Source organism: Pelobates fuscus, chromosome 10, assembly GCF_036172605.1.
Source record: "Pelobates fuscus isolate aPelFus1 chromosome 10, aPelFus1.pri, whole genome shotgun sequence".
NCBI classification, from domain to species: domain Eukaryota; kingdom Metazoa; phylum Chordata; class Amphibia; order Anura; family Pelobatidae; genus Pelobates; species Pelobates fuscus.
The window spans coordinates 154,389,451-154,460,125 of record NC_086326.1 but is presented as its reverse complement, the minus strand read 5'-3'; the positions used below and the strand labels follow the sequence as shown (position 1 = coordinate 154,460,125).

General features: G+C 43.6%; 1 protein-coding gene across 1 annotated transcript; it reads left to right on the top strand.

The window, feature by feature from the left end:
* Positions 1 to 26,152: 26,152 nt before the first annotated feature.
* Positions 26,153 to 65,057, top strand: LOC134575208 (gastrula zinc finger protein XlCGF53.1-like). The gene is made up of 5 exons (XM_063434457.1): positions 26,153 to 26,246; positions 61,935 to 62,111; positions 62,723 to 62,914; positions 62,996 to 63,119; positions 63,617 to 65,057. The coding sequence occupies exons 2-5, from the start codon at positions 62,046 to 62,048 to the stop codon at positions 65,038 to 65,040; spliced, it is 1,806 nt and encodes a 601-aa protein (XP_063290527.1). The 5' UTR covers positions 26,153 to 26,246; positions 61,935 to 62,045; the 3' UTR covers positions 65,041 to 65,057.
* Positions 65,058 to 70,675: the final 5,618 nt, after the last annotated feature.

Below are 70,675 nucleotides of genomic sequence, written 5' to 3'. Positions count from 1 at the left end.
ATAAATGCAAAATTGTTGTTCTTTGGGGATTTATTATTGCCCGAGAAATCTCTGAACATATTCAGAATTTTTGAGAGCAGCGAGTAAAGATAGCAGATTGCAATGGACACCATTACAATATTGCTTTACCGATTGAGGTCAGAGCTTTAACCCCTTAAGGACAGAGCTTCAGAAGCTTGTCTTTCACTTAATGACAACGGCATTTTTTGCATTTTTTGCTATTTGCGTTCAACTGCAATTTGCATTTTACTAATTTATTGCACCGACACATATTAGATACCGTTTTTTAAAGGACAGAAAGGGCTTTAATTTGATGTAACACATGTATATATAAATGCTTATTTATTATAAAAAAAATACAGAAATATGCAAAAAATTGAATTTTTGTGTGTTTTTTTTACAGTTTTTGCAATAATAATGTGTACATAATTAGTGCAGGTTAAGGAAAGTAATTAAAAATAAATTCATTTAATTGTTCTGAATTACAGAATATATAATGTGTCTGGGATTTTCAGTTTTTTTTGGTAGTTACAGGTCACAAAGCACAAGGAGTAAAATAAACTTTTTATGTGGAGCGATTTTAGAATTTGGTATGTTTGTCTTGTAAGCCTAATAGCCATAAAAGAAAACAAAATTGCCACACAAAAGTATATATTTATATAAAGTAGACACCACAGGTTATTTACCTAAGGTTGTTTTGACACTTTCTACGTAGCCATTTTACCGCCAACCTCTGCTAAATATTGGAGTAAAATTGTGTTTTTTGGGGGTTTTCGCACACAAACTTATAACAAAGAACTTCTCATGTGTATTTTGTAAATTTGGTGTGTGCTATTCCTGTACAAAGTTTTATTATGTGTTCAGTTACTTCTGCTGAGTACAACGGTACCCCCATTGTATGTCTTTGGCACTATTTCGTGAAGCTACAGTGCCATATAGGAGACCTGTCCTTTTCAGTATTCACAGTAGAATTTTGAGAGACGGATTTAATGAGCCTATGCTTCCATTTGGGGTATTATAGTAGTTTGACTGTTCAAAAAAACCCCACAAAGGCCTACCATTTGTAAAAGTAGACACTCCAGGGTATCTCGTAAGGTGCATATTGTGCCTTAACATGCCCCCATTTTTTTACCATTACATGCCAAAGTATGTGGTAAAAAATAATTTTGTGCATATTTTACATACGGATTGCATTTTTGCTGGGCATTTTGTATATTTCATGTGTGCCACTAAGTTCAAACCCCCCAAATTATGCTCAGCTAAGTCTTCTGAGTAAAAGGACACCCCCATTGTATGTCTATGGCACTATTTCGTGAAGCTACAGTGCCATACAGGAGACCTGTCCTTTTCAGTATTCACAGTAGAATTTTGAGAGACGGATTTAATGAGCCTATGCTTCCATTTGGGGTATTATAACAGTTTTACTGTTCAAAACACCCCACAAAGGCCTACCATTTGTAAAAGAAGACACTCCAGGGTATCTCATAAGGTGCATATTGTGCCTTAACATGCCCCCATTTTTTTACCATTACATGCCAAAGTATGTGGTAAAAAATAATTTTGTGCATTTTTTACATACGGATTGCATTTTTGCTGGGCATTTTGTATATTTCATGTGTGCCACTAAGTTCAAACCCCCCAAATTATGCTCAGCTAAGTCTTCTGAGTAAAAGGACACCCCCATTGTATGTCTATGGCACTATTTTGTGAAGCTACAGTGCCATATAGGAGACCAAGCCATATCAGTTTTGACCGAACTTTGAATTTTGACGCCGGGCCTATGTGCAATTTCCAAGCATCTTTGCAGGTTTTAATTTCAAACTACCCCACAAAGGCCTACCATTTCTTAAAGTAGACACCCCAGGGTATTTCAAAAGGCATATTTTGAACCTTAGCGTGGGATCATTTTTCCGCTAGCTTGTACCAGGTGTAGTGGTAATAAGCGTTTTTTCTGCCTTTTTGACACACAAAGTGAGTTTGCACAGTATATTTTGCAAACCTTATGTGTACTACCACTGTATAATACTTCATATGTTGCTCAGCTATGTCTGCTGAGTACAAAAATACCCCCGTATGTACCTTTGCCAGGTATATGTGGACATCGGAGGGGCACATTTGGGACAGAGCCATTCCATTTTTTTTCAAATTTTGAATTTTTACGCTGTGCCCATGTCCCATTTTAGAGTATTTTACCAGGCTATATAATCCAAATACCCCATAAAGCCATACCATTTCTTAAAGAAGACATCCCAGGGTATTTCAAAAGGCATATTTTGAACCTTAGCGTGGGATCATTTTTCCGCTAGCTTGTACCAGGTGTAGTGGTAATAAGCGTTTTTTCTGCCTTTTTGACACACAAAGTGAGTTTGCACAGTATATTTTGCAAACCTTATGTGTACTACCACTGTATAATACTTCATATGTTGCTCAGCTATGTCTGCTGAGTACAAAAATACCCCCGTATGTACCTTTGCCAGGTATATGTGGACATCGGAGGGGCACATTTGGGACACAGCCAATCAATTTTTTTTCAAACTTTAAATTTTTACGCTGTGCCCATGTCCCATTTTAGAGTATTTTACCAGGCTATATAAACCAAATACCCCATAAAGCCATACCATTTCTTAAAGAAGACATCCCAGGGTATTTCAAAAGGCATATTTTGAACCTTAGCGTGGGATAATTTTTCCGCTAGCTTGTACCAGGTGTAGTGGTAATGAGCGTTATTAAATGTATTTTTTTACTTTTTAAAACTTTTTTTACTTTTTAAAACTATTTTTTAAACTTTTGTTTTGATTATTCATTTTTTTAAAGTTTCCTAAACTTTCGTAAAACTTTTTTTTACAGATTTAACATTTTTCTAAGCTTTTTTTTTTACGTTAACCCCTAACTAGCAGTAAGCAGCAAAATATTTAATTATACAATATTTAAATTAGTTAATTAAATAAATTTAACCCCTGAGGGTTAAAAAATAAATAAAAGTTAATCGTCAGGGGTTAAAAAAAAATTAGAACAGTATAATACTGTGATCTGTATTTTGATCACTGTAGGCAGTGATCGACTGGCAGGGAAGGGGTTAATTTTTATTTGGACTGGGTAAAGGGTTTATTTTTTTAAATTTTTTACTTAAATGTTATTAAAACTTTTTTTTAACTTAATTTTTTAACTTTTTAAAGCGTATTTTTAAACTTTTTTTAACGTTAACCCCTAGTTAGCGTAATACTAAATCCCCCAATCCCCACTAACTTCCACCCTCCCCAGCTAGCTAAATTTATAATTTTAAAATATTTAAATTAATTAATAAAATAAATTGAACCCCTGAGGGTTAAAAAAAAAAGAATTAACCCTCAGGGGTTAAAAAAAAAAATCAGATCTTAGTAAAATGTAATCCCTGCCAATTGATCACTGTAGTCAGTGATCAATTGGCAGGGAAGGGGTTAATTTTTTATTAAAATGGGTAAAGGGGGGGTAAAGGGGGGGGATTTTAATTTTACTATATTTTCTTTCCACCAGGGGGCAGGATCACTGAAGATCCGTCTCCCTGCACTTCACACAGAACCAGGAAGTGCAGGGAGGCGGAGGTGAGTATACACAGCACATGTGCCCGCTCTGGCATGCTGTCAGAGCGGGCACATGTACTCTGACAGCCCGATCCGGTGCTCCCGGTCTGCCTCTAATGCAGAGGCAGACCAGAGCACCATTAACCCCGCGATCGCCGCGATTGCGGCGATCTGGGGTTAATTTTAACGGACCTCGTCCGTCACTTGTCGTTAAGGGGTTAAAGAATAAATAAATAAATATTCTATAACTCGCTAGACCACTGGCTTTTAACGAACAGTTTGCACAACACTTATAAAATAGTTTGTTATAATGCACAGTATAGCTGTGACAAAATAATATACAGAGTAAAAATGCTATTTCACTGTTTAATAGACTTACCCAGTATTTAAGGACGACATGTTTCTTGCAAAGTAATTGGGACTTTGAGGGAAGTTCTAACTATGTTTAATTAATTAATTAATTTACTAAAGAAAAAAAGTTGTTTTTCTTTTCCCCTGCAAGTGAATTTTCAGCGCAAGGTCATTTTGTGTTCACAGACTATTCGGATTTACAAAAAGCTGTTCTTTATCTCACGCTACGAACGGCCTTGTAATTCCTATGCACACTAAAAGTTGGCTTTTAAATGTTATTGTTTTAACTTTAATATATCATAGTTAATACAGAGGATAAAGTAATTTAAAGAAAGTATATTGAAAGTATATTAATTGATAGGATTTCATTTATCTATTTTGGTCCACTGTAAACTGATCTCTAGTCTCAGTCTGGTGTTCAAACAGTTTTTCTTACGATACGTCGTGTGTTTATATCCACAACTGCATTTTGCTTTGTGGTAACAAATTGAAAGCCTGGCATTGTAATACGTGTACGGACATGCTTATAACAAAGCATGGGCCCTCTCCTCATATAGTTGGCCGTTAACAGGCACTTTGATGCAATGTGTCTGTGGTCACTGGATCACAAAAGCATACCCTATCTTTCAGTCATGATGCAGAGTTTATGCTTGCAAGGATATCCAGACCTTATCCACCTGGTATCCGTATAAATACTCCTATCATTTAGAGGGGTTAATTACATAATAACCATTGAAGGTAATATGTTGGTGTTTCTTCCTATAGAGGAAAGATAGACTTGCCCTAAAAGCTTTTTCATGGCTAGGACAAGCTCTTATAGAGAGAGGTAATGTACTTCTGACTCCTGAAAAGGAATATTGGTGGTCCAATATGGGAAATACTGTAATTCATGTGCTTAGTAATCATAAGCATTTGCTTATTTTTTTGTAAATCTTTATTTTTCAGTGTAGATTCAATAATACAGGTTTGAGACATGCCACAACAGCAAACGTATAAAGCGTTTCAACAATCAATATATTCTGCCATTGAGGCTAGGAGTAGTCATACACATTTTTCATATGAGGCTATATAGTTATAACGGCATGGTCGCCGATACCAGTATGGACTATGTGTGCCATGTCTAGTGGGAAAGTAGGGTGTTGCACCTAAGACGAAATGGTTCTGGTATGGGGGTTGCGCTATGAGTCCACCTGTCCCCTTTAGTCGCGGGAGGGTATAGGTGAGTGTTCTAGGGTAGGGACTAGGGGTTCGAGTGTCGTCTATGTGTGGGTGATCTGTAACCCTAGATATTTGTGTCTGAGTCATGTGGAGATGGGGTTCTCGAAGGTGGTGGTGGAGGTCTGTGTGAGTGGAAGATTGGACCATACAGGGCGTAATGTATACCAACGGTTGCTATGCCTCTTAACCCTGAGACAATGGGGGGGGGGGTATACGGCATTCCGCTGCCGTGTCGCCTTAAGGCACAGGGTCAATTACAATTTAACTTCGTTAGAGAAATGAATCTGACTGTAAACATGTTATACATAACTTGGTATAGTACGTGAGACAGGAGATTAAAGCATAATAAAACTTTTAACAATAACAAGAGCTGGAGGTCTGGCGTGTGAACAGTCCAGGTTTCAGGGGACTGGTTCAGGGTGCGAGTTGTCTTCCCCGACAGCGTTGTTGGAGAGTCCCAGTGTGTGCAGTAATGCCCGCCCTTCGTCCTCGTTGGCGATTCTGTAGTGCTGCTCTCCTTTTGTCACCCAAAGCGTTCTGGGGGTTGCCCATCTATATATCAGTCCCGCTGTGCGCAGGGTGGTGGTTACGGTCTGCAAACTCTTGCGCCATGCCAATGTGTCTCTACATAAGTCCTGAAAGAACGTGATTTGGTGAGTTTCAAAGTCATATGGCGTTTTCCCTTTTATGGCCGTTATTAGGGCTATTTTATCTGTGACGGTTTGACAGCGTAGGATTATGCCACGTGAGGCTGACTTGGGTGCCTTTTGGGGTTTAGCAATACGGTATACTCCGTCAAATGTAAAGTGCTTCGCCTGCTTGTTAGGGATGAGCGAGGCCACCAAGCGTCTTACAAAATGGGGCAGTTCGTCCAATGGTATTGATTCTGGGACCCCCCTGATCTTGATATTTTTCCTCCTACCCCTATCATCAAGGATGTTTACCTGCCTGGCGACAGAAGCTTGTGTTGTTTGCAACTGGGCCACCTTGTCTGTCAATGAGTTCAGGGCTTGGCTCAGGTCTTTCACTTCTTTTTCCGTGGTCTGTGTTCGGGCCGACAATGTCTGTACCTCTGCTGCCAGCCCTTTCAGGTCAGCTTGCCACATAATTTGCAGGTTACTTTGGAGTCCCATTAGCATGGTCTGAATGTCCATTTTCGTCGCTGGGGTTAATCCACTATGTGCTTGTGCATTCAGGGTGCCTGCAGTGGTCTCAGCAGTGCTGTGTATTGAGTCCTCATCGTCAGACCTCTTAGGTGAGGTTGCCTTGGGAGCCTGGGCCTGTGCGGGCGGGTGGTGCTGCAACATGCCGCTGATCTCCCTGTTATGTGTGGGGGTGCTTGCAGTCAGTTTGTTGGACCTCCGTCCCATATCTGCAGTTATCGGGGAGTCTACCTCTGTTAATTGCGGGCTTTGTTCCAGCCACGTTGTCAGCTCCCTGGTGAGGTGTTGGTCGCGTGTGCGGTAGGCCCCTTGCCCCTTGCTCCGGCGCTTCGTGCCCGACGGTTGAAAGAAAGGCATCTGCGTGTTCAGCAGGGTGCCTAGACGTTGTGCCCGTCGTTGGTTTGGGTCGATGGGCTTCGGGTGTACCCGTTTTTGGGGTTCTTTCGTGCCGGTCGTGCAGAGCGCTCAGAGATGGCGACTGCCTCGGTGCGCCGTTGGCTCCGCCCCCCCCAAGCATTTGCTTATTGTCACATTACTGATGTACGGTTTATTGAAATATTAATATCTAACGTACTTTTTGAATTACTATACATTGGAAGTTTGCCAACATCTCATGGTTATAAATATGTTTTTGTATGTGTTGATGCATGTACCAGGTTTACTTGGATATTTCCTGTGCGAAGTGCAACCTCTGATGCCCCATTTTCTAGTCTCACTTCCTTAGTATGCATTTGATAATCCCAGGACCATCCATTTGGATGGTGGTCCTGCAGTTACTGCAAAGGAAACCTAAAACTGGACAACCCCATTTGGGTTACTTTGGGATTTCAGTGCCCCAACCACCCCCAAAGTAGTGGGGTTGTGGTCTGGGAAAATGCGGAGGTTAAATGATTATTAACCAAGTTACCAGTTGCTTACCCCACACAGTGGTATCTATTTATTCCTATGGTACAGATGAGCATTCACAACATACCTGATGATACAAATGGTGAGACACCATATGAAATGTTACACGTTTTTCACTGACAATCATATTTCTGCACCAGGGAGAGCTTAGAACCATTGGTTCTATTAGAGAAATTTAGGGAATTTTTTTTTCCAGCCCACCTCACCATGCACCACCAACTTTTTCTTACTGTTGGCCAGCTTGTCCTGGAGAGGGTGACTCCGATAACTTTTACTACAGAGAACAATCAGAACCAACAGAGAACAGTAAGTTTTGATATTTTACAACCTGCTAAATATTTCCAGGACGTTCACAGAACCACTGACTGATACAATGGATGCTGTCAAAGAAGGCAAGATAAAACAAGCAAAAGGATGCTAGAAAATTGGTTATGGTGTCTCCTTCTTACAATCTGCAGCATTATCATAACATCAACCCTAGCTGTCGTTTTAAAACTGCATTGGGATTATGTTAACAAGCAGGAAGCACCTGAGCTGAATTGGACTGCACACTATACAAGTTCTTTGATCGTGAGAACTACCTCCAAGAACCATCTCAAAAGGAGAGACACAGCTCACAGTGAAATGAATACACTGGTATTTCACAAGGAACCTATTGAGATCATTCCAAAAAAACGATCATACCGAGAAAGATGAATAATGTCATATTTCCAATTAGCAACTATTCTAAATATATTGAGAGATTTTGAATAAAGGAGTATTTTTAACATTTAAAGAGAATGTAATTTTACATATCATTGTGAACAAAGGTGGTAAATACTTTGCTGCTTCGAATTGTCCTTATATCTCTAAATCATATACAAGGGTGTTTGTCTTTAATATAAAACACTAGAAAGATTAACTATGTTACTATTTCATCTATCATTATTATACAAAGTATAACAAATGTACAGATTTTTCCACAGATTTTACCTGTTAAAATTTTTAGCACAACATCACCTGATGTCATTGAGATGTCTATCACTGAGATGTTACAAAGATTCCAATGCAGCAAAAAGAGGCGTTCTTGAGAATCCACTTCGATTGCTGTATCAACATAACATTTACTATAATGGGATCCATGTCACTTAAGACAATGTCTTGGAAATGCTATCAATTAATTTATTCTGTAAAAGAATATCGGAGAGTATCCAATCTATACACATCATAAACGGTGTAAAAATGTTTCATGAAAAAAACAAAATAAAAAACAAAAGACAAATACCAACACCATCACCACAGTGATAATAGATAATGCTGATTCAATATCTGCAACCAATTCTAGCCAAATATTTGGAAAGCTGGACTCTACAATCTATACTCTACAACAAATACCCGGGTATTCTACAAACACAACCTCCAGCAATGTATCTAAGGAATGTAAACTTCTACAGGCCTTTACAGACTTTGGATTACAAATACAATTACTACTTTTAACTTTGGATTACAATTCGTATCTGGATCCATCCAAGAATATCTTACTCTGGAACTTGGTGTTCTTTTCAATTCTTTCCTAGACAAAAGCTTTGCTCATTTTAATCAACCACCTTTACAGGCAAAGATCACACTACGGATGTTTTACTGTTACAACAATGATCAAAGATGCTGGGAGCACACAAAAAAAAAAAACTTAGACTGTTGGAGAACTTTGGTTCACTAATTTAAGGAAGAAATTGTCTACAATGCCCACAGTTTAATGGAGAGGGTGTTATGGGCAAATGCAAATATTACAAGTTTTAGAATGAAATGTTGTATTTCTTAAACTGTGTACTTTGTCTTTAAGAGATATTGCAAACTGACAAGGTGTTAGAAATGGAACATATTGTTTTTCATAACTGTTTCTTTAAGCAATAACCTCAGTGCATAATATGTTTGCGCCAATTTGTCCCAGACGAATTACAATAACAATAATGCATAAACAAGCTTCAAGGCTATACTACGACTCTTTCAGTACACAATATACTGTGGTAACCCCAAGTTAATGGAACTTCCCCAAATCCGGGAATCTCCCACGACTGTGCACTTACGTCTTCGTATAAACAACAGATAAGCTATTCAGACTTTGGGAAGCCATCTTGTCCCAAGTTGATGGAAGTTCCCCAGGTCCGGGAGTTTCCCATGACGTGTGCACTTGCTTTTAGTTATGGCCTTGTATCTAAAGGGAGGTCCTAAATTGATTTAAAGTAGACAAGTTACTTTTTCATATATGAACTATGGTGACTCTAAAATGACGACACTTAAGGTATAAATAGGTGTACTTTTAAATGTTAAGACACAGAGGAGAGACTTGGAGACAGACGCTGCTCCATCTTAAAATGACTGAGAGGCTGACATGATGACATGTTCAGAAGGGTATGTTAACCTACTAATGATATTTGCAAGCATTTAATTTCATCTTATAAACTCTGCTATAATGGATTTTATATGTCTATATTTATATTTTTATATAATAAATATCTAAAAGACAAATCTATTGCTTCCAAGACAATCCTTATTTTATATTGTATTCTCAATTATTTATATATGTTAAATAGAGGATCTCTTACACTAACTATATAAAATTATGGCTAAGATATCTGTATGGTTAGCCCTACTAAGTTCTATGCTTTAAGACATTATAGTGGTAAATAAGGGAACCGCCAGCGGTTACAAAACCTGTGTCCATCTCTCTGTGCTTGGCTTCCGTCAGTTTCTCCGGTATCATTTGGTGCATTGGCCGGGAAGCTCATCGTTCAACGGTAGCTGAGAGGCAGAGGCGTGAGACGGTCTATCTTTGCCCACGTTCTCTACGGCTGCACCCCTGAACTTCTGCGTGGACCTCCCTTCGTCTCGGCGCCACTGGTCTGTTGTCCAGGATATCATCGGCCTCTACGTAAGAAGTGCTGGGGTGTCCCCGTCGATGAGTGTGAACTCAGGTTCAGGAACGAGGAGGTAAGACGACCGCTGTTTTAGACGGCGGACCCACTAGGGGTATACCGATTGTGCAGTAGGCCCATAAGGGGTTTAAATCTGTGTATGGAATCTGCCCCCTCTGTCGGAGGGAAGGAGCGAAGGCGCACCGCTCAATCGAACGCTCTTTAGTAAGACCGTTTGATTTGGTTTGGAGTCAGGCGGGGTTCTGGTGTAAATAGCCCTAGCCGGACACCGGTGTCTTGTCTAGACTAGCATTCTAGGGTGTACAATTCGTTCGCTAGGTCGGAGGGACCGGGAGACTAAGCAGACTCTGATGTACATTATCGTTTGCTAGATCTCAACCTATCTTGGCTAAGTGGGAAGGCGTGTAAATTTGGAACCCACTAGACTATTGATAGAGTAGAAAGACTAAAAGGGTTCTGTTGTAAATTCCGCCCTCTAGTTCGCTATATGTGGTGCTTGGGCAGTGTGGCTAACCAAAACGGATGTAGATAGTTTTAGGTAGTCCATCAAGGTACTGGCCAATAGTTTAGTTGGGATTGTATATGTGTTAAAGATTGTTAGTAAAGTTTATATCTTGTTAGATAGCACGAGCTCAGCCGTCTAGCGAGAGTGTTAATAGTGTGTTGCTGTATTATAGTGCACGGTACCATAACCCTGTATATTTACTGACACTGTATATAAGTACTAATCATTGTCGTCTATTGCATGTTTAACACCATAACCACTAATAATTGTATTGTGACCTTAAATTGTGCTTTGACCTCTGCTAACCGTACTGTAACCGCTGTTTGTAAAAGACGATGTTACTGGGGTGTGTTATAGACGGGTAATTCATATATAGAGAATTATAGCATGGGTGACTGTATAGTTTCGCCAAAGGGCATAATATTGATTATTTAGTGACTGGTGTAACAGCTGTGTGTGTACGGGAATTCCCTGAGTGTTTATTGTGTTATTGTGTACGTTTCACTTGGTAACTGTACCACGTGGTGCTGTTGCCGGAAGAAACGGGTGTGACTGTTGAATAGAACGTGTGCATAGTATTCGTTGTCAACGACGCTCCATTGATAAGTATGGGCGCGTCGGAGTCGACGATTTTGGATCCCTTAGGTTGTATGGTAAAGAATTTTAAAAAGGGATTTACAACATGTGATTTTGGGGTTAAAATGTCCCCTGTACGTTTGGTCACTTTGTGCACTAGGGAGTGGCCTACTTTGGTTGCGGCATGGCCGCCACGTGGCAGTTTGGATCCAACTCTGGTACAGCGTGTACACGTGGCTGTATCAGGTAGGCCTGAACTTTACGGTCAGTTTCCATATATTGATTGTTGGAGACAGGCCGTAAACGACTCGCCAAGATGGATTCGGATATGCCACGAGGAGCAATGTCGCCTCATGGTGGCCAGGACTTGTTTGTCCACTAGGACTATGGTTAGGCCCATTTTGGACACGCCCCCTGAGTCCGAGATCCCTTTGCCGCCCCCTTACTTCCCTTTAGAAGGAAGTGATACGAGTACAGGAAGTTCTACACCCCTTCCCCCATTGCCCACATCCGCTTACGCTTCCTCCTCCAGTGCAGAATCCACCCCCCGTCATACTAAACCTCCCCTTCCGGAACCAACCCCCGTTAGATCCGATTATCCTGATTTGGCGCCACTTCAAACTTCCGGTCAAGCTTCTTCTAGCTCGGCTCGGAATATTCTATTCACCGACCTTCCCCAAAATCAAGCTTCTACATCTTCATGTCTTACCACCCCCCGACCGAAACCTCTAACCGACGCCCCTCCACGTAGCCCTATACTAACCCGACAACTGACCGGTACCCAACGACCCAAACATTACCAGATGCCTCTTCGTCTGAATCCTGGGTCAGCCTATCTCGATGCCGCAGGTCAAATGGTATATGCTGACCCAGTCTTCGTATATGTCCCGTTCACGACTACCGATCTCTTGAATTGGAAGACCCACAATTCCTCGTACACTGAGAAACCACAAGCTATGACCGATCTGTTCACCTCGATAGTTCAGACACATAATCCGACATGGGCTGATTGCCAGCAGTTATTAATGACATTGTTCAATAATGAGGAAAGGACTAGGATTAACCAAGCGGCCATTAAAGCACTAGAGGATGAAGCCCGTGCTTTAAATCAAGCCAATCCAGCAGCATGGGCCGCAACACATTATCCTAACACCGATCCCGACTGGAATGTTAATGGCGCAGATATGGTTCAACTAAAAGCCTATAGAGACGCTATAATTGCTGGCATGAAAGCCGGAGGGAAGAAAGCCATTAATATGTCGAAGACAGTTGAGGTGATTCAGAAAAGTGATGAAGCGCCCAGTGTCTTTTATGACCGATTATTGGAGGCATACCGCTTGTATACCCCCTTTAATCCGGAAGACGCTGATAATTCCCGAATGGTAAACTCCGCCTTTGTCAGCCAAGCTTACGGAGATATTAAGCGCAAGCTACAAAAGTTAGAAGGGTTTGCAGGAATGTCCATCACCCAACTAATGGAGGTAGTGAATAAGGTGTACATGAATAGGGAGTCAGAAAGTAAGAAAGAGGAAGAGCGCAAGATGCGTAAAAAGGCGGATATGCTAGCGGTAGCGATCGCAGGCGTAGATAGACGGGGCCCAGATAGAGGCGATAGTAGGTGGAATAGGGAGCCCCTGAGTAGGAATCAGTGCGCGTATTGCAGGGAAGAAGGGCATTGGAGAAGCGAGTGTCCGCAAAGAGAGCAGTACGAGAGAGACCAACCCAGGGCAGGTTATGGAAACTTTAGAGGCAGAGCGAGAGGTAGAGGAGGCCCCGGAGGGAGTAATGGTAATAGAGGGAGTAATGGTAACAGAGGAAGTGTAAGGGAAGACAGGTACTATCCAGCAGCGCAAAGGTCCCGTGATAGAGAAGGTAGGGACTTTGTAGGATTGGCTGACACGGTCATGGAGGACTATTGATACCGACCGGGCTCCATCCCCCTTGGTCGAGCGGAGCCTATTGTCGATGTATCAATAGGGGGAAAAAGGAGTGCATTCATGATCGACACTGGTGCTGAACATTCGGTGGTGACTAACCTAGTTGCTCCTCCATCTGGAAGAACTATTACTGTAATAGGAGCAACTGGAAGAAGTGCTGCAAAACCGGTTCTTAAAAGTCGACTCTGTACATTGGGAGGCCACGTAGTAAAACATCAATTCCTTTACATGCCTGAATGTCCAGTCCAATTGCTGGGACGTGATATGCTTTCCAAATTACAAGCGCAGATTACGTTCCTACCAAACGGAACAACATCCTTAAAGTTTAATGGACCTTCAGGTATTATGACATTATCCGTACCAAAGGAAGAAGAGTGGCGACTTTATACAGTGTTGACTAGCCAAAACCCTAAGAGTGATGAATCCTTATTCAACATACCAGGAGTTTGGGCAGAGAACAACCCACCAGGACTGGCCCGCAATATTCCACCTATTAAGATCGAACTAAAACTTGGGGTTTATCCAGTAAGCCTACGGCAATATCACATCCCGCAGAAGGCTAAGAAGAACATTCAATCTTATCTGGATAAGTTCATACGGTATGGTATCCTAAAATTCTGTACTTCCCCCTGGAACACCCCATTGCTGCCTGTTCAAAAGCCCGGTACAGATGAGTATCGACCTGTGCAGGACTTGAGAGCAGTCAATGATGCGGTTGTTAGTATACATCCAGTTGTGCCCAATCCGTATAACCTGCTTGCTTTAATTCCGGGCGGGGCTACCTATTTTACAGTCTTAGACCTCAAAGATGCCTTCTTTTGCCTCCGAATTGCCGCAGAAAGCCAATGTATCTTTGCTTTCCAATGGGAAAATGCCGTAACGGGCTCAAAACGCCAGATGACTTGGACAAGACTGCCCCAAGGGTTTAAAAATTCACCTCCCCTATTTGGTTCAGCTCTAAGTCAAGATCTACTGGATTTCGAGTCCATCCCAGGAGAGTGTGTATTGTTACAATATGTAGATGACTTGTTGATAGCAGCAGTTACAAAGGAAATATGTCAGCAAGCAACGCACGATCTACTACACATTCTCTGGAAGGCAGGATACAAGGTGTATAGAAAGAAGGCTCAGTTGTGTCTGCCAACTGTCAAATATCTGGGATTCCATATCTCTGAAGGTCAAAGAATTATGGGGCCAGAGAGAAAAGAAGCTGTGTGCCAAATACCGATACCCAAGAATAGAAGACAAGTGCGAGAATTCTTGGGGGCAGCAGGCTTCTGTAGGATATGGATTCCCAGTTACGCGATACTGGCAAAACCTCTGTATGCAGCTATCAAAGGTACAGAGCACGACCCCTTCCTATGGACTCAAGAACAGCAAACGGCATTTGAAGATGTGAAGAAGGCTTTGATGAGTGCCCCAGCATTAGGCCTGCCTGATCACACACGACCATTCTACCTGTATGTACACGAGCAAAGAAGAATGGCTGTGGGAGTATTGACACAGTACTTGGGATCATGGCAAAGACCTGTTGCCTACATGTCTAAGCAACTGGATGCAGTGGCCAGCGGACTTCCACCTTGTCTAAGAGCCGTAGCTGCAGCCGCCCTGCTAGTAGCTGAAGCCGATAAACTCACTCTGGGTCAAGAACTTTATGTACGAGTTCCACATGCAGTACAGACGTTGTTGGATTACAAAGGAAATCATTGGTTTAGTAACAGCCGTATGACCAAGTATCAAGCAATGTTGTGTGAAAACCCAAGAGTGCATTTAGAGACTGTTAATACCTTAAATCCAGCTACCCTTTTGCCACAACCTACTGAAAGTCAACATGATTGTTTGGAAGTGATGGATGAAGTATTTTCAAGTATACCAGATCTTCGTGATTTTCCCATCCAGAACCCCGATGTTCAATATTACACCGACGGCAGTAGTTATGTGAAAGAAGGGATCCGCTATGCAGGATATGCAGTAACAACGATAGACAAGGTGATAGAAGCTCGGCCACTGGCAAAAGGAACATCAGCACAAAAGGCAGAATTGATAGCACTGACACGAGCGTTACAATTGGCTGAAGGTTTAAGAGTGAACATCTACACGGACTCCAAGTATGCGTTTTTAACCACTCATGCCCACGGAGCTTTGTATAAAGAAAGAGGACTATTGAATTCAGAAGGCAAAGAAATCAAGTACGCAGCTGAAATCCTACAACTATTGGAAGCAGTGTGGGAGCCGAAAGAAGTCGGTATCATACATTGTCGAGCGCATCTGAGAGGAGATGGTGATGTGACCAAAGGAAATCGGATGGCAGATAGTGCAGCTAAGCGTGCCGCTGAATCAGGAAGACAGGAATATGTGGAGCATATAGCTGCTCTGATACCAACTCCACTGTCTCAATGGACTCCAGTTTATACAGCTCAAGAAGAGGAGTGGTTAAAGACTGAACCTGGAAAGTATTTGGAGAACAAATGGTATCAGTTAGAAGATGGGAGAATAGTCATTCCAGCATCACTAGCGGTAGAAATTGTCCAAAACTATCACAACGGGACACATTCTAGGAGAGATAGTACAGAAGAATCTCTCAGAAAACATTTCTACATACCAAGATTGTCCAACTTAACTCAAGCCATTGTACGAAGATGTGTAAAGTGTGCTAAAAATAATGCAAGGCAAGGACCAGTAAAGCCACCAGGAGTTCAGTTTATGGGGGGACTCCCCATGTCCGATCTACAAATTGACTATACAGTAATGCCTAAATCTGGTGGACATCGCTACCTACTGGTAGTTGTGTGCACCTATTCAGGCTGGGTAGAAGCATGTCCTACTCGTACAGAGAAAGCAGGCGAAGTTGTGAGATTCCTGTTACGAGAAATAATACCCCGATATGGACTACCCTGCTCTATAGGATCGGACAATGGTCCAGCCTTTGTTCATCAGTGCCTACAACAACTGACTCATATGCTCGGTATAAAGTGGAGGCTTCATACGGCATATAGACCCCAGAGTTCTGGTAAGGTAGAGAGAATGAATAGAACTATTAAGAACCAGTTGGCTAAAATGTGTCAGGAAACCCAACTTAAGTGGAACGTTCTTTTGCCCATAGCTCTATTGCGAATCCGTAGTACACCTACCAGAAGGTTGGGCCTCTCTCCTTTTGAAATCATGTATGGGCGACCACCTCCCGTACTTGGTAACTTAAGGGGGGATTTGAGTCAGTTGGGAGAAGGAATTACCCGGCAGCAGGTTGTAGAGTTGGGTAAGACTATGGAGGAGGTACAGAAATGGGTACAAGATAGATTACCTGTGAATATTTATCCCCCAGTTCATAATTACCACCCAGGAGACCAAGTGTGGATTAAAGAGTGGAATAATGTACCGTTAGGGCCCAAGTGGAGAGGTCCTTATGTTGTTCTTTTGTCTACCCCTACAGCGATAAAAGTGGCCGAAGTGACTCCGTGGATACATCACTCCAGGGTTAAACCAGCAGCAGTCGATTCTTGGCAAGCTACAGCAGATCCAGAGAATCCCTGCAAGATCCGGTTAAAGCGCACGACTCAGTCGGAGTGACGAGGAACCTTGTGGATTACAAATTTTATTGTTTCAGAGATTGGTAAGTGAGTGAGAAGGCCATAATAAAGCCTGTGCGCTCACCGACGTGTAGTGTATAAGTCAGGAAAAGTCTCGAAGGGACCCCTGTGAAGACGAGCAGAACTCCATTCCCTGCAGCCCTTACATCCTGGAAGCTGAGGTGCCATCGCACGGACGAAGACTGAGGATGACGGCGAAAGATGTGTTTCTGATAATGTTTTTATATGTGTATTTTTATATTCAGGAAGGTAGAGGTACCGACACTCCTAGCTGTGAGGTATGCATTAAGACTACAAGAACAGGTAACCATATTTCCCAGACCCTAATTTGGCATTCGCAATACGAGTGTAAAGGAGATGTATCAAGATGTAGATACTTAAATATAGAATATAGTGTGTGCCATTTAGGAGTAGGAAAACCTAAGTGCTTCAGTCCAGAGTATCAACCCCGTACAATTTGGTTGACTCTCAGGAATGGAGATCCTCAGGGGACCCTAATTAACAAAACGGTATTAGAATCCGTATATTCTTCAGGTGTTCTGCTATTTGATGCGTGTAAGGCGATATCAAGTGGTAGAAAGCCGTGGAATGTATGTGGGGATCTTAGATGCGAGAGAACGTATGGGTCTAACGATAAATATATTTGTCCCAGCAGTAAAAATAAGTATGTGAGTCCTAGATGCCCAAATAGAGATTATAACTTTTGCCCATATTGGTCTTGTGTGGGGCGGGCAACTTGGGGACAGACAGCAGACAAGGACATGATTGTGACTAAGTTGCCTACCAATCCATATTGTAAGTCTATGGAATGCAATCCAGTCCATATACTTATAAATAACCCCGACAAGTTCTTAGATAAATATGGTAATTTATTTGGGTTTCAAATATATGGGACGGGTTTAGACCCTGGGACAATATTATTTATAGGGATAGAGACTGATACGGTAACCTCCCAAACTCATCAGGTATACCATTCCTTCTATGAAGAAATGAGTATAGATAATAAGATCCCCCATAATGCTAAAAACCTGTTCATTGATTTAGCTGAAAGTATTGCCGGTAGTCTTAATGTTACCAACTGCTATGTGTGTGGAGGTACTAACATGGGAGACCAATGGCCTTGGGAAGCAAAGGAGGTAATGTCTGGTTCTGAGGCAGTTGACCAATTAATATCTTCACAAGCCGATTATCATATGAGTGTTAGAGGTAAATCTGAGTGGAGATTAAAGACCTCCATCATAGGTTATGTTTGCATAGCAAGGAAAGGAATGATGTATAATACTTCTGTAGGAGAATTAACTTGTCTAGGGCAAAAAGCTTATGATGATGATACAAAGAATACAACTTGGTGGTCGGCTTCAAATGTCTCAGAACCATCTAACCCGTTTGCAAGATATGCCAATCTAAAGGATGTGTGGTTTGATCTATCCATCACATCTAGTTGGAGAGCCCCAGCAAATTTGTACTGGATCTGTGGTAAGAAAGCCTATTCGGAGTTGCCACAGGACTGGGAAGGGGCATGTGTGTTAGGTATGCTCAAACCATCCTTCTTCTTGTTACCTATCGAAACAGGTGAGACTTTAGGTGTTAAAGTGTATGATGTGAATCATAGGAAGAAAAGGGGACCCATAGAGATAGGCGCCTGGGAAGATGATGAATGGCCTCCCCAGCGTATTATAGATTATTATGGGCCAGCCACGTGGGCAGAGGATGGTACCTTTGGATATAGAACCCCAATTTATATGCTCAACCGTATTATAAGATTACAGGCGGTGGTTGAGATTATTACTAATGAGACCTCACAAGCGCTCAATCTTCTAGCGAAGCATAATACCAGGATGAGGACAGCAGTGTACCAAAATAGATTAGCCTTGGATTACCTATTGGCAGTAGAGGCAGGGCCGGATTAACATAGGGGCTGATGGAGCTGCAGCTCCAGGCCCAGGCCCATGGAATAGGCCCATTGGTTTTAAAAAAAAAAAAATATATTTTTTTTTACATTTTTTTTTTTTTTTTTTTTACACACTACTCTTAGGGTTGCCAGGTATTTCTCATGTATTTCTTAGGGTTGGCAGGTATTTCTCAGAAGTATTTCTCAGGTATTTGAGGCTGCCTAGCCGGTGCCGGTATTGCAGTAATACCGGCAATACAAATGTCGGTCTCAGTATAAACATAGATTATTCTGCAATAGCAGCGCCGGCCAGTAGGGGTCGCTGTTTGTGTGGAGAGAGGCAGTGATAAGAAGTTACAGCATCTTCCTCCCTGCCTCTCTCTACTCACTGATCCGCGGGGGAGCAGCTCTGCACAGAGAGTCCAGACAGCAGCTCCGAGACATGGGGACGCTGAGACATTGGGACACTGGGGAACATGGGGACCCTGAGCATGGACGTCCGCAGGAATTTTTCCGGGGAGAGGTTGCATAATTGTAATGACATCCAAGCTTGGCACCTTTTTGACAGTGTCATGAAAGGGAAGGAGCATAGTCATTTTCACATAAAGCAAGGAGGAATAGCGTTTTCACAACTATGGTGTCAGGAATATATGTTTGTATTCCTGACACTATAGTGTTTCTTTCATCAAATTACAGGAACATTCTGGTCACCATAACAACTTTATCTAAATGAAAATGTTGTGATGCAAGGAGGCCCCTGGGTGCTCTTTCTTTGAAGGGGTGAAACCGCTCTCAAATGGTTTACCCCCCAAAGGCTTCCTTCAGCTCCAGATCTCCAGGTCGCTCAGTGGTATTCGACTTCTGAAACAGAGTGTCAGGAAGTGCAGATTGACGTTGGGCATGGGTGCCGCTGATTGGCTAGAGTGGTCAGCTGACACTCTAAGCCAATCGCTAGTTCCCGGTTCATAAAAATGTTTTACGTTTTTATGAATGGGGAGCTACTGATTGGCTTAGAGTGCTAGCTGACCCGTCTAGTCAATCAGCGGCACCCCTACCCAGCGGCCCTCTGTGTTTCCTGACACTCCGTAAATAAAAGTGAACACATTAACACTGATATTGTTTGTTTTTACCTGGGGAGATGAGAAGGTCCAAAGTTTCCCTGCCAGGCCCAGGTACCAACGCCTTATGATGTGGTGTCCCGAAGGAAGTGCTCCAATCTCATTTTCTTCTCCTTCATTTGACACAGTCTTTTTTGTCTTCTGAGGCTCCTTCTGCTCCTTTACCTTTCTGCTACTTTCTGCTTATTTTGCGCCCTTCTGCTCATTTCTCTTTTTGATCCCTTTCTGCTCCTTGATGGCTCTTCCTGCTCCTTGATGGCCCTTCCTGCTTCTGGCAGACCCTTCCTGCTTCTTTCTGCCCCTTCCAGCTTCTTGCAGCCCCTTACTGATCCTTTATGTTCCTTCTGATTCTTCCTGCCCCTTCCTGCTCCTTGCAGACCCTTCCTGCTCCTTGCAGACCCTTCCTGCTTTTTGCAGGCCCTTCCTACTCCTTTCTGCCCCTTCTTTCTCCTTGCTGCCCCTTCCTACTCCTAGCAGACCCTTACTACTCCTTGCTGACCCCTCCTGCCCCTTGCAGACCCTTTCTACTCCTTGCTGACCCCTCCTGCTCCTTGCTCCCTCTTCCTACTCCTTGCTGCCCCTTCCTACTCCTTGCTGCCCCTTCCTGCTCCTTGCTGCCTCTTCCTACTCCTTGCTGCCTCTTCCTACTCCTTGCTGACCCCTCTTGCTCCTCGCAGACCCTTCCTACTCCTTGGTGACCCCTCCTGCTCCTTGCAGACCGTCCCTACCCATTCCTGCTGCCCCTTCCAATTCCTTGCTGACCCCTCCTGCCTCTTGCAGACCCTTTCTACTCCTTGCTGACCCCTCCTGCTCCTTGCTGACCCCTCCTGCTCCTTGCTGACCCCTCCTGGTCCTTGCTGCTCCTTCTACTTTACCCTCCTGCTCCTTGAAAACCTTTCGACCCCTTCCTGCTTCTTGCTGCCCCTTTCTATTCCTTGCTGACCCCTCCTGCCCCTTGCAGAACCTTTCTGCTCCTTCTACTTTACCTTCCTCTATGCGGTCTCCCCTACCCCCCATCCCTCACTTACCTGCTCTGTGCTGCTCCCCTGCGGTTTCAGTCATGAGAGAGAGGCAAGGATAAACTGTCCCTAGTGTCTCAGTGGCCCCATGTCTCCCAGTGTCCCCATGTCTCTAAGTGTCCCCTAGTGTCCTAGTGACATCAGGACACTGGGAGACATGAGGACACAGACTCTAAGGGACACTGGGAGACATGGGGATACAAACACTAGGGGACACTGGGCGACATGGGGACACTGAGAGGCATGGAGACACAGGGAGACATGGGGACACTGGGCGACTTTGAGACATAGGAGACATGGCAGTGTCCCCATGTCTCCCAGCCAGTGTCCCTAGTATCTCAGTATCCCCATGTGTCCCTGGTGTCTCTCAGTGTCTGTAGTGTGCCAGTGTCCCTAGTGTCTCAGTGTTCCCTAGACTCCTAAAGTCCCCTAGTCTCCCAATGTCTCTGTGTCCCCATGTCTCCTAGTGTCTCAGTGTCCCCTAGTATAAAAGAAAAAATCTCAGGCACTCACTGTGATAGATTTAGACAGGTTTATTAGACACCGCAACATTTAGACCTGTACCCAGGTCTTTATCAAGTCTCCAATGTCCCCTGTGTATCAGTGTCCCCTATGTATCAGTGTCTCAGTGCCCCATGTCTCTCAGTGCCCATAGTGTATCTGTGCCCATAGTGTCTCTGTGTCCCCTAGTATAAAAGAAAAAAATCTCAGGCACTCACTGTGATAGCTTTAAGCAGGTTTATTGGACACCGCAACATTTTGTCCTGTACCCAGGTTTTTATCAAGTCTCCAGTGTCCCCTATATATCACAGTGTCTCAGTGCCCCATGTCTCCCCGTGTCCCCTCGTGTCTGTCACCCAGTGCCCCCAAGAGTCTCAGATTTCCCAGGTCTCCCAGTGTTCCCTAGTATCTGTGTCCCCATGTCTCCCAGTGTCCCAATGTCTCTCAATGTCCCCTAGTGACATGGGGACACTGGGAGACATGAGGACACAAACACTAAGGGACTGGGAGACATAGGGACACAGACATTCCCCCTTTTTGTGTATGTTCGTCCTTTCGGACGTTCTGGTTATGTGATTTGTGTCAGTAGCCCACCCTTTTACCGCATCTATAGACTTCCTGCTTTACTGGACACTGCTGTTAGGGGGTATGGGTTTACTTGAAAGATGAAAGCATGAGATTAGCAAAGGGTATGTGTTTTCTCATAGTTGCATCCTATGAGTTTCCCTACAGCATCATCTCCATCAGATACATGACGCTTAGGAGGTAGGACTGTTTTAGTGTTTTTGGTCAATAAGATTTTGTAATTAGGCCCATCAGCACCAGGCCCACTGGGCTCTTAATCCGGCCCTGGACGGGTTTAGATCCTGGGACAATATTATTTATAGGGATAGAGACCGATACCGTAGCATCCCAAACTCATCAGGTTTTCCATTCTTTTTATGAAGAGATGAGTGTAGAAAATAAGATCCCCCATAATGCGAAAAACGTATTTATAGATTTAGCTGAAAGTATTGCTGGTAGTCTTAATGTAACCAACTGCTATGTGTGTGGAGGTACTAATATGGGAGACCAATGGCCATGGGAAGCAAAGGAGGTAATGTATTCCGGTTCTGAGACAATTGAACAGTTAATATCTTCTCAAACTGATTATCAAATGAGTGTTAGAGGTAAATCTGAGTGGCGATTAAAGACCTCCATTATAGGTTATGTTTGCATAGCAAGAAAAGGAATAATGTTTAACACATCTGTAGGAGAACTAACTTGTCTAGGGCAAAAAGCTTATGATGATAGTACAAAAGATACAACTTGGTGGTCAGCTTCAAATGTCTCATAACCACCTAACCCGTTTGCAAGTTATACCAATTTAAAGGATGTGTGGTTTGACCTATCTGCTACATCTAGTTGGAAAGCCCCAGCAAATTTGTACCAGATCTGTGGTAAGAAAGCCTATTCAGAGTTACCACAGGACTGGGAAGGGGCATGTGTATTAGGTATGCTCAAACCATCCTTCTTCTTGTTGCCAATTGAAACAGGAGAGACCTTGAGAGTTAAGGTTTATGATGTGAATCATAAAAAGAAGCTAGCATCCTTGAATGTAGGTAGCTGGGAAGATAATGAGTGGCACTGGCTACCTTAGCGCGCTTCATTGCCAATAGGAGGGATGTAATATGTGAGGGAACTGGTTAACAGCCAAACTGTATGCCCATGAAGTGTTATTGTATTCTAATACAGGGATTCAAGCCTCATTCTACCATTAGGCAATTATGGATTCCTCTGTAAAGCACATAGCCTTCTTACCAGGTAAACCAGTTGGGCTGTTGATAAAGTCCTCCATTCACTTCTAGTGCAAATAGAAGGAGGTGTATGTGGAAAGTTCAATCTCAGCAACTGTTGTCTGCACATAGATGATGAAGGGCAGGCAGTGGCTGATCTCACAAGCCACATGGCTAAACTGACGCATGTACCGACTTAAGCCTGGAACGGGTACAATTCTAGTAGTTGGTTTGGAAGTAGGTACGAGCAGCTTGGAGGGATCAAGACATTGGTAGGAGGAGTCATGTTGATTATAGTGTGTCTCTTTCTACCATGTTTGGTTCCATTGGTAATTAGGTCCATACAGAGTGTCATAGAGAGCACGACAGAAAGGAAAACAGCTGCGCATGTAATGGCTGTTTGCAAGTATGAACCCTTAGCCCAGAGAGAATATATTCAGAATGAGGAGTGCTGAAGGAATTTGTAATGATGCTAAGATGCTTACGAGGTCTGTTCTGATTCATGGCAACCTGAGGTGTAAGCAAACCAAGGTTAAGTGATGCCTCCGTAATTGTGAAATATCAGAGGCATCAAAGGGGGGAATGTGATGTAATTCCAGTAAAATAAAAGTTTAGCAGGCTAAGACTGCCACAAGGCATATGTATGTATATGTGTTTGTAATATCAGTTAGTTAGTTACACGTAGCTAAGATACTGTCATCACTGTACTGAGCATGTGCAGGAATGTAGAAACTGAAAACACTTCCCCTCCTCCATTGTTCTGGGTGAGCCATGTGGTCTAACAGGTAAGGGAAGTTAGGCTTTGTTCAGCTGATTGTGGGTAGAGTTAACTATAGGAGGAGCTATATGTCTATATCATGCATTTACACAGTCAGTTCTGGGCTCAGATCTTGTTGTATTTTGGTGACATAAGTCCCTCTGAGCCCCGGTCGGTGAATCGAATAAAGAATCTCTTCCTTCCTGAAGAAACCTGTGTCCACTTCTCTGTGCTTGGCTTCCATCAGTTTCTCCGGTATCAATGCCACGTGGTAATCTCGGCCTACTAAATTTATTTTTACCGAGATTCCACCACACTTCTACTGTATTTGTTGTTGATAATCACAAACAGCATCCCCCACACATGCAACCATACAAGTAGCCAACAAACACATGTGCTATATAATTGATTGTGAAAATTGTGTGTGTGTGTGTGTGTGTAATGAGGCTGTATGTAGTAATGCAATGGTGGGGTACTGCTTGTGATGTGTGATGTGCTGCTTGGGAGGTTGCATGTGGTTTTCCATGTGTGGGAATGCTACTTGTGGGATTGTCTGTGTGGATGGGGCTGTTTGCAGTGTAGCATGTGAGTGAATGGGTGCTGTGGTCGGTGCAGCGGGACTGAGCTGGGTGCAGGGAGGGATCGGGCCGTAGTAGATGCAAGAAGGCATAGTGGCTGAGGTGGGTGCATGAAGGGATGTGGTGGGTGCAGGGACATGTTGGTGAGTGCACGGTGGATGCAGGATGTGGTAGGTGCCGAAAGGCCTGTGGTAGGTTAAGGGGGCTGTGGCTGGTGCAGGGAGAGTGCATGAAGGTCTGTAGTAAGTGCAAGGAGGTTGTGGTGTCACCAATCTGTAGGTGTGCAAAGCTTGCGCTATCCTCACCTTGCGTGTCGGCTCTGCACACCTACAGGTTGGTACCCCCCTGCCTGCTTTTTTACCTATCATGGTAGGGTAGGTGGCTCCTTGCAGTCCGGCGCGCTCTGTCAGAATGAGCATCGGGTCATTATGTGACACCAGTGCTCCTATGCTGAGCGGGAGGGGGAGGCGATCCCTGATAGTATAGTGTAGTTCTCTTATGGAGCCGCACTGTAATATTCTGGAAATCGGGGAGGGGGTTTAGCGTGAGAGAGAGTTCTTGCTCTAAAAAAAAAAAAAGCTGATTTAGTGAATAACCCTATAAGGGTCTCCAACAGACTTAGATTTAGGGTTTTACGCACTAAATCGGGAAAGTTGTTGCCACCTTATTAGGTTAGATTTCACTTCCTAATGAGTATTTTTTTTAACATAATATATTTTTATTGTGAACAGAATGGATGTGTGCCGCTTTCCATCCTTATTCTGATTATGTGCACGGCATGCAGTTGCTTTATTATTATTTATAAAGCGCCAACAGATTCTGCAGCGTTGTATAATGGGCGGACTAACAAACACTTAAAGGACCACTATAGTGTCAGGAAAACATACTTGTTTTCCTGGCACTATAGTATTAATAAGTCCCCCCCACCCTCATGGCCCCCCTCCCGCCGGGCTGCAGTGTGAGGAACGGGTTAATCACTTACCTTTCTCCAGCGCCAGGCTCCCTCGGCGCCGGCGAATCTCCTCCTTCTTCTACCGTCATCGGATGAATGTGCATGCCCAGCAAAACCCGCGCGTGCATTCAGTCAGTCCATAGGAAAGCATTCTCAATGCTTTCCTATGGACGCTGGCGTCTTCTCACTGTGAAAATCACAGTGCGAAGCGCCTCTAGCGGCTGTCAATGAGACCGCCACTAGAGGCTGGCTTAACCCATAGGTAAACATAGCAGTTTCTATGAAACTGCTATGTTTATAGAAAAAAGGGTTAACCCTAGCTGGACCAGGTACCCAGACCACTTCATTAAGCTGAGGTGGTTTGGGTGCCTATAGTGGTCCTTTAATTGTGACCAGACGCGTTGGATGTACAGGAACAGAGGGATTGAGGGCCCTTACTCAATGGCCTTACATTCTTTAAAGCATGGTTACCTGATACTCTCTGCAGGGGGTTACCCCCAATATCCCCTTTCCCCCATCCCTGCCCTCCCACACAACCTGGAAATAGGAATTTTCACATGAATTAAATTTTATTAAATTAACACAATCTGGGGATTAACCTCTGATAACCACAATCATTCAGTGCTATCAGAAAATTATACTATTATTAACTGGACTGTTATAATCAACTAAGCAAAGCAAGGACTACACTTCCCAGCAATCTGTTCGATCCCAGTCAGTAACCAATCATAGCAAAACACACAATGGAACGCAAACACCGGATGTCTGGTGGAACGCAAAACCCCGGAAGTACAGAATTCTGAGACGTAAAGGGTTTGGAACGCAGGCTCAGGCAGTGGAATCGACCACAGAGTGTGTCTCCGATGATCGACTTCCGGCTGGTGTCTAGAGCCACGGGAGAGGTGCTGCCGGGCAGACCAGGTTCATTCCCATTCAGGTTCATTCATTAAATTTCAAATTCTACCATTAGACCCAGATATCTCCCATCACTCCTACTGACTCCCATTATCCCCCATTCACTCCCACTGACTCCCATTATCCCCCATTCACTCCCACTGACTCCCATTATCCCCCATTCACTCCCACTGACTCCCATTATCCCCCATTCACTCCCACTGACTCCCATTATCCCCCATTCACTCCCACTGACTCCCATTATCCCCCATTCACTCCCACTGACTCCCATTATCCCCCATCACGCCCACTGACTCCCATTATACCCCATTCACTCCCACTGACTCCCATTATACCCCATTCACTCCCACTGACTCCCATTATACCCCATTCACTCCCACTGACTCCCATTATCCCCCATTCACTCCCACTGACTCCCATTATCCCCCATTCACTCCCACTGACTCCCATTATCCCCCATTCACTCCCACTGACTCCCATTATCCCCCATTCACTCCCACTGACTCCCATTATCCCCCATTCATTCTCATTCACTCCCATTGAATCCCATTAAACCCAAATATCTCCCATTATCCCTCATTCACTCCCACTGACTCCCATTATACCACATGCATTCTCATTCATTCCTATTAAACCCAAATAGCTTTCATTATACCCCATCCATTCTCATTCATTCCCATTAAACCCAAATAGCTTTCATTATACCCCAACCATTCTCATTCATTCCCATTAAACCCAAATAGCTTTCATTATACCCCATCCATTCTCATTCATTCCCATTAAACCCAAATAGCTTTCATTATACCCCATCCATTCTCATTCATTCCCATTAAACCCAAATAGCTTTCATTATACCCCATCCATTCTCATTCATTCCCATTAAACCCAAATATCTCCCATTATGCCCCTTTCACTCCCACTGACACCCATTATACCCCATTCATTCTCATTCATTCCCATTGTAGCGGACCCTGGGTAACCCGACTGGTTAACTCCGCTATTAGAGAATGAAGAGACACTCCGTTCCAGGGGTACAACAATAACTTTATTGGCCACACTCAGCTTTATACTTTTCCCCATGCAAGGAGTTGAATACACACAAGGACAATGTTCCCTCCCCGGGTCCTCCCCCTCCTAGGGGTCGTATGATGGGAACAGAACTCCAGTCCCTTTGTCCCCTGTTCCCGCCACCCAACCATGGGGCTTCCCTCGTCTAGTGATAGGGGCCTTCTTCCCAGAGTCTCTGTACTTGGGAGTCATAGTGCGGGAAACTTCCTGCCTCTGTCTCCTCGCCAAACTCTGCCATTGTCCCCAAAGGATGTCCACACCAACCCCCAGGCATCCCCCGCAACGGTACCTGCTTCGAACAGCCTCAGTTTGTAGAGTCCCCGTGTGAAACCAGGCAAGGGAAGCGTCTCCTTTCGGGACACAAATGCTCCCCCTGGCTGACGCTCGTCTATATAAATGGCGGCTACCCATGGAAGCATTTATTAATTACTTCTATTGCGGTTTTATATTTTTTTTGCTAGTTGCCAACGTCCTAATTGATTTGTGCGGACATTCCATTGGGCTCTGGGGAGGTCCTTGTTAGAAAACTGAACAAGGTGGGAAGCAATCCACGAATGCTTCCCGTGGATAGCGTTCGTCTATACGAAAGGGCTGCCACCCAGGGTAGGCATGCGCCGAGGCGTCCCTTGCGGTTTGTGGTTTTGACACCTTGTTACGAGGTGCGTACGTTCGAAACCAGGGCTGCCCAACAGGTAGATCCCCAGATGTTGTAGAACTACAACTCCCATGATGCTTTGTCATTCTAAATGCATTCTAAAGGCATGCAAGGCATCATGGGAGGTGTAGTTCTACAACATCTGGGGATCTACCTCTTGGGCAGCCCTGTTCTAAACCAACATTCTAAATGAGTTATCAGGGTGGTCCCCAATCGGGAGGTGAATGAACTCCCTTTGTGGAAAACCTCTCGAACGTGGAGCAGGCACATTATACGAAAGAAAGGGGGAACAAACATATATTATTAGAGAAGAGCAATTCCCGAACGTGCAGCGGTCCTGCCATACCCATTAAACCCAAATATCTCCCATTATACCCCATTCATTCCAACTGACCCCCATTATACCCCATTGAATCTTATTAAACCCCAAATATCTCTCATTATACCCCATCCATTCTCATTCACACCCATGGAATCCCATTATACCCTATTCACTTCAGTTGAATCTTATTCACTCTCAATAAACCCCCATAGACTCCCATTATACCCCATTTGTTCTCATTCACTCGCATTGACTTTCATTCAATCCCATAAAACTCAAAAATCTCACATTAAACTCCATTCACTCCCAATAAACCCCAAAATCTCCCTTTACACCTCACTTACAATAAATCCCCATAGACTCCCAATAAAAACCTCATTCACTCCTGTATACTCTCATTCTCTGCCTTTAAACACCCATAGACGCCCATTGTACCACATTCGCTACTATTAAATCCCAATCAATCGCATCAAACTTCCATTATACTCCATTCACTTGCATTGAATCCCATTCAATTCCATTAAACCCCCATAGACTCCCATTATACCCCATTGAATCCTAGAGACTCACAGACTAAACCCCCATTGACTCCAATTGAATAATTATTTGTATGCACACAGTGTAACTGCAGGCTAAATCCATTTTGTTGTTGGAATGTAATCCTCAGTAGAGAGAGTGAGATTTCTAGCCATGGATTGACATTGTGTATTTATTAGGGTCCTGTTTGTATTCCTGCCCCCAGAACAGATAGCACCATGTATATTATGACAATGTTTTGTGTACATGTCTGTCCATTGCGATGAGTTGGCTATCTCTCTAAATATCCCAATTTCTGTTCTAATGATTATGGCTATAATATGTGTTGGATAGAGATAGACATTTACCTATGTAGAAACTGTTATGGTTACAAATATATTAATGCACAATGATGTTTGTGAAGGAGATGTAAGTGAATTGGTATTTCATTTCTGTTTATTCAGGACCCCAGAATATTGTATAGTGATATATAGCTCACCAGGAATGTTTTACCTTTATGTTTGGTTTAGTTGCTTTCATATCTTTTATGAGGACCAGTGTCCATACTCATGTATACGCACTTTAATATGGTTCTGCGAGCCAAACTAAACATTTTTTACTAATGAGGACTTGTGTGTAATTTATCAGAATTTTACTTTTTATTGAAAAACAATAAGATTTAATTTTACAAAAAAAACCAATCTAGAAATATTAAGATTATGGTACACATATTATAGATAGGGTAAGGTCCTCCTGAATATGTCATCCAAATTAAAGGGCCTAACCCTGTGTATAGAGTAACAAAACAAGTGTGTGTCCCCCCCCCCCCCCCCCTCCTATGCATAGAGCTGAAACAGATTAAAGAAAAATAAGTCCCAATAAAATGGTTGAGCAAAGTAAAGTGTAGTGAAAAGAATACTAGATTAGACTATACCTACGCATACCAATGCTAGGGTACCACAAATTACCTTTATTATATTGCTTGGAATACAATTGCGTGGTATGTCTACTAAATGCGACAATTGCAAATTGTTAAGAGGGTGGAGGTGTCAAAAAGTGGAGACAATTACTATCAGGAGGTACCACAGAAGTCCTCAAAAACACTTATGAAGACTTAAAATGTAGCTTTTCCCAGAATTTCTTGTAATTATCTCTACTAAGGGTGATTAAATAAATCTGTATACAAGTGTCCTCAAGGGCTTGATGCTTCTAAATAAATAGAAGATATTACAGGTCTACCTCTAGTAAACCGTATGTGTTATCTAAATAAAGTAATAAACTTCAGCCTATATAGTGATCCAATTGTGTAGAGATTAACTCACATGTACACAAACAGGCTATCCGTGAAAACACAAAATGATTCTATGTAGTAAAGTATCAGACTAACGTCTGTATAGTCATGCTGTACCACCGGTTACTAGAGGTCTCACTGTTATTAAATTGGATACTGTCCAGCAGGATGTATTTGGCACAAGGCAAACAAGGCATTTGCATTGGGCAGCACTTTCCAGGGGGTGGCAAAAAACGCTGCCCCAAATGCCCAGGCAAATACCTTGTTAGCCTGGTAGCGGCTAACTAAGAATCCGGGCGTGCGGCGCTGGCGAGGAAGCACTGATTAGTGAGCTCTCTGTCAGCTCCCTTGCGCACCACAGATAAGTTCCTGCATTCCTGCTTCCCTCCCTGTCAGAAGCCCCACTGGACCCCAGGTAAAAAAAAATCCACCCAGCACTCCCAAAGGTTGGGAGGCTGGGTGAATTTAAACTAAAATAGAAAAGGTAATTGGGGTGGGGGGGATGGAAGGGAGCTGTCAGTGTGTATCTGAGTGATTGTGTGTTTGTGTGTGTGTGTGTATGTCTGACTGTCAGTGAATGTGTTTGTTTCTGAATGATTGTGTGTGTGTGTGTCTGTGAGTATCTGTCAGTGAATGTGTGTGTGTCTGAGTGATTGTGTATGTCTGTCAGTGTGTGTCTGCGTCATTCTGTGTGTGTATGTGTCACGACTGCTAGTGTGGTCCAACATGCAGAACTATGTAACATATACATAAAGGTAGAAAGGAAATAAAAGGGCAGAACATAAAACCGGTCCTTAGAATGGCCGGACTAATACGTTCGAGACAAAGAATGGTCAAGGGAAAGCCGAGGTCAAGGAAGCCAGAAATATACAAATACGGTTTAAACAAGCCAAGTCAGGGGAACCAGAATTCAGAATAACTAGGAATAGCCAAGGACAAAATACCGGAAATCACAATACACGACAAGGAAAACGCACTCTCGGGAACCAGGATAGGAAACCACGACAGGGCAAGGTCCCTCTCTAGTCTGTGATTGGTCAGAGGATGACCTCTGACCCCAGAACGTGCGTGTGAGTTGGCTTCGTGACGTCACACGCACGTTAGTATAATTTTGGGGGGTGGAGCTACTGATGGATGCGACCACATGATCGGTGCTATCTTCGTTTTGCCGGGGCAACGTGGAGGATCGGTTCCCGGTTCGCCGCCGAGCAGGTAAGCTCTTTGTCGGCGCGGTCGTGCCCGTTGGGCACAGATGCGCTCCATGGCGAGCCAGGAGCCGTAAAAGTACCCCCCCCCCACTCGAAGACCGCTCACCGGACGGGAAGGAGCCGGCTTGTGAGGAAAGCAGTTGTGGAATGACCGGACAAGATGGGGAGCATGAACTCGGTCATCAGGAACCCAACTACGTTCCTCCGGGCCATATCCTTTCCAGTCAACTAAATAAGAAAGAACACCCCTAGAGTTTTTGGAGTCCAATATAGATTGGATTTCGTATTCCTCCTGATCACCTACTACCAAGGGCGGAGGAGGAACGACCATTTTTGTGTATCGATTGCAAGTGAGGGGCTTAAGCAATGACACATGGAATGAATTGGCAATTCTCATATGCGCAGGAAGTGCCAAGGAATAAGTCACAGGGTAAATACGACGGAGGACACGAAAAGGACCTATGTATTGAGGAGAAAATTTCATGGAAGGAACCTCGAGCTTGAGCCGCTTGTCAATATCAATCATGTATGTTATATAATCATTAGGATTTACCGGAAGGTATCTGGTTGCAGTCTCATCCTGTATATTTTCAGCCAAACCTTCAGAAAAAGCAGCCACCAGACCACTGTTAGTCCAGTCCACCTCACATGCTAATGTCCTGAACTCTATGGCGTGATCTGCTACCGAGCGGGTGCCTTGCTTTATTCTCATTAAGGCTTTAGCAGCATTTTTCTCTCTTCCCTTGGGCTCAAATGTAGCTTTAAAGGACCACTATAGTGCCAGGAAAACATACTCGTTTTTCTGGCACTATAGTGCCCTGAGGGTGCCCCCACCCTCAGGGTCCCCCTCCTGCCGGGCTCTAGGGGGAGGAAGGGGTTAAACTTGCCTCTTTCTCCAGAGCCGGGCGGGGAGCTCTCCTCCTCCTCGGCTGAATGCGCATGCGCGGCAAGAGCCGTGCGCGCATTCAGCCAGTCTCATAGGAAAGCATTCTCAATGCTTTCCTATGGACGCTGGCGTCTTCTCACTGTGATTTTCACAGTGAGAAGCGAGGAAGCCCTCTAGCGGCTGTCAATGAGACATCCACTAGAGGCTGGATTAACCCTATTATAAACATAGCAGTTTCTCTGAAACTGCTATGTTTATAGAAAAAAGGGTTAATCCTAGCTGGACCTGGCACCCAGACCACTTCATTGAGCTGAAGTGGTCTGGGTGCCTATAGTGGTCCTTTAAATCCAGCTAAGAATGCACTATAATCACGAGCAACTGGATTTCCACTTTCCCATAAGGGATTGGCCCAGGCTAAAGCCTTATCCGTTAATTGATTCATAAGATAGCCAATCTTTGATGTATCGGTGGGGAAGGTACCGGGGGAAGCCTCGAAGTGGTATTCGATTTGGTTTATGAAACCTCTGAATTCCTTAGAATCACCTCCAAAACGAGGAGGAGGTGACAGGGTTATGGATGGAGGTTTATATGCCACAGGTGGTGGAGCTACAGGTGGTACAGGAGGAGCTTCAAGATAAGCTGTCCTCTGAAGCAAGGTTTGGAATGCCTGAGCAAATTGATCCAACCTGTGATCTATATCCTCCACCCTGCTTTCACAGGCAATCATATGGTTACATAGGTCTGCAGGATCCATGGCCCTGTCGTAATGTCACGACTGCTAGTGTGGTCCAACACGCAGAACTATGTAACACATACATATAAGGTAGAAGGAAAATAAAGGGGCAGAACGTAAACCGGTCCTTAGAATGGTCCTTTGTCTCTAATACGTTAGAAACAAAGAATAGTCAAAGGAAAGCCGAGGTCAAGGAAGCCAGAAATACACATATACCGTTTAAACAAGCCAAGTCAGGGGAACCAGAATTCAGAATAACCAGGAATAGCCAAGGTCAAAATACCGGAAATCACAATACACGACAAGGAAAACGCACTCTCGGGAACCAGGACAGGAAACCACAACAGGGCAAGGTACTGGGGTGAATCAGGGATTTAAATATCCCTCTCTAGGCTGTGATTGGTCAGAGGATGACCTCTGACCCCAGAACGTGCATGTGCGTTGGCGTTGTGACGTCACACGCATGTTAGTATAATTTCGGGGGTGGAGCTACTGATGGACGCGACCGCATGGTCGGCACAATCTTTGTTTTGCCGGGACAACATGGAGGATCAGTTCCAGGTTTACTGCCGAGCAGGTAGGCTCTGTTTGTTGGCGCGGACATGCCCGTCGGTTACAGACGCGCTCCGCCGGGAGCCGTAACAGTATGTCAGTGATTGTTTGTGTCAAATCAGTGTGTGTATGTCAGTCAAAGTGTGTGTTAGTCGTTTAACAGGAAGAGGTGTGGCATTGACAGGAAGGGGTGGGCCAAATGTAAATTAGGTGGTGCCCGAAGTGGTGCTTAGGGCAGCACAGATACTAAATACATCACTGCTGCACGGAATGGAAACAGTATTCCTACAAGGCTATCTCAGAGCAGTAAAGCTTCGTTGGATTGACTTCAGCTACACGGACAAATAATCTGCAACCTTCAAACTGTTATTCTCCAGTGTACTTGAAAGGTATCAGACTGACATTGAATTCTGCTTGTCAATATTGATCAGGCTGATACTAATTGCAAACTGTCAATAAAAAAATTACTTCCAATAAACGAGAGAAAGTAGGGAGACTAAATGCAATCTGCAATAGTGGGACTGAGGTCCGGGCGGTAGCTGCAAAGCTTAACTATCTAAAGACACCTCAAGACAACCACCCCTCTCAAATTAAGATTAAATTACACTAATACCCATCACCAAAACTAAGCCCAAAGTAACCAAATAATACAAAAGAATAAGCGTTGGCCCAGACGAAGGTGCAATACTATAGCGCCGAAACGCGTATCGGCGTTTTAAACGCTTATTTTTTTTGTATTATTTGGTTACTTTGGGCTTAAAAGAATTAAAAGGATTCATCTCTATAGGTACAGTTCAGCATCTTGTGGGGATATTTATGGGGGGATAAATATTAAAATAATATTTTCATAAAAATTATCAAAAATTTAAAATTTTTATTATATCAAAACTGATATCTTGGCACTGTCCCCAAATGTAATAATATAATAAAGCTGAGAATTTCCTCCTATTTAATTCTCTTAGATCCTAGAAGCCGATCACCAGAGGATTTTATTCCACTCACAATTTCTTTATTGTTATTATTATTTATATAGCGCCATCAGACTCTGTAGCGCTGTACAATGGGTGGAAAATATAATTTGTGACAATAATAAAATAATATGTAACATGCGTGATAATAATCAGTGCATATTTGGGTATAACATAGGCATACAATATGGCAATTGTGGCCAACATATCCATTTCAGATTATATAGCTGTGACTTTAAAGGTTGTCGGGAAAACCGCTGTAATAATATGTTTAAATGTATTCTGCTTACTGTGTTGAAATGTATGCTTGTCTATGTAACAGAGCATTTGTATGCTAGCAGCCGAAAGCCGCTAGCATTCACATGGTCGTTTCACAAACAGCAACTTTACCGGCTGTTCGTGAAACGAACCAAGTACCGAACAAGAGCCCACACACAGAGGGTCGTGTGACTCCAATTAACGGATTGCAACATTGTTGCAATCGGTTGTTAAAGGCTTTCCTGGGTGGCCGTTGTTCGACCACACGGCGGGCGGCCATCTTGGTCCTTTGTTAGCCCAGCACTGTTTGGTCGTCGAGCGTCTGGAACTAAAATCGGATACTCGGCAGCACGAACACCGCTGGACTTCCAGGCCGTTCGGGAGCTCCGGTCTTTTTGTGTTGGGTTCCCCAATCGTTGTTCGGTACTTTTAGGTAAATGTAAAATAAAGTATTTTTTCGTGCGCCGTTCGGTTATTTAGGCTGGGATCTGAGCGGTACTCGCACGAAGTATGCGCTCAGACCCCAGCTATCTACCGAACGGTCATTCATAATAATCACAGGAATAAAACAAAAGTTATGGATTTTTATGTTAAAACCCGGTTCTGCTGTACGGAGGGATAACCCAATTAACAGGATATTCTAATGGGAGTATCCCTCTCGTACAGCAGTGCATGGTGGGAGAAATGCTCTGTAAATTAAGTTTCCCATGTAGTCCACTACTGTATACCCCTGGAATGGGACTCAGGAAACCCCTTGCATGGGGAATTGTATAAATACTGGAGCATGTGAATAAAGACCTCAGTTGACTCCCAGAACTGTGTTTCCTCCGGTTACTGGGGATTTGGGATATTGCCTTCATTTCCAGCGCTTACTTTGGATTACTTTCTTAACCAGAGGAGATATTGGGATTTCATATTGCAGCTCCGCTACAATTGGTGGCAAGCGACGGGATCCAACTTTACAGCCGAAAAGCGTGGTTCGTGCAATTGAAACTGCCGAACAGGAAAGGGAATGGCAGTTGGAATGCAACAAAAGAACCGAACACAGAAGTGAATAGAGACGGATTATACTACATTAAAACTGGCTTCCAGCAGTTAAAGGAAAAAAAAGCTGTGGGGTCAAAAGCTGTGCTGATTGCCGAACTGATGGAGGGAGACAGAGCTCGCAGCGTGACACCCCCACTAGCCATGGGAGATACCCCCTTCCAAAAGGAAATGTGGACCAGGATGGAATTTTTACCCCAGCCGGTACCACTGGAAATACTGACCGCATTAATGGCGGATGTGCAGGCGTATGTGATGGCACACGGACCGCAGGATGCACCCAGAGCCGAACCTAATACGACGTCAGGGAAAAGACACAACAGCCAATGGAAGAAAGTAAATAAATAAATAGATACAATCCTACATTGGGGTTGGTAGGGGTTGCAGGGTATAAGGGCATAACCCGTGGGATATAATATAGAAAAGAGGAAGGCTGACAGAAAGGGATTACAAAGCAGGTCCTCCCAATCGTCAGTCTCAATACCCCTGAATAGAATAGTCCATAGTAGTGGCTAGGAGTTGCCGGTATGGGACATACATGCAAAATATGAAAAATAATAAATTTGTATTAGTCCCTTCTAGGGAAGAAAAACACGATAAGGTATAAAGTAAAGTAAAATAAATTAAATTAAATGGTGTATATACAGTTAGCAAAAAGTGACAGAGTGGGGATCCTCTATCAAAAGGTGACCTCACAGCAAACCTTGTTATCAAGAGATATATATATAGATTGCAACAATGTTTCAGACGCTATAAGTAGCTATTAATCTGTATCTAGGGAAAGACAGTGGTGTCACCCTAATAAAGTTGCAAAGTAGCAGAGTCGCTAGAGAGGAATGACAACACAAACCTCCCCTCACAAGGTGTACTAAAGCAATAGGGTGTAGTAATTGGAAAAAATATGATTTAGACCGGCACCCTAAAGGCTGGCCCCAGATAATAGAGCTGATTAGCATACGTTCCTCCTTTGTAGAATAGCAGACAGTGGACCCCTAATGTAGATAACCCACTGGCTGTAAATAGAGGGTAGAGCTTAGCATCCCATGCAGTGGGACTGCAGTGACGAGAGCCTGCAAAAAAATCGTTGGCTCCTAGTGTTCCGTCACTTGGGGTATGTTGCTCAGAACGCAAAAAACATAGACTAAAGTCCTAATACAGAGTCTAAGTCTAAAGGATAGAACGATGAGTAACAACCCATCAGAGAACCAAACAAATACTCAAAAGGACTGGTCTATTAACGAGCTAAGCTAAAAAGGGCTCCCTGCCTACAATAGATATGATAAGAGCTACGGTAGGCAGTCTGGGTGCTATGTTAGCAGAGTGAGGCAAGTGCTGGCTGAGCCCAAAAGTCTATATTTGAGAGGCATACATTCCCTTATTGCTACTGCAAACGTCTGTTTAAACAAAGCTCGGACCCCAAAGGTCCCGGTACTGGCTAATGCTGACTAGACATCGATCCCTATCGTTAAGAGGTAAAAAGCTTCCATAGTGCTAGTAGTAGATAGAGAGATCCCTAATTGAATCTCGGACCAAATGGTCCCGGTATTCGCTCAACGCGCGTTTCGGCGCTTAACCTTGCGCCTTTGTCAAGAGCTCTTCCCACAGCGACCCCATTCCGACCAATCCCGGTGGCCCACACTCCACCATCCAGATATAATGGCCAAGTGTCAGGATCGGGACAGGGATCCAACACGCAGAGTACAAACAGTAGCCAGATACGTATACCGGACCTTAGAATGGCCGGACTAACGTAAGTAGTACAGTATAGAATGGTCAAAGACAAGCCGAGGTCGAGGGTAACAGAAGACAGGTAAGCGAGAGACAAGCCAAATCAAGGGTAACAGAGATAAGCAGAGTAAGGTAAACAAGCCGGGTCAAAACCAAAAGGGATAATAGAATACACAAGCACTGAGTGACTAGAACAAGCTAGAACCACGACAGGGCAATGAGCTAATGAAAGAAGCTCTGTTAAATACCCTGTTCAGAGCAGTAACCACGCCTCCAAGGCGTCCTGATTGGTCCTGCAGCCATTGACTGACAGGTTGTTCCGGGGGAGTGTCCTGATGACTACTTCCTGCCTAGATGCTGTAAAAGGCAGTCACTCCCTCGCGGCCGGCCTAGCATGACCGGATAGACCGCGGGGAAGGGAGCCATCAGACCGTCTGGATGGAGGAACAGCTAAGTCTCTACCTCTTTCGGAGGTAGAGACCACAGGTACCCTGACAGTACCCCCCCTCTCAGATACGCCCACCGGGCGGAATGAACCGGGACGAGATGGGAAGCGAGAGTGATACGCCCTGCGGAGACGGGGAGCATGAACATCCTCCTGAGGTACCCAACTCCTCTCCTCAGGACCATATCCCTTCCAATCAACCAGATATTGTACTCTCCCCCGGGAGATTCGAGAATCAATAATAGAGTTAACCTCATACTCCTCCTGACCCTCCACCTGAACGGGGCGAGGAGGGGCTATTGTGGAGGAAAATCTGTTACATATGAGTGGTTTCAGCAATGAAACGTGAAACGAGTTCGGGATGCGTAAGGTATTAGGAAGAGCTAAACGATACGCAACTGGATTGATACGGGTCAGCACCCTGTAGGGTCCAATATAACGAGGAGCGAACTTCATGGAGGGCACTTTTAAACGGATGTTCCTCGTGCTCAGCCATACCCTATCACCTGGAACAAAGACCGGAGCCGCCCTTCTACGTTTATCAGCGTGTTTCTTGACCAACATAGAGTTGTGCACAAGGATTTGTCGAGTTTGATCCCACAACTTCCTCAAATTGGCAACATGAACATCAACCGACGGCACCCCCTGGGAAGGGGAATCCGAAGGAAGAATAGACGGATGAAAACCATAATTCATGAAGAAGGGGCTTGAATGAGTAGAATCGCAAACGAGATTGTTGTGTGCAAACTCCGCCCAAGGAATCAAACCGACCCAATCATCCTGGTGTTCAGAAACAAAGCATCGTAAATATTGTTCGATTTTCTGGTTGGTACGTTCAGCAGCTCCGTTAGACTGAGGATGATAGGCAGAAGAAAAGTTTAATTTAATACCAAGTTGAGAGCAGAAGGACCTCCAAAAGCGGGAAACAAATTGGGAGCCTCTGTCCGATACAATTTGAGAGGGTATCCCATGTAGGCGAAAAATCTCCTTAGCGAATATCTCTGCCAATTCGGGAGAAGACGGGAGTTTAGGCAGGGGAATGAAGTGTGCCATCTTAGTAAACCTGTCAACCACGGTGAGGATAACAGTCTGTCTTTTAGAGATAGGTAGATCGACAATAAAGTCCATGGCCAAAGAGGACCATGGTTTCTCTGGAACCTCCAAGGGGTGCAGGAATCCACATGGAAGCGTATGGGGTTGTTTGGTTTTAGTACAAACTTCACATGCAGCGATGAACTCCTCAACATCCCTCCGTAAAGCAGGCCACCAGAAGTCCTTAGAGATCAACGCATAAGTTTTGCGAATACCAGGATGTCCCGCCATCTTGCTATTATGTAAACACTGCAAAAGTTCCAGTTGAAGAGCAGGAGGAACGAAATGACGGCCCGCAGGAGTCTGTTTAGGTGCTAGATGTTGCAACTTAATGATCTCGGCCAGTAATGGAGAATGAATCCTGAGATTCGTATTAGCAATGATATTGCATTTCGGAACTATAGAAGAAAGAACTGGTTCAGGTACAGTAGAAGGTTCATATTGGCGAGATAATGCATCGGCTTTAGAGTTTTTAGAACCAGGTCTGTAAGTCAGTACATAATTGAAGTGAGTCAGGAATAAGGACCAACGAGCTTGTCTAGAGGATAAGCGCTTAGCCTCCCCAATATAGGACAAGTTTTTGTGGTCCGTCAAAATCGTAATAGGGTGTAGGGTCCCCTCCAACAAATGTCTCCACTCCTTTAAGGCTTTAATGACTGCTAACAGTTCCCTTTCCCCGATGTCATATCTGCTCTCAGGCCCAGAAAATTTCTTAGAGAAAAAACCACAAGGGTGTAATGGTTTATCCACCCCTAACCTTTGAGACAGAACAGCCCCAACTGCTGTCTCAGAGGCATCGACCTCGAGCAAGAAAGGCAGAGTCGTATCAGGATGGACTAGAATGGGAGCCGAGGCAAAAAGTTCCTTGAGAGTCTTGAAAGCACCAAGAGCTTCCTTAGACCAGAACTTAGTATCAGCCCCTTGTTTGGTCATATTGGTAATAGGCGCAATGATAGAGGAGTACCCTTTAATGAAGCGCCTATAGTAGTTGGAAAAACCAATAAACCTTTGGATAGCCTTGAGTCCTTTGGGCAAGGGCCAGTCTAAAATAGATTGGAGTTTTACAGGATCCATTTTAAAACCCTCCCCAGAAATCACGTATCCAAGAAAGTCTACCTGAGACTGATCAAAACTGCACTTTTCCAATTTGCAATATAGACCATGTTGCAGCAGCTTGTGTAATACCTTTCTGACCTGTCTATGGTGAGTCTCAATCTCCTTAGAGTGTATTAGTATGTCGTCCAGGTAAACAATAACTCAATCATGCTGAAACTCCCTAAGTACCTCATTAATCAAATCTTGAAATACTGCAGGAGCATTGCATAGTCCAAATGGCATAACAGTGTATTCGTAATGGCCATACCGGGTATTGAATGCCGTCATCCACTCGTGACCTTGCTGGATTCTCACCAAATTGTAAGCCCCTCTGAGATCTAACTTGGTGAAGATTTTGGAGCCCTTAAGACGATCAAATAACTCGGTAATCAGTGGGATAGGATAGGCATTTCTGACAGTTATTTTATTCAAGCCTCGGTAATCGATACAAGGTCTCAGCGTGCCATCCTTCTTCTTAATGAAAAAGAACCCAGCCCCGGCCGGAGAAGAAGACCTCCTGATGAATCCCTTTTCTAAATTCTCCCGAATATACTCCTCTAGAACCGAGTTTTCCTGAACAGACAAAGGATATACATGGCCCCTCGGAGGCATAGTGCCGGGTAGCAGCTTAATCTTACAGTCAAATGACCTGTGTGGAGGCAAAGAATCGGCATTCTTCTTGTCAAACACTGCCCTTAAGTCTAGGTAAAGGTCTGGTATTTGTCTTTCTGTGGACTGAGTAGGATTCTCCGGTATGTTAATATTAGCTAATGGAGAAACCTTGCACAAACACCGATCCTGGCAGCCCTGGCCCCACGAGAGTATCTCTCCTAACTCCCAATCGATAATAGGGTTATGTTTTTTCAACCATGGGTACCCCAGAACTATGGGAACGGAAGGAGACGAAATGAGCTGAAGAGATAAATTCTCCACGTGTAGGATACCAACATTTAAATCAATGGGTACGGTCTCACGAAAGATAACAGGGTCTAGTAGTGGTCTACCATCTATGGCCTCAACGGCCAAAGGTGTCTCCCTTAGCTGGGATGGAAAATTGTTCTTACTAGCAAAGGCTTGGTCGATAAAATTCTCAGCAGCACCGGAATCTATCAATGCCATAGCCCTTACTACTTCCTTCCCCCAAGTTAAGGAAACTGGTAGCAGAAGCCTGTGATCCTTATAATTAGGAGTAGAGGACAAAATAGAAACACCCAAGGCCTGTCCTCTAGAGGGACTTAGGTGCAAGCGTTTCCCGGGCGGTTAGAACAGTTCGAGAGTAAATGACCCTTGGCTCCACAATACATACACAAACCCTCTCTTCTCCTGTGCTGTCTTTCCTCCTCAGAGAGGCGGGTATACCCTATCTGCATAGGTTCAGTAAGCAAAGATATCGTGGAGTCAGGACTTGGAAAAGCAGGAGCTAACCTAAACGAAGGTCTCTGGTTCCTCTCTCGAGTGTTCTGTCTCTCTCTTAGACGTTCATCTATACGAGAGATGAACGAAATTAAATCCTCTAAATTCTCAGGGAGTTCTCTGGTAGCAACCTCATCAAGGATTACATCAGATAGGCCATTCAAAAATACATCCATATACGCCTGCTCATTCCACTTGATTTCTGCCGCCAGAGACCTGAACTCTAGTGCATAATCCACCAGTGTTCGGTTCTCCTGTCTCAGGCGCAACAGTAATCTGGCTGCATTAACCTTTCTACCTGGAGGGTCAAATGTTCTTCTAAAAGCAGCTACAAATGCGTTATAGTTATAAACTAATGGGTTATCGTTCTCCCATAGTGGGTTGGCCCATCTCAGAGCTTTCTCAATGAGTAGGGTGATAATAAATCCTACTTTTGCCCTATCTGTAGGATAAGAGCGAGGTTGCAATTCAAAGTGGATACTAATTTGGTTTAAAAAACCACGACACTTCTCAGGAGCCCCACCATAGCGTACTGGGGGGGTAATGCGAGAAGAAGCACCCACTGTGGTTACCTCTAGACCTGAACAGACAGGAGAAACAGGGGTATTACGTATCTCCTCTGGTGGGTTATTGGCACAAGCTAATAGAGCCTGTAGCGCAAGCGCCATCTGATCCATTCTGTGATCCATGGCTTCAAACCTAGGATCAGGAGCAGCCAGCTGACTGTTTGTACTTGCAGGATCCATTGGCCCTGTCGTAATGTCAGGATCGGGACAGGGATCCAACACGCAGAGTACAAACAGTAGCCAGATACGTATACCGGACCTTAGAATGGCCGGACTAACGTAAGTAGTACAGTATAGAATGGTCAAAGACAAGCCGAGGTCGAGGGTAACAGAAGACAGGTAAGCGAGAGACAAGCCAAATCAAGGGTAACAGAGATAAGCAGAGTAAGGTAAACAAGCCGGGTCAAAACCAAAAGGGATAATAGAATACACAAGCACTGAGTGACTAGAACAAGCTAGAACCACGACAGGGCAATGAGCTAATGAAAGAAGCTCTGTTAAATACCCTGTTCAGAGCAGTAACCACGCCTCCAAGGCGTCCTGATTGGTCCTGCAGCCATTGACTGACAGGTTGTTCCGGGGGAGTGTCCTGATGACTACTTCCTGCCTAGATGCTGTAAAAGGCAGTCACTCCCTCGCGGCCGGCCTAGCATGACCGGATAGACCGCGGGGAAGGGAGCCATCAGACCGTCTGGATGGAGGAACAGCTAAGTCTCTACCTCTTTCGGAGGTAGAGACCACAGGTACCCTGACACCAAGCTAATATCCAGTGCCATACATGCAAGCAATGGGGCCACATGGCGAGAGAGTGCACCCAGAATCGGAGCCGGCAAGCATGGAACCAAGTATGGCCAAACCCGGCACCCAGAGCAGCCGCCCACCACTACCAAGCGGAGCCAGTAACCCAGGAGATTCTCTTTAATCAGACTGAAGAGCCCCTGGGAATACTGCACGATGTGATGTCGGTACAAGCCACAGACAACAGGCAACATCACCGCCAGCTGGTAAGGGAAAGAGGTACAAGGGCTCCGGGATTCGGGGGCCACTCTGAGTTTGGTAGCCCCTCATTTGGTTCCAGGCTCAGCGCACACCGGAGGATCTGTAGCAGTGCGGGTAGCAGGGGGAGCAGTATACAGATTACCCACTGCAAAAGTGAATTGGGGCGTTGGGGAGTGGATGGTAGAGGTGGGGATGATGCAGAAACTACCGGCGGAGTAGTAGCAAGTACCGAACAGGAGCCCACACACAGAGGGTCACGTGGCTCCAATTAACGGATTGCAACATTGCTGCAATCGGTTGTTAAAGGCTTTCCTGGGTGGGGAATATTGGGGAATGACTTGGGTCGGATGACTTCCGCCTTCAGGAGGCCCACCCAGTGACCACCTGGCAACAGGCTCGCACCACCGCTCCATCCGCGCCCTCTGAGGCTCAGGTAAGAGACAGTGACATTCATACGACATGTGTTACCTGGAATACCCCGACTGAGTTTGAGGCCGAGGTTAAGATAGATCCCACTTTAAAAGTGTACAGGAATAGGGTGATTGCTGACCAGGCCGGATTAGAGGGGGAGCGGTATATCTGGGAAAGGGGGTTGTTATACCGGATTGCTGAAAGGTGTGGGGATATTTATGGGATGATAATATTAAACAGTCGAGAATTGCCCACTATTTCAATTCTCTTAGATCTTAGAGATCGTTATCATGTAAGTGAAATGTATTCCATACAAATAAAATCACAATTTGTTATAAAAATAGATACAATTTATTGTGACAAAATATAATAATATTAGGCAGCATGCATGATAATAATCAGTGAATATTTAGTATAACATAAGTATGCATACGATGGCTATACACAGTACAAAGCTACAGCATCAACTGTCAAGACAAGATTTGTGAGGTACTTTACAGACAGAAAGTAAAACCTCACACAGTGCAGCGAAAAGTCGTAAAACCTTGGCTAACAGATCAACTGAGTAACCCTTTCAATGCTGGCTAGATCCTCCTAGGCATATAATATCCTATTTACATGTAACTTTCAATCAAAATAATATTTAAACCAGCTCATTAATCATTTCCTGGAACCATCAAATAAGAATAATCTACCAGATTCTATAAGCCGAATTTTAATTTGCCTAAAAATATATCTTATTTTAGAGCAAATCAATACACCTGGATAAAAACAGCGGTATGCTAACACGTGATAATATCACATCAATATAGAATTATTCTTAATTCCACCTGCAGAATGGAATGTATATAACTATATATTCTTTAGTTAACTAAGATTTCTCAATATAGAAATCTGACCGTGATTTATCCAGTCATATATCATGCTATTAGATTTTTAATTAATTTAGCTTTAGTTGCTTAGAAAGTAAGAGTAAAATTCTAAGTGTCCAAGAGTTTCTTGAGTTGGGTCCAAGAGAGTTTGTTAGTCCCAGAGTGAATATCTGTCATGGATCTCTCTGCATGTCCGAATCTGAAAGCCCAAAACTTCCTCCAACTCTAACTTCAACTTCAACTAACTCTCTTCCCTTTGTCCTAACTTTTAAAGGGCCAGACTCTCTGTACGTCATCAGTTGATAAGGCAAATAGGAAACTGAAGGTGTGGTCAACCCGCAGATTGCAATTTAGGTATTTGGTCCATAGAGGGCAGTCTCGCCTCACTAAACCTTCCTATCCAGGAAACCGTTAACTTTTCCTGATGATGATTTTGACATCATTTGGCTTATCTATATGACTACCATAACTTAAATTTACTTGTCAGTTCAAAGGGTTTCTTTGGATTTTCTCCAGACAGTGCGTTGACAATTCCTGTTGTTATTTCTAAAATTGACAGTTGTAAACTAAATTTCACCTTTACTTACAATGGGACCTTGTAAAATTAATTACTTAATCTTCTCTGTCACTAATGTCTGCGTTTAGAATTATTTCTATTCCATTAACATTTAGACAGAGCATTCCATCCCCCTGCTTCATTGCTTATCACTTGGTTTGTTTATATAATGCATTCCTTAGCCCAGGCTCAGTGGTTAGTGTTACAGAAGGCAATTACCGTATTATTGGCGTATAACACGCACCAGCGTATAACACGCACCGCATTTTAAGAAGGAAATTCCAGGAAATTTCCCCCCCTCCCATAGTTTCCCCCCCCTCATCCCATAGTGTTCCCTCCCCTTTCCATAGTATTCTCCCCCCCTTTCCATAGTATTCTCCCCCCCTTTCCATAGTATTCTCCTCCCCCCCTCATCCCATAGTGTTCCCCCCCTCATCCCATAGTGTTCCCCCCTCATCCCATAGTGTTCCCCCCCTCATCCCATAGTGTTCCCCCCTCATCCCATAGTGTTCCCCCCCCTCATCCCATAGTGTTCCCCCCCTCATCCCATAGTGTGTCCCCCCCTTTCCATAGTGTGTCCCCCCTTTCCATAGTGTGTCCCCCCTTTCCATAGTGTGTCCCCCCTTTCCATAGTGTGTCCCCCCTTTCCATAGTGTGTCCCCCCTTTCCATAGTGTGTCCCCCTTTCCATAGTGTGTGTGTCCCCCTTTCCATAGTGTGTGTCCCCCCTTTCCATAGTGTGTGTCCCCCCTTTCCATAGTGTGTGTCCCCCCTTTCCATAGTGTGTGTCCCCCCCTTTCCATAGTGTGTGTCCCCCCCTTTCCATAGTGTGTGTCCCCCCCTTTCCATAGTGTGTGTCCCCCCCTTTCCATAGTGTGTGTCCCCCCCTTTCCATAGTGTGTGTCCCCCCCTTTCCATAGTGTGTCCCCCCCTTTCCATAGTGTGTGTCCCCCCCTTTCCATAGTGTGTGTCCCCCCTTTCCATAGTGTGTCCCCCCTTTCCATAGTGTGTGTCCCCCCCTTTCCATAGTGTGTGTCCCCCCCTTTCCATAGTGTGTGTCCCCCCCTTTCCATAGTGTGTGTCCCCCCCTTTCCATAGTGTGTGTCCCCCCCTTTCCATAGTGTGTCCCCCCCCTTCCATAGTGTGTCCCCCCCTTCCATAGTGTGTCCCCCCTTTCCATAGTGTGTCCCCCCTTTCCATAGTGTGTCCCCCCCTTTCCATAGTGTGTCCCCCCCTTCCATAGTGTGTCCCCCCCTTTCCATAGTGTGTCCCCCCTTTCCATAGTGTGTCCCCCCTTTCCATAGTGTGTCCCCCCCTTTCCATAGTGTGTCCCCCCTTTCCATAGTGTGTCCCCCCTTTCCATAGTGTGTCCCCCCCTTTCCATAGTGTGTCCCCCCCTTTCCATAGTGTGTCCCCCCCTTTCCATAGTGTGTCCCCCCCTTTCCATAGTGTGTCCCCCCCTTTCCATAGTGTGTCCCCCCCTTTCCATAGTGTGTCCCCCCCTTTCCATAGTGTGTCCCCCCTTTCCATAGTGTGTCCCCCCCTTTCCATAGTGTGTCCCCCCCTTTCCATAGTGTGTCCACCCCTTTCCATAGTGTGTCCACCCCTTTCCATAGTGTGTCCACCCCTTTCCATAGTGTGTCCACCCCTTTCCATAGTGTGTCCACCCCTTTCCATAGTGTGTCCACCCCTTTCCATAGTGTGTCCACCCCTTTCCATAGTGTGTCCACCCCTTTCCATAGTGTGTCCACCCCTTTCCATAGCCAGTATAATTACCAGTTAAATAGATATTCTCACCAGATGTTCTCAGGTAGCTAAGTGTCAAGGAATGTTTCTCTGTCTTTTCTTTCTTAGCCTGCTTCCGACTCTTTTGCCCCGACTGCTTTCTCTGCTCTTTGATTAACGCCTCTCTCTTCCCTTTGTCTTAACTTTTTAAAGGGACAGATTCTCTGTTCGTCACTGGCTATAGACCAATAGGAACACTGGGGTGTGGTTCCCTTCTAGATAACCATTTTAGTATTTGGACTCTAGATGGCAGTCTTGTCCCACTAAACATACCTATCCAGGAAAGAGTTAACTTTTCCTGGTGGCTATTTTGACGTCATTTTGGCTTATCTATATGTTGCCATAATTTTAGTTTACTTGTCAGATCAAACGGTTTCTTTAAGTTTTGTCCAGACTATGTGTCTCCAAATTCTGTAGTAATTCCTAATATGACAGTTCTTAAACTTAATTTCAACCTCCACTCACAATGGGATCTTGTTAGTATAGAAAGTAAAATGTAATTATTTAATCTTCTCTGTCACCTATGTCTGGGTTTAGAATTTATTCTATTCCATTAGCAATTTGGACAGTCTCTTATCACTTGGTTTGTTTATACTATACATTCCTTTTAGCTCGGGCAAAGTTTTAGAGAAAGGATAGAAATTTCGTGTCTCTTTGTTAACTTGATAATACAAAATGGATTCTGGTCTGTTCAGAGTGACTTCAGAATATACACTTTTTTAATTTTTATCATAGCACAAAATGTCTGCCGATATAAATACCCTGACAAGACTACCGGAGGCTAAATGACAAAACAGTGTCTGATGCCTACCCGATGCCCCGGATAGACGAGCTGCTAGACAAGATGGTACGAGGCCAGTACCTCACTACAATAGATTTATGCAAAGGGTACTGGCAGATTCCACTAGCCGAGGATGCCATTCCTAAGTCGGCGTTTGTCACCCCGTTTGGCCTGTACCAATTTCGAGTCATGCCATTTGGGATGAAAAACGCCCCGGCTACCTTTCAAAGGATGGTAGATCGGCTACTGGGCGGGTTCCAGGAGTATGCATGCGCATACCTGGATGATATTGCCATATATAGCCAGACGTGGTCAGACCACCTGAAACACATTGGGGCGGTCATTGACCGTATTGGAGAGGCAGGGTTGACGCTAAAACCCAGCAAGTAGGGATGGCAGAGGTACAGTACCTTGGGCACCGGGTGGGGAGCGGACAGCAAAAGCCCGAACCAGCAAAAATCGAAGCAGTTGCTAAGTGGCCTACCCCCCGGACCAAAACCCAAGTGCTAGCCTTCCTTGGGACGGCAGGGTACTACCGAAAATTTGTGCCCAATTATAAAGCCCTGGCCAGACCCCTGACTGACTTGACACGCAAAAACCTTCCTCGACAGGTCATCTGGGCCCCAGAGTGTGATCAGCCATTCCAGCAACTAAAGACTGCTTTTAACTAATGCACCTGTACTTGCTGCTCCTGATCCAACTAAAAGATTTCTTGTCCACACAGACGCTTCAATGTTTGGATGGGGAACAGTGGTGAGCCAAGTTGGAGCAGATGGCGGAGAACATCCGGTAGCTACTTAAGCCGAAAGTTATTGCCTCGTGAAGTAAGCTATGCCACCATTGAGAAGGAATGCCTGACCGTGGTGTGGGCCCTCAAAAAGTTACAGCCGTATTTGTATGGACAACCTTTTTCGGCAGTCCCACCGTTTCTGGTACCCCCTAAATTTTAAGTTGTACCTTCGCCTCTGATTTTCCTGGGCGTCCAGCCTGCGATCGATCTGCAGCCGGTGCTGGTCCAGGGCAACCAGGCCTCTCTCCACCATGGTAAGCCGGCTCTCATGTGTACTTTGAGTGGTCTCGAGTTGGGCCACTTTAGTAGTCGTGTGTTCAACGGCTTTCCTGAGGGCGGCCAAGTCTCCCGCCAGCATCGCCTTGAGTTTTGTTGCGGTGACCGGGTCCCAGCCTGTTGCAGCCTCCATTGGGGTATGGTCCTACTTTGCAACCTGGGTAGTACTTTCCATCGGGGCAATAGCCATATCTTCCGAGGAGTATGAGGAGCCATTGTCTGCCAGTGCCATTTTGTCCCATGCGGCCTTCTGTGAGCTCCGGAATAGATCCCTGATGGCCCGGCCTGGCGGGCTCCTGTCAGGCTTGGATTTTTTTTTTATTTTTGCAGCCCATTCTCAGTCTTGTGTTCAGGGAGTTGGGTTTTGTGAAGTTAGACGGTCCCTTGTCTGCAATTTCAGGTAGTTTCAAGCAGAGCACAGCGAGCTTGCGACCGTCCAGGTTCACCGCTAGGCTCCGCCCCCGGACTGATTGGATACGATAATGGGAAATTGGAATTGTTCGGAAAAGTAGAGAACATGTGATGTTGTATGCCAGTCAGGTATAACTTGATGGTATTGTGAGGTAGTCTTAATTTAAGGTGGCAAAAAGTAGTGAATCCTACCAGAGATGTTATCTCAAACATGTTGGCTATGTTATGTTCCGCTATGAATCTCTTATTAGTATAGGCCCTATCATAGGATTGACGAGTATTAAGTTGTGACAAACTGCCATTTATCACTGGGCATTGGAGAAGCCTGTTTGCCAGCCTCCTTCCTCATGACTATGGCCCCTGGAAGATTGTGCCCCTGAAAACGTATTAACTTTTATTGGGTGTGTATGGCCCTTTAAGAACCGTCTGGGGACATATTGTGACTTTGGTGAACCATGCCCCTTTAAGACTATGTCCCCAGACCTGCAAAATAACTTGTTCCTGACTTTCTCCCACTTGGTTCAGTAAATAGGGCTTACTGAACCAAGTACCACACAGGCGGACCACCCAGAAGTTATAGTGTGCAGGCAATTTACCTCCCAGGCTGTGAGGTTACTGCCGGTTAATTTCCGACCACTGGGTGGCTGCCATTCGACAGTCGAACACGTGGCGGCGGCCATCTTTGTTCATTCGAACGCGGTCAGCGGTGTATGCTAAAGATTCTGTGGAACTAAAATCGGATGCGCAAATACACGAACACCGCTGACCCTTACCTTCTCCCATACTGAACTTGCAGCTGCAGAGACTAAGTCCCGTTCGAAGATTCGAACGCTTGTTCGAATGGGACTTAGTCGTTTTTCTGCATGAAATTGACCGACCGCACAGCCCAAATCTATGGAACTGTTTTGGGCAGGAAAATGTGCTTGCGGTCGGTCATAAAGGACTTCCGTGTAACTTTTGATCCGCTGGAGGGATTTGTATGATTTTTGGAAGTCTTTATGTTTGATGTATGCTGAGTCTAAATATGTAATTTTTATGGAGATGAAGAGGGGACCAGCTTCACTGGCGAAACGTGCACGTCAGGGGTTCTGGACACATACTGACACATTATTGGTATCGGCACCTAACTCTCTGCTTATCAATTGCTAAATTACCGACATCAAGTTCTTTCATGTCCAGCATCTCAGGAGTGCATATTGGAGACTCTTAACACTAATTTTGTGTACTCTGTACATACTTTATTTCTCTTTCTTTTTCCTTTATTATGTTCATGGGGGGAGATTGATAAGACCAGGCATTTTATTAAGGGGTGCCCTCGAAGGCACAAGACTCGGGAATCTTTATTCTATATGCCTTCCTCTGTCACTGTCTGTATATTTTCTACCTAGGACAACCTGTTCAAAACTGTTTGCAAACCCTCTCTTTATACTTTGACCTATTATTTAGATGCAGCTAGCACTTGTGTGACTTTTAACCGGTTAACTGCTGCCTGTCAGCAGTCCTTCACAGGTGAGCTACTACTTTGTGCTCCACTGTGGTCAAGCATAAGATAACTCAGTGCAGGCAGCCGTTGTTACACTAGAATATACTGCTAGGTATCTTGGAGAAAAAACGGAGCCAGGTCAGCAACCCCTTATTTTACACTTTACTGCTTGACAGCAACCTTTATTTATTATCCATACGCTGCTATGATCTAGGCAGCTTTTGTGATATTTAACTGGCTAATCGCCGTCTGTCAGAAATCTGTCTTAGCTGACCCATTATCTTGGATCTTTCTGAGGGTAAGCACCATAGAACATTATCAATTATTGTATGTGGAGTTAACCCATGTCACTAGTTGTACTATCATGCAGGGATTTACTTATCCATAAATCTTAACTATTGACAGCACTGGTTTAGCAGTCTTCTTATCTCTCCCCCCTCTTCTTACAGCAATTAGTGATATATAATATAGTACCACTTCTATTACTTGGGAATACACTGATGTTATATTGTAGCAAAACAGTATTGCTTCAGCATTAGTGTTATGTATACACTTTGATAGCTTGTATAAGTAGTCAGAGTTTTACTCGCTGTATAGTCTCCACTCACTCCTGTTGTTCATATGATTTTTCTTTAATATATTTTTATTTTAGATTTATTTATTAAAAGTTACTTTTTAAACCTATAATCTTCTCAGTAAATCATACACAGGTAGAATGGCATTTTTTTCTCTTTTTTTGTTTATTCTCTATGATATTCACCATTTAGGGGTTACCCCCCTTTTTTGTGCCCTCTACCTTGTGATATCTAAATTTTGGCCCTAGGTTAATTCTTTTCATTTTCTTTGTATAATAACTTTTGTGCTGTTTCCATGAGCTTTGGAGGTACTTTCGGGGTGTTGTTAAAAGTTGTGTTTTTTGTGCCTGGAGATAATGGAGTCAGGAACTGTACTAACTCAATTATTTCCCAGGCATAGGGGAGGGACTGTCTTATTCTGTAGGGGAGTGTCCTGGACCTGAGAGCCAATGTAATTGGTTTGAATGTTCTTCCTGCAGGCTCCCATCAGGTCTAGATGGGAGTGCCCCTTGCATGGGGACTGTCCTAAAAGGCTGTGTGTGGTCCCAATAAAATCAGTTCACAGAGCCTCGTCTCGTGATTGTAGGGAACAGCTATATCACTAGCTCTTGTAAGAGCTAAACAGCTATACCTGCTTTATTTACCACTTGGATATCGACTTTGGAATTCTACAGAACAACTCACACACTAGGGGGAAACCCCTCTTCTCTTGGGGTAGCCGCCACATTGTTTAAAAAAATTCTCAACCTTTCCCTTCACCATATTAAAACTACTCTTTACCACCTGAGATTTAATACTCAGGACTCCTCTATACATTATTATAGTGTTAGCCCCGACAATACCTTCCGATATTAGATCCGCTTACAAAACAAACCAGTACTTCATAACATAACTTCATTTAAAATATTACTATTACTTTAGCAATTTAAAACTAATGCCTACATCCTCAAAATGTTCTTGAGTTTTATCTTCTTTTTTTCTTACCAAGCAGGAGATCTAGCCTATTCATCTGATGGACATTTCTATAATCCTTGTCCATCACATTATAAGTGTGACGAATTCCCTATCCCTGGATTACCATGCTGTTAATGTATTATTTTATTAATACACTGAATAGTTTGGTATATGAGACTCACCGAAAACCTGAGACCCCTCTAGTTCTTATACCGAACAGCCAGTCCACCCAGGGCAGGCGAGTGCAGCTCATTGACCCTTTTCACCTTTGTTTGCACCACAGTAACCGCAATTATCTCAACATTCGGTGGGGTCAGCTGGGTGGCCGCCATTCGTATGGCTGAATGCACACAACGGTGTTTGGTTGTCGAGCACTCGACGGCAAGAACATCGCTAGAACTTCTATCGAAGTTCGGTAAAATATGTGAGAATTGAATGGCATTCAGAGGGAGCAAGTTCACGAACAAGGAATAAAGACTGAGCTTACTCATTGTAACGGCTACCCTAGTAGTGAGAGGGTATCAGCCGTTGGAGACGTCCTTTTTCCCGGCAAGCTGCTGTGTAGTAGTGGAGTTACTTATTCCCATCCACGAGATCCTATTAAAAGAGCAAGGTGGTTATGCAGTAAATCCCCTTCCAAGAACGAGACGAGGCTACGTTTTGAAGGGTCAAGAAGAACTAAATTTTAATGACAGGGATTCTCCTTTTATGTGATTCTGCCCATGCAAGGGAGACACACACGTAATTAACACAACAACCAATAAAACATAAGGTACATCCCACACATCTCCTCCCCTCAGATAAGCGTGTAACCCAATTAACAAAGACACATTTTTCCCCAAGTTTTGCATGTACCCCACATACCTGGGGTACATGCATAAATCCCTATTCGAGGGGACCAACATATAAAAAAATCATCTCATTCGGTTCAGTGGTTCGGGAGATATGGGACTTTAAAGTTTTGACCGACCGCACAGGCAAAGTAGCCGGAAATAGTTCCATGAATTTTGGCCTTGCGGTCGGTTTTTGTTCGTGAGTTAAGTCACAAAAAGGCTTGCCATCCATGCGTAACTCGACGTTCGCTAGCATCCCCATATGCTATTAAGTCTTTCTACCGAACAGCAGGGTGTTAGGTAGTTTTGGCACGAAGTTCCGGTGTTCTGGAGGTCTCAGCGGTGTTTGCCTACTCGAGTGTCCTATTTTAGTTCTAGACACTCGACGGCAAAACACTGCTGTTCGGGAGTTAAGATGGCCGCGAGCACATGTAAAAGTCCAGAAATGGCGGCCACCCAGGAACTGAAACAACGCGTTCGTGCGTTTCCCATTGAAGCTGAATGTGCCGATCAGGGAGGTAAATAACCACTTAATTAAACAGCAGGGTGGTTCGGTAGTTTATATTCGTATAGGGAATACGTTAGAAGTCCCGAACTGCTGTATAGCAATATCCACACGAAAACAGGTAAGGATCTTCAATTTGTTCCACTCATGAACAGTTACGTTCGATACTTTTTATTTGGTCATTCCCGAAAGAGACCGACGGCACAGCTTGATTTCATGGAACTCTTTTGGACAGGAGCCTCATGTGCAGTCAGTCAAATTGAGACTTTCATGGAAATCCTGAACCCCTGAACCGATCTGGGTGGTTTTTGGATATGTTGGTCCGCCAGATTGGGGCTATCAGGGGATATGACTATATTGGGGTTTTCATGTGTTTTGGGGGTACTTTTAATATAGTGTAAAATGTATGTTTTCTGTGCCTGGCGATAACTGAGTTAGCACAGTTCCTGACTCAATTATCTCCCAGGTGCAGAGGAGGGATTAGCCTATTTTGTATGGGAATATCCTGGACCTGAGAGCCAATGTAATTGTGTATTTTTTTTTATTGTAGTCCACTCTCCAGTCCAAGGGGGGGGAGAGCCCCTTGCATGGGGATTGACATAAAAGGCCAGGTGTGGCTACCAATAAATCAGTTCCTGCTTACCCTCAACATAGTCTCATCTCATGTTTGTAGGGAACCGTTATACCAGCTATAATCACCAGCTCTTGGAAGAGCTACACAGCTATTCCGTGCTTGGCATTTGGACAGCATCACTCTCAATAGGGGGAAATAACATCTCTGGCGGTCAACCCCTCTTCCTCTTGGGGTGGCAGCCATAATCAGGATACTTTTTTTTTTCTTCTTCTCCCAACTCATCCATGAGTCGTAATGCTTGTTGTTCAAATTCCTCTAATTCCGAGCAATTTCTCCTAAATCTCATGAGCTGCTCTCTGGGAATATTTCTTAACCGTGGGTCAACAGACCCAGAAAAATAAACCTGTACGTCACTATGTTCCATGGTAATTTTCATTCTCTGTGAGTTGGATCTAAGGTGCATCAAAAACTGGTTCAACTCTTCCTTGGATCCTCTCCAGATAAAGCATAAATCATCTATACAAGGGCGATAAGTGACCAGGTTCTGTACCCAGCCATGCCCCTTATGTACAAAAAACTTTTCTGAATACGCCAAAAAGAGGTTGGCATAGCCATGTGGCCACGCAAAATACTGAAATAGTCACCAGAACTACAGCTTATTGCATTTGTTCTGGTGAGTAGAATTACTACCTTCAGGCTTTTTGCTGTAAACACTGTCTTTTCAGAGAAAATGCAGTGTTTACATTACAGCTTCACTGGCCACTCCTCAGATGGCTGTAAGAGATCCTTCCTGGGTCATGGCTGCCTAAAATGCATCTAAACATTCATTATCTCCTCCCTCTGCATGCAGACACTGAACTTTCCTCATAGAGATTAATTGATTCGATTCATCTCTATGAGGAGATGCTGATTGGCCAGGGCTGTGTTTGAATCATGCTGGCTCTGTCCCTGATCTGCCTCTTTGTCAGTCTCAGTCAATCCTATGGGGAGGCATTGTGATTGGATCAGGCTACCACGTCTGATGTCAGCAGACTGCTTGTTTTTCTGAGTCTAACAGCATGCAGAGTTAAGCTTCAGGCTTGAATACAGTAAGATTTTTACTATATTTATGGAGGCAGGGGGGCTAGATGGTGGTTTTAACACTATAAGGTCAGGAATACATGTTTGTGATCCTTGAAGTGTGTACTCTCCTCCCTCGAGCCGCGCAGCCTTCCTCCTGCTGTGCGGTCAAAGCAATTTCCCACAATACTCACCTCTCCTCCGGTGTTCTCATGCTGTTTAATTCTGTGTTCGAACGTCGGCAAAACTACCGAATTTCATCCTAACAGAATGATAACAGTTTGTCCATCCGTGTTAGGATGCAATTTTGGGACTCCGATCCTTTTTGTGCCGCGGCTGCGTCTTGCAGCTGCTTAGTAAATGGCTCCCTAATTCCCACGGTATTGGGGAGCTATCTACTAAAAGGCTGAAAGACATGAATTGGTCTTCCAGCTAAATTTACCAATACTAAGTAAAGATTAATAGGTATTCGTAATTAATCTGCCCCTACTCGCTATACCGCAAGTAGGGGTATGTCTGCTAAAGAGTGAGCAGCCAGCGGCTGTTCCCTGTTGTAAAAAAGACCCCCCACTACTCTGTGCCCCTTTTTGTGGTACTTGTAAAAATAATTAAGTGTGTCCCCCCCCCCCCCCCCCCGAGCCCCAACTAGTGCACCAAGAGTTGGGCCCTCTAAACGGGGCACCTAGTGTCCTCACTCGGACCCCACCCATGAGCGGCCGGTGGGGGCAATAAGTTACAATAGAGGTCGAAGGACCTATTGTCTCCCCCTCCGGGCCCCCAGCCATGAGCGGCGGGTGGGGGTCCTAAGTTACAAGGGGGGATCTACTGTCCCGGCTCCGATCCATGAGTGGCGGTTGGGAGCCCTAAGATACACTAGGGGGGACCTACTGTCCCGGCCCCCAACCCAGGTAAAAAAAATGCATATCCTCCTGTAACAGATCACCTGGCACCCCGACTGGGCACCTCCATTGACAGACTCTTCCTAGCTGACGCCGAGGACCATGAGCACCGCAGACTCCACAACAGCCGTAGCTTAACTGAAGTCTTGCCGTCTTCCTTCCACCCAGGATCAACCTCTGTCCCCCAGGACCTTGTTAGGAAAGATCTCTCCTCCAGGAGAGCGTATCCGGAACAGCTCTTAAAAGAGCTGAGTGATTAGAGCTCAGGGGAGTATACAAAGTATAGCAATCCCCAGTGTGAATATAGCAGTTCCCTACAATAACGAGACGAGGCTACGTATTGAGGGATAAGCAGGATCAGAATGAACTGAGGGTTTATTGTCTCTTTTTTACAAGTTTTCCCACAAGGTTACTGTAACGGCTACACAGGTAGTGAGAGGGTATCATCCGTAGGTGACGTCCTTTTCCCTGGCAAGCTGCTATGTAAAAGTAAAGCTGTTATAATCCCATCCACGAGATCCAGAGGGAGAGTCAGGTTCAGCTGTAAAAAGAGCAGAGTAATAATCCACAATAATCCCCTTCCAAGAACGAGACGAGGCTACGTTTTTAAGGGTCAAGAAGAACTGAGGTGCTGGCACACCCAGCCTGGTTTTTATTACAGTAAGGCACAAACAGAACACACCCAGGGGGAGGTTGAAAATAACCAATCACATATATGGTACAACCCCCACGTCTCCTCCCCTCAGATAAACATATAACATAATTAAAACATACACAATTTTACTCAAGTTCTGGATGTACCCCAAAAACAGCTTTAAAGCTCTCATTCAGGGGAACAACATATCCAAATTTCAGCTCATTCGGTTGAGGGGTTCGGGAGTTATGGGTCTTTGAAGTTTTGACCGACCGCACAGATTCTCTAGCCGAAAAGAGTTCCATAAGTTTTGGCCCTGCGGTCGGTCTCCGTTCGCGTATTAAAACTCCACGAAATCCTTGCCATCCATAGCTATCTTGGTGTTCGCTGGAATCCCCATAGAAAGTTAAGTATAACTACCGAACAGCCGGTTGTTTGGTAGTTCCAGCACAAAGCTATGGGCGCATGGAGGTCTCAGCGGTGTTCGCCTGTTTGCGTATCCGTTTTAAGTTCCATGCGTTCACAGGCAAACACCGCTGTTCGTGCGTAAGATGGCCGCGAACACGTGTAAAGTTCCGAAATGGCGGCCACCTATATTTTACACACGGAATTCGTGCTGAACCATGCGAACGGCTGGAAACAAGCTGGGAGGTAAAATACCCCTTAATTACACACCAAGGTGGTCCGGTGTTCGGTAGTTTCATTTGTTTCTTTATCAGTTGCATTTCTACCGAACAGATGATATAAAATACAATTCCCTTGATTATTCCACAGGCCCCAGGAGACTGTAAGGTTTTGTTACAGTTACCACCCATATTGAGCACAGGACACAACGTTATAAAGCCAATCAAAACACTCTTATACAGTTAGGCACTCCCAAATAATGTACACAAACCCTCCCTCTCTCTGCCTGTGATACAATTACCAAACACAATGGACTAACTCAATTACCCACAGGCACAAAACACCACATATCCCCACAATACATCCCTGGATAGCCCTGATCTGGGTGAACAACATCCAAAAATCACACAGATCAGAGCAGGGTTTTCAGGAAGTCTCTTTTGACCGACCACAAGCATGGCTTTCATGCCTAAAATAGTTCCACAGATTTAGGCTGTACGGCCGGTCTATCTCCTCCTCTATCCTGGAGATAATTGGCTTAAGTGGCTGTGGTAACTTAATTATCTCCAGGTACAGGAAATATCTCTAAGTTAAAAACTGTTACAAAAGCCACTGTAGCGGACTGGACCCTGCACCAGAGTCTGCCCCAGTTTCCTGGAGGGAACTGCTTGCTCGCCTCCTGCCCAGTGATTATGGTCCCGGGAAGATGGGACCCTTTAAAGAACTGCATTTGGACTTATTGTACTGTGCTGGCCTTTTAACAACAGTGAAGGGAAATACTGAAACTGTTTGGACACTCCCTCTTCCCCTCCCCCGGATCCATTGTTCTCCAGCAGGGTGTTGTCCCAGGGACACTGCCAAACCAGTGGGAACTGTTTTGAAAAGGAAAAGCCATGCTTGCAAGTGAAAACAAAGGCATTTGACCTAACCGTTAAACCCCTGAACCTATTCAAGTGAATTTTGGATATGTTTGTCCCCAAGTTATACTGGTTAAAATAATATAAGTTTTATGTATGTACGATGTTAACTCACAAAGTTATAAAAATGTATACAAAGTGTAACTTTTCAGCTTGGAGATAATTGAGTAGATACAGTAATTGACTCAATTATCTCCTAAGCAGAGGAGAGGAATATGCTGGGTGTGTTTCTATTGTCCCATTGTGTCTGATTGGCTGCTGTACTTGCATTGCATGTGTTGTAATGTGTTTATTGGTTTTTCTGCAAAACCCTGTGGGCAGTATTATGTTTTGTGGATTGTGAATAAAAGAGGCTGTATGTGCCAGTACAGGGAGTTCCTGTTGAACCCTCAAAGTGAAGTGTCGTCTAATTATTGGGGGAGGATTTATTGTATGCTGTTCCAGTTTGACTGCTAGGATTGAAAACCTTTTCGTATGGTTCCTATTCAACTGTCTACAGCATTCATATGCTTGAGAGGATTTATATGCCTCTCTGATTCGGTGATTGTGGTGTCTGCCAGAGTGCTTGGAGTCCTCTGGAAACGCTAGGAGCATCCATTAACGGAGGTACCCAGTCGGGGTGCCAGGCGATCCGTTACAGCCACATTGTGACAAACTGCCTTTTGTCACTAGCTTTTTATGTGACCAACTGCCCTTTGCCTCTGGCTTTTAGAGGAGCCTGATTGCCAGCCTCCTGCCTTATGATTATGCCCTGGGGTGTATGGCCCTTTAAAAACATTATTTGGGCATATTGGATTGTAACACCCTTTTTCTGCCCCTTTAATTCCATGAGAAAATGTGCCTCTTCCTCTCCCCCTTTTTCCTGTCTATTGTTTCTCCAGCAGGGCGTTGTCCCAGGGACACTGCCAGACCAGTTTAAACTGGCTCCTTTGTCCCTCCTCAATCTCTCATCAGCCCTTGCTAAACTTTAACCCATGGCGATTTTATTCTGTTTGTTCGATCTGAGCGCTGTTCGGATATATGGAGATCTCCGAACCAAGCTATCTGGGGATAGGTTGAATGTGGGGGTTCTGTTCAGTATAATAGGAATGATGTATTTTTACTGTTGTTGTAAATGGAGATATTCCCTGTTACTGGAGATAATTAAGTTACCACACCCACTTAAGCCAATTATCTCCATAGTGGAGAAGATAGACCGGCTGCACAGCCTAAATCTGTGGAACTGTTTTGGGCAGGAAAGCCATGCTTGCAGTCGGTCGAATAGGACTTCCACCTAACTTTTGAACCACTGGACCAATTTGTATGATTTTTTGAACATATGTTTGTATACTGCTTATGCTGGTTCAGAATATGTGAATTGCATGTATGGTTTGGGAGTTAGGAATATCGTATAAAACTGTATATTTTCCTGCCTGTGATAATCGAGTTAACCCATTGTGTTCAGTAATTATATCACAGGCAGAGGGGAGGGTTTGTGTGCCTTGGCTGGGAGTGTCTGACTGTACTGTAATGTTTTGATTGGCTATTGCAATTGCATGTCCTGTGTACCACTAGGTCCACATGGGTGGTAACCTTTTGGGAAAACCTGCATAAAAGAACTGAGGGTTTATTGTCTCTTTTTTACAAGTTTTCCCACAAGGTTACTGTAACGGCTACCTTTGGTGCTCATTAAACAGTTCTGGTCATGTTTGACCCTCAACACGTAGTCTTGTCTCGTGATTGGAGGAGAACTGCTATAATCACAATGGGGATTGCTATACCTTGTATACTCCCTTGAGCTCTAATCACTTCCTGATGCACTCTCCTGGAGGAGAGGTCTTTCCCACACGGTCCTGGATGTCAGAGGTTGATCCAGGCTGGAAGGAAGACAGCGAGACTCCAGTTAAGTTACAGCGGTTGTGGAGTCTGCGGTGGTTGTGGTTCCTGGTGCGGTGCTTATGGTCCTCGGTGTCAGCTAGGAAGCGTACGTCAACGGAGGTGCCCAGTCGGGCTGCCATGTGATCAGTTACAATTCTAATTGCAGAAAATCACAGAATGTATTTGAGATTCTCCTTAAAAGATTAAGGCAATCTTTTACACTTCCACTTCAGGGCCCTTTGGCCTTTCATCAGCTCTCAATTTTGAGGCAAAGTCAAGTAATAATCACCGCAGAGTTACAAAAACAAGGCGTCCATATCACTCACATAAGGGTCTTTTTTCAAAGTTTTCTACTTTTTTAAACTTTTGTGTGAGTAAGATAACGAGCTAACTGGAACTCTGTCCATAATAATGTCCATAATTGTGTTTGTAACGGACACCTTCCGTTAATGGACGTCATAATGGCTTGTGCGCCAAGGACCACAAGCACCGCACTGGACACCGCAGACTCCACAACCGCCGTAGCTTAACTGGAGCCGCGCTGTCTTCCTCCACCCTGGAATTAGCTTCTGTCCTCCAGGACCGTATGGGGAAGACCTCTCCTCCAGGAACAAGGGCTAAGTGATTAAAGCTCAAGGGAGTATGCAGAGCATAGCAATCCCCAGTGTGATATAGCAGTTCCCTCCAATAACGAGACAAGTCTACGTATTGAGGGTCAAGAAGATCTCTGATGTAATGGCAGGTACTCTGCTTCTATGCAGTGCTCCCCTGCAAGGGAGACGCCCACAGGCAATTAGGCATTAACCAATCCGATATCGGTTACATCCCACAGATTCCCTCCCCTCTGCTTGGGAGATAATTGAGTTTCTTACTGTATCTACTCAATTATCTCCAAGCTAAAAACTTTTTTTATACAATTTTATAACGTTCTTATTTTATGAACAACACAACTTGTGGAACATATTTATTCGTGGAAATCCGTTCAGTGGTTCCAGAAATATTAAGTCTCTTTTTTTTTTTTTACCACATTTTCATGCCCAAAACAGTTCCATGGATTTGGGTTGTGCAGTCGGTGTATTTTACACCGAGAAATTGACTAAGTCCCATTCGAACGGGAGTTCGAATCTTCGAACGGGACTTAGTCTCCAGCCGCGGTGTCGAAGAAGGTACGGGTCAGCAGTGTTCGGGCAATTGGGTAGCCGCAAACAGTTCCATAGATTTGGCTGCACACACCGCTGACCGCGTTCGGATACGTTAAAATGGCTGCCGCCACGTGTTCATTTGTCAAATGGCGGCCAATTCGGCACTTCGACTGCATTCGAAGTGCCAGTTTAAAAGTTGAAACACTGTTCCAAAGTATTTAAAGGGCCAGGAACAGCATACAAAAATTCATTATGCCCAAATGTAATTCCTAAAGGGCAATACATTCCAGGGCCATAGTCGCAGGGCAGGAGGCTAGCGATCAGTCTTCTCCAATGCCCAGTGGCAAAGGGCAGTTTGTCACAGTGTTAAAGTCAGTGAAGTAGAGGGAAAAGTGGATTGCAGAGAGTGATGTAAAAGTAAAGTTATGCTTTGGAATAATATGGAGCGGTTATGCAATCCTGGCCCAAGGGACATGTACAGTAGAGACATTTTGGCCAACTGGTTTCCTAAAGGAGGATGGTGTGGAGGTGGTTTAGTACTTTTCTCTTTTCAAACATGAGTGTTGAAGCCCCGACCATTCCAAGATAGGAATTTAAGATGGCAACCTGAGTAAGGTGTTGAAGGAGGAATTGGTAGGACAGACATTTAGTCCATTACTTTGGGAGGGAGTAGACAGTAGAAATTGAAAGGAAGCAACCACTGCAGTCTGAGCCCAAACTAGGTGGAGCTTGTATCCCGCAGGAATGGGTCAGCATGATGAGTAGTTTACCACATATGCCTTGAGAGGTTTTCATGGAGTAGAACAATAAACACAGAACACAACTACAGTAAACTACACTAAACAGTCCAGGTTGTGCCGGAAAAGCAGTTTAAATTTTAATAATTTATGAGTATAAAAATTGTATTGATCAGGTCTGTCTTTCTTCCTATTAGGTTGGAAATTGCTGCTGAACAGATCAGGACTTCTCACAAATCAATTCAGATTCCAGTACATCCATGAAAAATACTGTTAAAGACTAATTTTGGCTTTCAAATTCTCACACGATGGACAAGAAAATAGATCCAATATTAAACCTTACCCTGGAAATCATCTATCTGCGGACTGGAGAGGTGAGAGATTCCAGGAAATGTCGCAATAGTGTCACCCGTATATATCCTTTATTGCAACCAGCAGGGCCGGACTGGGGCTCTAGCTCCATTCAGATATACAATAACCCGAATGTAGCTAACTATAGAGATATACAATAACCTGAATGGAGCTAACTATAGAGATATACAATAACCTGAATGGAGCTAACTATAGAGATATACAATAACCTGAATGGAGCTAACTATAGAGATATACAATAATCTGAATGGAGCTAACTATAGAGATATACAATAACCTGAATGGAGCTAGCTATAGAGATATACAATAACCTGAATGGAGCTAGCTATGGAGATATACAATAACCTGAATGGAGCTAGCTATAGAGATATACAATAACCTGAATGGAGCTAGCTATAGAGATGTACTTTATCTCACATATAATAAAATATCTGCTATAATGTACCCTATTGTCTTCCTCCTGGAGTAAGCAAGCATACACATACCTATCACTTTAGGTTTTTTTAGTTCATGTTTTCTTAAGTCTTATAGACAGCCGTTACTGTGGAGTTTTTTTTGTCTGTTTATTTCTGTTACTTCTCAATTATATTTTAGCATCTCTCTCATTATCTAGGATTATATGATTGTGAAAAAACCCAGTGACCCAATCTCACCCAGCAGCAGCAATCAGCACGTGTCAGAGAGTTTCTCCAGGATGCAGAGCCCCAGAACGGTGCCACTGCCTTACCCCTTGGTCCATGAGAAAAACAATGAGCAGAAGATCCTGGAATTGACCAATAAGATCATTGAGCTGCTGACCAGAGAGGTGAGATTGCTGTTAATGGGACATTATACAGTAAAAGCAAGGGATGTGTCTTGATGTTGACTGTGTCATTGTGTGTATCAGGTTCCTATACGGTGTGAGGATGTCACTGTCTATTTCTCCTTGGAGGAGTGGGAGTATATAGAAGGACATAAGCATCTCTACAATGACATCATGATTGAGAACCAACAGCACCTCGGCTCAGATGGTAGGCGGTTTATTATTCACTTAAGCTAAGATTGAGTTTAGTCAATAGTAACATGAGCCAAGTGAAATTATAAGCCAATAGCTAAATGAGCCAGTAGAAGAATTGGCTAATAGTGGCATGAGCCAAGAGAGGGCAATAGTAACATGAGCTGAGCGAGATTGGCTAATATCATTCTCAACCAAGAGAGCGATTAGCCAATAATGGCATAAATCAAGAGAGATTAGCCATATCATCATAAGCAGAGAAAGATTAGCTAGTACTTTCGTGCATCAAGACAGATTTGCCAATAGCAGCATGAAACAAAACGATATTAATCGAGAGTTGGCTAATAGTGTCATGAGCTTAGAGAGATTTGTGAATGGCTACATGAGCAGAGAAAGTTTAGCAAAAAATGGCATAATCCATGATAACAATGTGAGCCAAGGGAGCCATTAACCAGCATAGTCAAATAATATTTGAAAGTGAAAATTCTGACTGCACTCTTTTATCTCCAACAGATGGGTATATAGGTACAAATAAAAAGAGAAGACGTAAGAGCCCTATCTTTTTTCCAGACTACTTATTTGAAGAACCTTGTGTAATTAAAAGTAATGTAAGAGAAAGGTGCTTGAGCATCTGTAAACCCAAAGAGATGTATCATATATCCGGGAGAAATATGACCGGAGATTCACCATTGTGTAATAAATCAAATCTTATGAATCCCAAGATTTCTATACACACAGAACATCCATTTGGTTATATTCATGAAATTCCAGCATCTTGTAAAGAAAATAATCTCACAGACATTTATATAGTTACAGATCATGCACAGACAGAATATCCATCTACCCATATTAAAGAGGAACCAGCCTCATGTGAAGAAGGAAATCTCACTGACATTTCTACACCCATCGAACATCCACAGACACAATACCCATCTATTCCTATTAAGGAGGAACCAGTCTTATGTGAAGAAGGCAATCCCACAGATATTTCTAAACCCACCGAACATCCACAGACACAATACCCATCTATTCCTATTAAGGAGGAACCAGTCTTATGTGAAGAAGGCAATCTCACAGATATTTCTAAACCCACCGTACATCCACAGACACAATACCCATCTATTCCTTTTAAGGAGGAACCAGTCTTATGTGAAGAAGAAAATCTCACAGATATTTCTAAACCCACCGAACATCCACAGACACAATATCCATCTATCCCTTTTAAGGAGGAACCAGTTTTATGTGAAGAAGTAAATTTCGGCAACATTTATACCTCCATGGACTATAGAAAGCCAGAATATCCATTTTGTGTTAAAGAACACATTAAAATGAACAGAAATTACCAGAATAATGACATGTTAATCCAAAAATGCAATGAAATTGGTAATAATGGAATTCTAAAAACTGAACCCACATCTTACCAAATGGTTTATAAATCAGAATTTCATAAAAATGAGATTCAAGAAGGAGAGAAACAATTTTCTTGCTCTGAATGTGGGAAATGTTTTGGGCAGAAGAAAGATCTAAACAGACATCAGCAAAGTCATTTGGGGAGGAAGCCATTTTCATGTCCTGAGTGCCTAAAAGGTTTTACCCAATCTTCCAATCTTATCACACATCAGCGAATTCACACTGGCGAGAAACCATTCTCTTGCTACCACTGTGGGAAATGCTTTGCACAAAAAAGTGATTTGAACAGGCACTTGAAAATCCACTCAGGAGTAAAGCCATTCTCGTGCTCTGAATGTGGAAAATGTTTCACCTTGAATGCATATCTTGTTACTCATCAGAGAATACACACAGGGGAGAAACCATTTTCTTGTTGGGAATGTGGGAAATGTTTTGGACAGAAGAGTGTCCTGAATCGTCATTTGAGAATTCACAGGAAAGAAGCCAATTGCTTTCTTTTAATGCTAGAAAATCTGAATTCAAAATAAAACATATTCATACTGTATCTTCTCATATATTAAGGAACATAGTTAACATTCACACAAATTGATTAGTTCATCCTGTTTTATTTTGGGTGTTAAAATATGAAGGGGAGGGGAAATTTAGGGGTTGGAAATGGAAGTTACATCAGAATGGATGTTTTGTGACCCCAGTCTGACTGCTAAGGAGGTTTAGGTGTTGGTGCAGCCAAGGTATGTCTGTGGGAATATGTGCAATATTTTACAGTGACTGGACTTACTGTTCCAGAACAGAGTTACATAGGAATATTGGCTGGAAAAATACTCAAGTACAAACTCCATCTTTTACATATCTCTATGTAGTTGTCGTTTTTTTGTTTTTGTTTTTTTGTTAATCCATGTTTATTGAAGGTTTACGTTTTCACAAAATTTACATTTTGCAGTTCAGACACTCAAAAATATTTGTTTATGGTGTGATATTATGATATAAATTAACAATTATACCTTTCAGAGTACAATTTACAGAACAAACTAACTTACAAAGAAAATCAAATGCAAAAAAAGAAGGTAACTGGTAACCCAGGTAATAATTGTACTTAATAAGTTAATCCTATTATGCTGTAACCAGCCAGCATGTCCAGATTTCTATGCAGATTGTTAAGCACCCTTTGGAGCTGTAATATGTATTCTCCGTAGTTCCTACATCTGGGATTGCACAGATGTGTGGTTGGGTAAGTATTTTGTTTCCAATGTAAAGGTGTTTGGCAATAATTATAATTATTATTATTATGCTTATTAGGGTGTGGTCATGTGGAGAAAATAGGTCAGGCATAAGTTGGTGGGTTATAAGAAAATGTGATATATGGTGTTAATTTTCTTCAAATACAGTACAATCTCAGCAGAGACCGATATATGTAGGTTGATTGCTATCATGACTTCAGCTGTTCTGTACCACTTGGATAATAGTTTGTAGCCAGATACTAGGGTTTTACTTGCCAATGTATAATGATTTTTAAAATGGCAAACCATGTGAGCATTTCTCCCAAAGCCATCTCCCTTTAAATGGTAGTGGTGCGGTGAAAAAGGTCCAGTTCAACATTAAAAACCCATTCCATTATGCTGTTGATCCAGCAGAAGGCAACCCCATCCCTAACCCCACCAATTGTAGCAATTTCCAATTATGCCACAAAAAGGCTTACAAATATTTCTTGAATAAAGTCGTTCAGATTTCTCTTTGGACAACCAGTTCACATACATGTTAATTATGTCCCTGAATATTCTGGTTTTCAAAAAAACATCCCAGCCTTAAAAAAATAAATTAGGAAATCTGAATTTTATAAGACAACCTCTTTAGATAGAGAGTTCCATATCGTATTGTTCTCACCATAAAGGACCCTTTCCTCTGTTGTAAGCGCAACAGTCTTTCTTCAAGTCTCAGTGGGTGACCTTGTCTGTATATTCCTGCTAATGAACAAGTTAGTACATAGCCATTTGTACTGACCCTGTGTATATTTGTGTGTGGCTATTTCATTTAAGATGCCTTTTTTTCTAAAGAAAACAAATGCTGTTTTTCAAGCCTTTCTTTAAAACTGTTGTCCATTTACCGTATACATTGTGCAGATTACCTCTGCATTTATTCTAGTTCTGCAATATCTTTCTTTAAAACTGGTGCCCAAAAATCCACTGCATATTTAAGGTGGGGTCGTAACATTGATTTAGAAATGGATGAATTTATATTGTGATCACACAAATCAGTACCATTCCTTTATACATGACACCTCCTTATTAACCTTTGTAACGGCAGACCAGCATTGCACATTGTTTCCTTATTTGTCATCTATAATTGTTCAAGTCCTTTTCACTTCATTTTATTAATAACTAAAACTCAATTTATTGTATACATGGCTTGTGGCTTCCTTATTCCAAAATGCATGACTTTACATTTATCTGTGTTGAATCAAATCTACTTCCTGCCCAGTCCCCCGAATTAAGCCAGATCCCTCTGTAGGGAAGTTATACATATTTAGACTGTATTATCTTACCATACGGTGGTATGGCTAGTTCTGCACTAAGCTCCCTAAGTACTCATGTGTGAATACCATTTGGTCCTGAGTCTGTTTAAATTAACTTTATCTGATTGCTATAGCACTTTCTCTTGTGTCAACAAATCACCTGTTTGACTGTAAGGCTTCTGTAACAGGGATTTGAGATCTACAGCTATAGATTTTTCTTTGCTTTATATTGGAAAAAAAAAGATTTTGCATTTCTGCTTTGTCCTGATTAGAGTAGGTAATTTTTAAGGTTTGAATGCACACCGCATTGATGAAAATACAATCTAAAGCTAGACAATGAGATCCCAAGGGATGTTACAAAGAATTGGAGCTCATTGATATAAATCATGTGAATTAGTCCAGTGGTTCGGAAGATAGCTGGAAGTCCCATTTGACCGACTGCAAGCATGGCTTTCCTGCCCAAAATAGTTCCATAGATTTTAGCTGTGTGGCCGGTCCATTCATCACAGTTCAAATACCGTTCGAATGCACGAACGGAGCGTCCGTGCAAGTATGTAATGTTAATATGGCGTTCGTATTGTCGAACACTGTTTGACTCCTGTCAAAGTGCTGGAGAAGGTAAAATTTCAGTGGTGTTCATGCCGTGGAGTATCCAATTTTAGTTCCATGGCAAAACACAGCTGACCGCGTTCGGCTAAATTAAAATGGCCGCCGCCACATGTTCGTATGTCGAATGGCGGCCACTTCGACTACTTCAGCACTTCAACTGCATCCGAAGTGCCATAGCATAAGTGCAGGACTGTACCAGTACAATTTAAAGAGCCAGAAACAGTCTCCAAAGTACCATAGCCATAAATAGAGGTTTTTAAATGGCAATACCTCCCAGGACACTTCGTCACAAAGGGATCTCCAAAGGAAGTAAAACCAAGTTAGTTAAGTCCTTTGCACATAAATCCGTAATGTTTGGTAGGAGAGGGTACGGTGCCCCAAAGTTTTCTTGCTACCCCCAGGGTCACAGCAAGTATTTCAACCCCCGGTCACTAAAGGGTTTTCCTCAGGGGGTCACCTTTGTGCAGGGCTGTATCCTGAAGGCTTCCTAAGGAAAATAGGCTGAACTTCCTTAGGTCAGGGGATAACAATCCCCAAATAAGCCAAAAAGAAAAATTTTGGAATCTGAAAATGTCCCAATAAAACATATGTACTATAGGTAATAGGACAGGAGCAAAAGACTGAGGGTAGAAGGGGGTACTTAACCTTTGTTTTAATTGGTTCCTCTCTATTAGGGAAGAGGAGGAGCTAACCAGTGTTGTGCTGCCATAAATATGGCCAGAGAGGTAGTTCACCTCCCTTCTCACCACATTCCTTTGAAAATAATGTTATTGTAAGATAAAATTAAGGCTTCATAACCAGACATTAAGCGTCTCTTCTCACTGAAATGATGTGCTTTGTTTATCTTGCCAAACATTTCTAAGTTATACAACTGAAAATACATTTTAAGCTCGCAGCCTTTGCTTCGCGCAAGAAGAAAAAAAGTGTTTTTATTCTACTGAGAGCAAAATGGCTATTTAGTTCACATTATTACACTATAACTGAAGGGTAGCGGACCATGGGTAACCCTACCGGTTACCTCAGTTATTTCCCTTCAGCCGTTCAGGAACCCTTACAACAAGCAGGCATCCTTTTTCCCCCCAGTAACTGGACGAAACACAGTCCTGGAGGTACTGCAGGAATGACTCTGTTTATTTTGTACACATGTATTTTACAGACACAGACCTCTACATGGGGGTCCAACACAAAAACAACAGGGGTTTCGATCCCAAGAAGCTGAAGAGGGAGGGAGGAAAGACAAAACATCTAGGTTAAACTGGACTGGCAGTGTCTCTGTGGCAATGTCCTGCTGTCACAGGAAAAGGAATGGGGGAGAGGTCCAGGCAGACACTACATTCACAAAACGAGGGGGAGGGGGCCCACATCAATCATATTAATTTCATAAATATTTGTAATATATTTATAAAAATATATATCTGACCTAAACCCCCTTTTGATTACAAAAGCAATTATTAATTTAACCATTGAATAATAAAAAGATTAACAAGACATATTGTTAACTTGTATCACAATATCTGAAATTATAGTGTCCTCCCACTCATTCCAGTTTCCACTTCATCCACAAATGAAAGCATACATTATGGGGTTGTACAGAAATAAAAGTTCATGCTTGTATTGGTCATGCCTTTTATACAAACTTATGGATTCAGCAATTAATTGGGAATGCACGTTCATTGTGACTATGGTCTCTTGGACCGTAGTCATCAAATCTTTAAGTTGTTCTCTTTGTCTATGCATTTCTCGATGAATAGAGTTAATGTTCTTTTTCAGTTCTTGAATTTAATTATTTAAAAATTTGAACAGAAACAGAATTTGTTGCAGACATTCCGGTAGCAATGACTATGCCAACAGCTGTACAAACGAATGAAAAAACTAATGCGACAAGGAATCTTTTGGGCCGATTGCTCATTAAAATAGAACTTGACACAAATGGTTTTTTTTCTTGCTCTAAGATGTTTCGAAAACATGCTCTTTCAAGGTGCATTTAATACCAAGCTTGGAGTTTCATTGATGAAACGTTCTACACCTTTTGTATGGAAATCTATGGGTCCAAGATGAGAGCACACCCTACGTTAGTATCCTCTTTTTGGTCGGAATGAATCCTGGCTTCTCTTGAATCAGGATGCCGGATGATGGTCGTGGCTCTGCAATAGAGTCCGTCTGTAGTTCTTGACACAGGAGCAGGAGGATCCAAAAGCTTGCCACATCCTTCTTAGACATCTTTTCTCTTCAGTCCGCGATTCAGCAACTTGTTTTAGAATTGTTTGCTAAAGATTCAACAAGATTGTATAAGCAAACATACTTAACAATTATGTTACTTCGTTTGGCCTAAGATAACACATTTCTAGCTATTCATGGTTTAGCTTGGGGATAGTCATCCTTAGTTTCGGGTTTCAGGTGGGCGGTGGTGGGTTGTGCAGAAAACACCTAGTGGGCCTTGATGGCCGTGGACTAAGGCCAGCAGGGAAGATGAAAGGATCCATGAAGAGCCAGCCTTGCTATAATCCCTCTGGCGCTGGTGAGGAGATCAAAGATCTCCCTCCCCAACCCGCTAGCACTTTCACTGAACAAAATTATAAATGCAACACTTTTGTTTTTGCCCCCATTTTTCAGGAGCTGAACTCAAAGATCTAAGACTTTTTCTATGTACACAAAAGGCCTATTTCTCTCAAATATTGTTCACAGATCTGTCTAAATCCGTTTTGCCGAGATAATCCATCTACCTCCCAAGTGTGGCATATCAAGATGTTCGCACAGACTAACACCAACCACCCTGTTGATCCATTAGAACGTTGAAGGTGTTTGCGGTTTACAGGGTTAATTGTTGCCACGCTCCTGCTCTGGGTGGTCAGTTATACGGCGGAATATTCAGCATACGAACGTTTAGGGTCTAATACCTGATCAGTTAGTTCCAGAGAATGCAAATAAATTAACGGTCTTTGTTCTCAGCTGCAGGAAGCAATATTAAAGACTGTAAAAGGGGTTTCTGTTTACATGGTTGGGTTGGGGATTCCAGGCAATAATAGAGGTTCTGTTCCAATTAT

Bases quoted from the DNA above. Each gene is read 5' to 3' on its own strand.
- LOC134575208 (XM_063434457.1), top strand. From the start codon at position 62,046: ATGGACAAGAAAATAGATCCAATATTAAACCTTACCCTGGAAATCATC. The intron at 62,915-62,995 runs GTGAGATTGCTG...TGTGTGTATCAG, and splicing joins TTGAGCTGCTGACCAGAGAG to GTTCCTATACGGTGTGAGGA. The intron at 63,120-63,616 runs GTAGGCGGTTTA...TATCTCCAACAG, and splicing joins ACAGCACCTCGGCTCAGATG to ATGGGTATATAGGTACAAAT.